The following is a 72,089-nucleotide window of genomic DNA, read 5'->3' as shown; positions in this document are numbered from 1 at the left end:
TCTAGATAGATTGATAGTAGAAGAGTTGTTTTTATAGTTGCAAAGAATTGTGAAACAGTAGGCAGCGGTGCAGAAAACTAAAATGGAAATAGCACCACTACAGCTCGGGGCCCTGTGAACGCTACGGCACATATTCACTTAGTATAGTGAATCCCCTGAGGACTTTAATAGCTGCACATAAATTTCAGTTTGTGACTTAGTGGCGTACATAAATTGATCTAACCATGAACATGGATGTATGTCATTCTTAGAATTGCGGAAGATCTTAAATTTCCGAACAGTCAAAAAGTGTTTATAGTCAAAGTTTTCGCCTCGTGGCGACAAAGACCTACTGCGTCTGTCCCAGTCCCAATGTCGATTATTGTCAAGTTCGCGCGCCTGGCGCTCTCTTGTTGCATCCCGTAAATGAAACAAATTACTTTCTTCAAACACCTCTGCTATCTGTGATTCTAAATTTCTTCTGCTGTCTTTTCCTACAATTTCGCCTTCGATTTGTTTGACTTGCTTTCGTAATGCCTCAACTTCCCTTTTGACGCGTTCATTAAATTTTCCCTGACTTCAACATGCTTATCCATGTTCTGGTACTCTTCAGTTTCTGCAAATGGCAATGGAGCTGTATCATCCGAATCTCTGTCCCCATTTAAACTAAGATTTGTCAATTTGTGTGAAATCTCCTCAACTCTTTCCGATAAGTTTACGTCTTCCGTCAGTGTCGCAACTCGGGTTTCGGTATTGTCACATTTAGTAGTTGACTGTTCACACTGTTGCGTTAAGTCATTTGTTACGGATTCCTCGATTCTTTCAAATACTTCTTCATTATCGTGTGCACGTTGTAAATTTAACTCTGAAAATTTTTGAACTATCACGCGATCTCTTTCCTCCTGTTCTCTATCCTGTTCCCTTTGTCTAATCTCTACTGCAATTAATCTATTATTGTGAGCATTCAAAATCGGTTGTACTTCTTCTCTGATTTCTTTGTTTGATTCATCATTCGTATTTTTGAAACATGTCCCTATTCGTGAGCATAACCGTGTTGTCATTGCTTTCATCTCAGTTCTAAGTGTTCCTATCTCAGTTTTAATTGTTCCTATCTCTGTTTTAAATTCAGATCGAAACTGCTCCATTGTTCCCCTATCTGTTTTAATTCAGATATTAACTGCTCCATTGTTCCCATCTGTGTTTTAAATTCAGATGCCAAATTTAATATTACACCCATCAACTGCTCCGTATTAACTTGTTCGAAATTCCTTTCGCCCCTAACATTTCCCGCAAAACCAGTTTCATTCGTCATAGCTGTAAAGCCATCTGTGTTCGATACTATTCCAGAATCTTCTGTCGTTAATCTCGAATTCTGAAAATTTTCTGATTGAGAAAAATTTTGAAATGGTTCCGGACTACTTTCCCGACTTATTAAATTATTTTCAACTTCATTATTCATCATCCTGTTCTCCTGTGTTGGCGAGTTCGCCATGTCAACAATTTCGTCATTCTGACTATCCATTATTTTTGCCTTTTTCATTGATCGCGTAATCATTTACAAAATATACAAAACTCGTCACTATATGAAAATTACCCACAATGACACTTTATCTCCAACAATACCATTCACACGAAATGTTTCCCTCAAACACGATTAACGAACAATTGAAATAATTGCACTAAATCGTCAAACGCGTATACAAGGCAATAAAAATTAAATTTTGAAAAATACCATTAGAAGAATGCTAATTACCAAATCTACACATGCAATATAGACTACAATTACTAAACTACAAATTACTACAACAATACTACTGTCTACTATTTTTACAATCAGAAAAATTCCAAGGGACGATCCGAAGCAGTGGTCGCCACGTGCATGGGGGCTTAATTAAATGAAATGAAAATAATTTTAATTTTTTTGATTTGGTAGCTGTCTGTCCGATTACGAAGTCTCGTAAACGGATGGCCCTGACTAGTATTATTACGCAATCTGACTGCATAGAACAACAACAAAGAATGAAAGAAAATTTTCGTTAACACTATTAATTAATTAATTAAGTCTCCAGCAACTATAAAACCTACAAAACCAAGGCACAAGTATAACTGTTCTGTGTGTGGAAGTATGACTCAACGTACACATCTGGCACGGTTCTTCTTCACTAAGACAAGAAATTTTAAATATCATTTATACTGAAGTAATTAAGAGAAATAGAAATCCTATAATTGCGCAAGAAAACCAGGATTACACTCTAATACAAGAACACGAGCCAGATGCTTTGTTGACTGAACCTGTAATGAAGCATTATTTACGACATTAAATAATGAAAAATAAATCAAGTTTTGTTACCTTCATATATTGATGAAAAGCACTCAAATCATTACAATATCTCCATTGGAACAACATCTGCTATCTATCCCATCAAACAACTGCATAAAACATAGAACAAACACTTTTCATTACGACATCTCAGCGAGCACTCTCCTCCGCTACCTCTCAATAACCACCGACTACTGCCACATTTCGACAAGCACTGCTCTCCGCTACATCTCAATAATCACTGCCTGCTACGAGATCTCGACACGCACTGCCCAATCCCGTGCAACGGAGGAGCATATCTCTTCGTACGCACCTTTAAACACTGGATGGCAAAGTTACGCGCCACCCACACATGAAAACAGGCGCTGCAACTCTTTCCCGCCGCATATCGTTCCCACCCACGAGACAGACTGTCACTGGTGGAACTTCCGCACAGCCATCGCCATCGGACACTGCTACACTTGCTGCATCCATCTCAACATATGGCGCCGCCAATGGTCCGCAAGTATCGCTCTGCACCGCGTGATTTAGTTCTTTATAAGGTTTTTCGCCGACATCAGCGCTGGGAGCGAGGTGAGATCCAAAAACGCATTGGCTCTTTTATGCACTTCATTGCAGGTTCCGATTGCTTGCAGCGCCACCAGCAGATCCAGATTCGTGCGGGGCATTTACCCCGTAATTCTGCTGCCCTTCTTCAACCAGATTCACAGCCTCACGGGATCACGCGGTCTTCGCAACCACCCTCTGGTGCCACCAGAGCACCCCTGGAGGAGTGGATGGACGAAGCGCCACTCCCGGCGTTCCCCCTCGCTGACTCGATGGACGTGGGACGTGGACCCGTCGTCGAGCTCACAGTCATCGCCCTAGCAGATGCCCTCAGGTGTCAATGTGTGCTCTGGCAACAGTTTCCTGGAGTTTGTTTCTGTTGCATCGCAAGACAGAAGGCGGGGTATGCACGTGAATGCACTGTCCTCCTCAGCCACAGCATTTGGGGGGGGGGGGGGGTCAAGTACTGCCGTAAGCCATCGCCAGCATACCGGTCGGCAAAGATGAAGGGCGAAGATGGTTATTATACACTTGATCAAGTGCGCCTGTCACGAGAGAGGACAAAGACACACTGAGAAGCAACATGCAGCCAACACCCCTCTCCACAGCACGTATTTAAGCCGCTGCCACTGACCGGAGGGCCTCAGTGATTCACTCTCCCAGTCTGGTGTCTCAGTTCAATCACAGAGAACACCTAGTTCATGTCACAGGCTACAACAGTAGGAAGCGACCAGATTTGTGACTATAGCAAGACTACTGATATTGTTTGTAAGAGGACTACTACTGCCGGCCAGTGTAGCCGAGCGGTTCTAGGCGCGTCAGTTTGGAACCGCGTGACCGCAACGGTCGCAGGTTCGAATCCTGCCTCGGGCATGGATGTGTGTGATGTCCTTAGGTTAGTTAGGTTTAAGTAGTTCTAAGTTCTACGGGACTGATGACCTCAGATGTTAAGTCCCATAGTGCTCAGAGCCATTTGAACCATTTTTTTTGATACTACTGATGTGCTTATACTAAAACATGTGGACTTTACTCCAGTTAAGGAAAAACTTACAGTTCCTGTAAATAAAGAACTGCATTAATCCAAGTATGCATTTGTATACCTACCACCTATAGCAACAGCCTCTACCTGGCTTCCCTGTTTAACAAGACTGTAAATAACGTGGTGGTAATTTACAATAGCGTTAACGAATTGAGGAACCTCCTCTGACGTAGCATAGAGCAGCCATTTCATAAGTTTTCTATTGAGGGGAGGTTTATAAGATTAAGTTGGGAGCTTGCAACAAGTTTTACGTCGTACACACTGGTAGGGAGTTCAGAACGCTATGTTGGGAAAATGGTTATCGTAGCTAAGGTAGTGCACTAGGAGCTCATTTACGTCAGTGCAGTTACCAGCTTCCTAACACTTTTAACAATTTACACCTCTTCATTACGAGACAGAAGGTGTTTATTTGGGTATCTAGGAAGAGCTAGTAATTTTCGTACACAGACGGCGTTTCCATGACCGATTACTTAATGAGCAGACAGGGGAACAAGAGGTTGGTCTTTTCATATTTTTGATAATGTCTTCAGTTGCCACTGCAAATATATTCGTGCGCCCTTTGCAGGCAATGTTTATTATACGAAACATATGGTTAGATTTGCGGCAATTTTGAGATTACTTTTATAAGCTGTCATTTTCATATATGTAGTATTTACTGTCATGTCTTACACGTTTTTATGCCTTTGAGCATTGTCATTGTTAATGATCTGGATGTATAACCTACATTAAATTTCCGTGTGATACTGACGGCTCTGCAGTGTGGCATTTTCTTAGTCCAAGGTGCCATCCATCAGCCACAGTGCACGCTAGCTGCAACTCCGGGTCTGGTACACTTGGTTTCTGTCTCTGCAAACTGGAAGTTATTGCACCTGATATGCCACCAGCACTTCTTGATGTACAGCATTTACAACTGGCCCTTGAGTTTATATAATTGTATGTGGTAGATACATTTTGCCTGTTTTGACATCTTTGTACGCTTGTGAAACTTGCAGTTGTGTATAGTTGCATTTGTATAATGGGAAGCGTTTGTAATCCCAAATTTAAATTGCTGACAGGTCACCATAAGATGAGCTGGGTCCTAACGTGTTGTAAATTTAGAAATTAAAAATCTCCAAAAACAGCTATGAGATTGTTTTTCAGCAAACTACATGCATTTTTAGAGTAAATTTTATTACATTGGTCATGGCTGGCTACCTTTACTAGGACTTTCATTCTGAAACAAATTAATATTCGAGAAGTAAGCAAGACACTATTAGGGAGACTGAAAGATGAATGTAATGGGAAAATAGTAGAAAAATTTGGGATTTTAAAGGAAAAATAAATGCTTATAAAGTTGGTGAAAAAATAGTCAAGAAGTCTAAAGGGGTCAAGAAATGTGTTGTTGAAAACGAAATATATTCAGTGGATTATAAAGATTGGTTGTTTAATAATACTGTAGAATACACAACTACCAGTTCGATACGAAGCATTAAGCATGAAATTTATTTAGCTGAGGTACGTAAAAAGGAACACTTGTTTATCTTTTGTCTTACGCCCGGTTAGTTTCGTTGAGCAGTGAAATCTTCGTTTTTCACAGCATCCTTAGCGAAGATTAGTAAATCCTATTCGTAATTCCGTTGCTATGCCGTTGCTACGTCAAATTAATAATAACGGTCCAACGTGACTCCAGAGATCACTTTGGTTGAAGTAACGTCCTTGTAACACGCCATAATGCAGATTTTTTATGTTATTCACTTTCACTGTCTGTTATTTCTGTCTTCACACAGTCACTTAAAATGTTTAAGAGACTCAATCACTAGCATGAACATACGTAATATTATGCCTTGAATCATGTAGGCAATACATCCGATTTATCTCTTGACTAATTGTTCATTGTTTATTAATCCTTTTGTAATTAATTGTTTGTCCCTATCACGCACACACACCGATATGTCATTCAAGATTAACTTCTCATCAGTCCAGTAATCGGGACGTAGACAATAACTTTTGATTGAAAGACGTATTGGTTTTTCTTCATGACTTTGTATTATTGTGTCCTACTCAAGACTACGAATAGTTTTCTTGACAGTGATCCATTACTATCACGTTCTCAACTGTTCTTCAGTCCGAAGTTAGTCCAGTAAATCAGTATCACTCAATTAAAATCACCGTCGCGTTGATACCGGTAAAGATTACTTTATTCAGTCGAATGACTGAGTATGGCCTTAGTCTCTCTCTCACGAACTATCGAACTTTCACAACTGATACAATCTAATAGCGTTTGTTTCCAGAAGACTGTCGCAATAGTACTCCAGAGCGACTCAGGAGCAACCAATTAAACATTTCCATATCCGAGTTGCATTGTAGGCGCATTGAATTTCCTTTTCGACGCGGCTACAACTCTCTTCCACGGTAAATGTTATCATTGACCGAATTACCTCCTTGGATTTAACCTCCGTTCACATGAATTTAAATTTATTCTATTGATGTTTAAAAGATAATGCATGACAACCCTTTCTTTTTATCTCCTCTTTTGTATGTTACTCCCAGTATTTAAGTGTTATAGTTGTTAATCAAAACAATATCAGTATAATTAATTTCTTTTATCACCAATAGTTGTTGTCACCGTCAAGATGACTCACTTCCCTACTTTAAGTTTTCACAAAGTTTGTTAATTGGGTTTTCTGTCCTTGGGGCGTTACAGATGGCAGCTGCTATGTCACGGTGGGCCATCGACCTGTTGACTCCAGTAGCCTCCAGCTCTACGAACAAATCCCCAGTGATCTCATCGACGTCGAAAATTTGCGCTCAACAGTCTGTTCCAAGATCCACATGAAGCAGACCTGCAGGGTGATGGTGGTCTCTAAGACCTATCAGTGTGGCCTCAGAAGTTAGCAGTGCACCTGGTAGCAGCAGCGTCGGTCCAGGCGGTCTTGTGGTTCCATAAACGATAGAACACAGCTAGCGATGCCGAGCGTCGACCTCCATAGCCTTACATCTGATTGGATAGCTGCAACTAATAGAAGGGCTGAAATTACCCACTGCTCAGTCGGCAGTAATCACTTACTAATCAGTAATGAAGAATTTGTAAAAGGGATGGGGTGCTTATGTTGGCACTTCCAGTGCGCTCCACTGTGGTGGGGACGTCTATGACATAATGTGTCCTGGTTTCTCCTTTCTGTCAGTTCTCGTAGTAACTTCACGATTTCGCAGATTCATCTTTCAGAGGCTCGTTTCCGCTGCCTTCATGCTTGAATACTTAAAGTTGAGTTGTACCTAGCCTCTGCTTGTCACTCATATGACAACATCTCTTGGCTTCCATGACGTCATTGTGCTTCTCTTGCCGACGTGTGAGCTCGGTCTTCCGGCCGTGCTTCGATAGATTCCGCGTTTGCCGCAACTCGCTTAGCATATTCCCCTAGCTAGCAGTCGAATGGACATTGACAAAGATAGATCGGCCTCTGGGGATACTGTCCTGGAGTGTAACAAACTGAAAGAATAAGTTTTATGAATTAAAAACATAATTACTATCAATTTAAAAAAGTAAGAAAAAACGGTAATATAATCAGGAGCCTACACTGATGAAATCAAAATCAGATTCTGGGTTTTTATTTTAAACCTAGGCGATGGAAGAAACATCCTCTTGGTCATACTGTCCACAAGGTGAACTAGTCTGACCCACAGATCGAAGGCGAGTCTTCTGAGGTAATGTGCTGCATGTGGATGGTTCCTGTGACCCCACTCTACAAATTTCAATTACTCTCCAATATGTTCAAACCTGTTATCGTAAGTATATCGTACGATTCAGTTGATTTCTGTTTGCAGAGGGAGGAAAATTGTGACGAGGTGGATATACACTACTGTCCATTAAAATTGCTACACCAAGAAGAAATGCAGATGATAAACGGTTATTCATTGGACAAATATATTATACTAGAACTGACATGTGATTACATTTTCACGCAATTTTTGTGCATAGATCCTGCGCAGTGCCGATGGTACTGTTACCGACGACTGTACCGCCAAAGCGGGGTTATTGAACGAAATTTCCGAAATTCCTTCACCAGGGAAGACTAATGGAATATTTCAGAATGTGAAACACGAACAGCTGATAGCATGAGTTCCTTAGAAGTAGATACCGTAGAGGTTGCGAAGCAACTCAAATCGCTTGATACGGGCAAGTCTTCAGGTCCAGATTGTATACCGATTAGGTTCCTTTCAGATTACGCTGATACAATAGCTCCCTACTTAGCAATCATATACAACCGCTCGCTCACCGATAGATCTGTACCTACAGATTGGAAAATTGCGCAGGTCGCACCAGTGTTTAAGAAGGGTAGTAGGAGTAATCCATCGAACTACAGAGCTATATCATTGACGTCGGTTTGCAGTAGGGTTTTGGAGCATATATGGTATTCAAAGATTATGAATCACCTCGAAGGGGACGATCTATTGATACGTAATCAACATGGTTTCAGAAAACATCGTTCTTGTGCAACGCAGCTAGCTCTTTATTCACACGAAGTAATGGCCGCTATCGACAGGCGATCTAAAGTTGATTCCGTATTTCTAGATTTCCGGAAAGCTTTTGACACCGTTCCTCACAAGCGACTTCTAATCAAGCTGCGGGCCTATGGGGTATCGTCTCAGTTGTGCGACTGGATTCGTGATTTCCTGTCAGGAAGGTCGCAGTTCGTAGTAATAGACGGCTAATCATCGAGTAAAATTGAAATGATATCAGGTGTTCCCCAGGGAAGCGTCCTGAAACCTCTGCTGTTCCTGATCTATATAAATGACCTGGGTGACAATCTGAGCAGTTCTCTTAGATTTTTCGCAGATTATGCTGTAATTTACCGTCTAGTAAGGTCATCCGACGACCAATATCACTTGCAAAGCCATTTAGAAAAGATTGCTGTATGGTGTGGCAGGTGGCAGTTGACGCTAAATAACGAAAAGAGTGAGGTGATCCACATGAGTTCCAAAAGAAATCCGTTACAATTCGATTACTCGATAAAGAGTACAATTCTCAAGGCTGTCAGTTCAACTAAGTACCTGGGTGTTAAAATTACGAACAACTTCAGTTGGAAATATCACATACATAATATTGTGGGGAAGGCGAGCCAAAGGTTGCGTTTCATTGGCAGGACACTTAGAAGATGCAACAAGTCCACTAAAGAGACAGCTTGCACTACACTCGTTCGTCCTCTCTTAGAATATTGCTGCGCGGTGTGGGATCCTTACAAGGTGGGATTGACGGAGGACATCGAAAGGGTGTAAAAAAGGGCAGCTCGTTTTGTATTATCAGGTAATAGGGGAGAGAGTGTGGCAGATATGATACGCGAGTTGGGATGGAAGTCATTAAAGCAAAAATTTTTTCGTCGCGGCGAGATCTATTTACTAAATTTCAGTCACCAACTCTCTCTCTTCTGAATGCGAAAATATTTTGTTGAGCCCAAACTACATAGGTAGGAATGATCATCAAAATAAAATAAGAGAAATCAGAGCTCGAACAGAAAGGTTTACGTGTTCGTTTTTCCCGCGTGGTGTTCGGGAGTGGAATGGTAGAGAGAGAGTATGATTGTGGTTCGATGAACCCTCTGCCAAGCACTTAAATGTGAATTGCAGAGTAATCATGCAGATGTAGATGTAGATGTAGAAATCAGTTCCCAGAACAACCACCTCTGGCCGTAATTACGGCCTTGATACGCCTGGGCATTGAGTCAAACAGAGCTTGGATGGCGTGTACAGGTAGAACTGCCCATGCAGCTTCAACACGATACCACAGTTCATCAAGAGTAGTGACTGGCGTATTGCGACGAGCCAGTTGCTCGGCCACCATTGACCAGACGTTTTCAATTGGTGAGAGATCTGGAGAATGTGCTGGCCAGGACATCAGTCGAACATTTTCTGTATCCAGAAAGGCCCGTACAGGACCTGCAACATGCGGTCGTGCATTATCCTGCTGAAAAGTAGGGTTTCGCAGGGATCGAATGAAGGGTAGAGCCACGGGTCGTAACACATCTGAAATGTAACGTCCACTGTTCAAAGTGCCGCCAATGCGAACAAGAGGTGACCGAGACGTGTAACCAATGATTCCCCATACCATCCCGCCGGGTGATTCGCCAGTATGGCGATGACGAATACACGCTTCCAATGTGCGTTCACCACGATGTCGCTAAACACGGATGCGACTATCATGATGCCGTAAACAGAACCTGGATTCATCCGAAAAAATGACGTTTTGCCATTCGTCCACCCAGGTTCGTCGTTGAGTACACCATCGCAGGCGCTCCTGTCTGTGATGCACCGCCAAGGGTAACAGCAGTCCTGGTCTCCGAGCTGATAGTCCATGCTGCTGCAAACGTCGTAGAACTGTTCCTGCAGATGGTTGTTGTCTTGTAAACGTCCCCATCTGCTGACTCAGGGATCGAGACGTGGCTGCACGATCCTTTACAGCCATGCGGATAAGATGCCTGTCATCTCGACTGCTAATCAGACGAGGCCGTTTGGATCCAGCACGGCGTTCCGTATAACCCTCCTGAACCCACCGATTCCATATTCTGCTAACAGTCATTGGATGTCGACCAACGCGAACAGCAATGTCGCGAAACGATAAACCGAAATCGCGATATGCTACAATGCGACCTTTTTCAAAGTCGGAAACGTGATGGTTAGCATTTCTCCTCCTTACACGAGGCATCACAAGAACGTTTCACGAGGCAACGCCGGTCAAATGGTGTTTGTGTATGAGAAATCGGTTGGAAACTTTCCTCATGTCAGCACGTTGTAGGTGTCGTCATCGGCGCCAACATTATGTGAATGCTCTGAAAAGCTAATCATTTGCATATCACAGCATCTTCTTCCTGTCGGTTAAATTTCACGTCTGTAGCACGTCATCTTCATGGTGTAGCAATATTAATGGCCAGTAGTGTATTATGCTCGTGAATTACCGTCTCGAAAGACGAAACTATGGTGGTAATGTTGACTTTCAGTCTCAAGAATAGGTTGTAGAATCCTCTGCGGTTACTAAACCGCCCTCAAATTATCTTCAACAACGACGACAGGCGTCTGACACCTGTACATGGTAGCGTTCCTGATAAAACATGACTGACCTACCACATGGCAATCCTGTAGTATTATTTGGTACCTGTCCACCCTCACACTTGTACGACGTCAGTCAAATCCTGCACTCACTAGTGAAGGCTAGCTGTTGCCATTGACCCAAGATCCATTTGAGGTATGCTACTCGGGGTACCTCTGAGCCTTTGATAGCGCTTATAAGCTAGTGTTATTCGTGGCAGACGATGAGTACAATGCAGTTCTTCACAGTTAATCAACTCACGACACCGGCTGTCGCAGTGATGTATGCCTAACATCTGAGCTGCTTTCTGTGCAGACCAACATTCTTGTCATATAAGCACAATGAGCTTGAAATAACCCTCCGATGGATATTGACAGACTGAATTTCGCAGTTACACCACGTTGCCGGTCCACAATTGATACACACTGTGTGATCTACAAGCCGGTACAGATAATGACAGTGTAAGTTGAAATGCACTTGGAATGGAAGACATATACGATCCAGTGTTAAAGTCAAATAAAGGGAAGTTATCGTGTAACATTTGTTCAGGATATATACACTCATTGGAGTAGATAGCAACTAAACGATTATTGAAGAATCAACGAAGAATCTCGAAGATATGAAAGGCAGATAAGTGCGAGAACTGTCACTGAATCAGTTGAGCATCTCATGCAGCCAAGATGCTGGCTGGAGTAATATGCAACATAACTGAAAAGCTAACTGAGCATCTTTTAGATGACGATCCAGCAAAGGTAAAGGCAATGATTTCTGGTCATACGAGTACAGGTTAATGCCAACAGAAGCAGAAAATGGTGTAAAGGAGTAGGACTTGTTATGAAGAGGAAGGTAAGTCAGAGAGTGAATTAGTATGTACCGGTCAGTGATATGTTTGTGCTCATTAGAATGGACAGAAAGCCAGCACCGCCAACAATAGTTCATGTATACTTGCCGACGTCGCAAGCAGAAGATGAAGCGATACAGAGAATATATGAGGCTACTGAATGGATAATTCAGTACGTAAAGGGAGATGAAAATCTAATAGTTATGGGCGGGGGGGGGGGGGGGGGGGGGGCTGAAATGTTGTTATAGGGAGAAAGTAGAAGAAAGGGTTGCGGGAAAATATTGGCTTGGCGGTAGGAATGACAAACGAAGAAGACTAATTGAGTTCTGCAGTGAATATCAGTAACAGCGAATGTTCTGGTCAGGGACCACAGGAAGAGGAGGATAAGAGAAGACTCCAGTTAGATTACAGCATGGTCAGGCAGAGATTCCGAAATCAGATATTGGATTTTAAGGCGAACACAGGAACAGATATAGACTCAGACCACAATTTCGTAATGATGAACAGTAGATTGAATATAAGAGACTAGTGAGGAAGAATCAGTGCGCATTGAAGTGGTATACGGAAGTACCAAGGAATGAGGAGCCACGCTTGAAGTTCTCTGAGGTTGTAGATGCTGTGACAATTAACAGATCAAGAGGCAGTTCACTTAAAGAGCAATGCACACACATATTAAAAGGGATGTTACAAGAGATGGGCAGAAAACCATAGGAACAAGGTAGGTAATTGTGAATAAACCTTGGGTATAAGGCGAAATATTTCAGTTGTTCGGCAAGAGCAGGACATACAAAAATGTTTAGGGAAATACAGAAATACTAGTCACTTAAGAATAAAATAAGTAGGATGTGCGGGAAGCTAAGATGAATCGACTATATGAAAAATGTGAAGAAATTGAAAAAGAATGATACTTGGAAGGACTGAGCACCATTCAGTGAGATAAAAACAGGGCATTAACATTAAGACTGCAATGGGGATCCACTGTTAGATGCATTTGAGGGAGCGAATAGGTCGAAATAGTACAATGAAGACCTCTGTGAAGGGAAGAACTGGTATGATAAGATGATAGAAAAAGAAACAGGAGTCGACAGGAAAGAGATAGCAGAGCCAATATTACAATCACAATACAAAAGAGCTTTGGTTACCGTAAGACCAACTAAGGTAGAACAGACAGATAACATTCTATCGGAATTAATAAAGTCATTTGGAGAAACGGGAAAGAACTACTATTCACGTTGGTGTGCAGAATGTGTGAGACTAGTGGTAAACCATCAGACTTTCGTAAAGACATCATTAACACAATTCCGAAGACAGCAAGACCCGACAAGTGCAAGAAATAACGCACAGTCAGCTTAACAGATCTTGCCTCCAAGTTGCTAGCAAGAGTAATATACAGATGACCCGAAAAGAAAATTTAGGAAAAATCAAGAGACTGTCATAGGATTTGTCTGCCTGGAAAAGGCGTCCAACTATGAAAATGGTCCAAGTGTTTGGAAATTCTATAAAAAAATGAAGATAAGCTATAGGGAAAGAAGGGCAATATACAATATGTACAAGAAACATGTGGGATCAATGAGACTGGAAGACTAAGAACGAAATGCTCGCATTAAAAAGATTCTCCTCCTTCGCCACTACTGTTGAGTTTACACATGGAAGAAGCAATGACGGAAATAAAAGAAGGGTCCAAGAAGTCGATTAAAATCCTTAGTGAAGCACATCAATAATAAGATTCGATTATGGCGCTGCTATCCTCAATGAAAGCAAAGAAGAATTACAGGAGCTGTTGAATGGAATGAACAGTCTACTGAGTACAGAGTACAGATTGACAGGAAATCTAAGAAGGTAATGAGAAGTAGTAAAAATGAGAAGAGCAAGAAACTCAACATTGGAATTGGGGATCATGTAGGAGACGAAGTTCAGGATTTCTACAAACTGGGCAGCAACATAACCTGTGATGGACAGAGCAAGCAGGATATACAAAGCAGACTAATGCTAGTAGAAAGGACATTCATGGCGAAGAGTCTCAAACATAGGCATAATATAATGTAGATATATTTCCCAATGTACATTTGGAGCACAGCATTCTATGGTAGTGAAACATGGCCTGCCGGAAGACCAGAGCAGCAGAGAATCGAAGAGTTGCGTTGCTACAGAAGAATGTTGAAATTTAGTTTGACTAATATGGCTCTCCGAGGAATTGGTGAGGATAGAATTATTTGGGAAAGAGTAACAAGAAGGAGAAACTGGATGATAGGATACTTGTTGAGACGTCTGGGGACATTTTCCATATGTTGCAGCCACGTGTAGTAAGCATTGCTTCACGCAGTGGAGATATTGTAAAGAAAGTTCAATAAATAATTGTAGAACTCCACGCTGTCTCAGTCTTTGGCGCAGCCACTGTGTCTGCTGCTAACAAGTACTGCAGAAGTTGTAACAAGTGGCCATCTGTCATAACAGGTGGTGCAAAGACCGTAACACATAGTACTAGATGGAGTGGTAGAAGATAAAAACCGTAGAGGAAGACAGGTATTGAAATATATCTAGCAAATAATTAGGATGCAGGTTGCAATTCCCACTCAGAGATAAAAAGGTTGGCACAGGAAAGAAATTCGTGGCGGGGCACATCAAACGACTCAGAAAACTGATGTCTCAAAAACAAGAGTACTAGAGGAGCAGTGTTAACGTAGCACTTATTAATGAAAGCATGACTTAAAAATAACATCAACACACGTTCATATGATTTATCGGCATGAAAGCAGAGTTTGACAATGTAAAATGGCGCCAGCCGGTGTGGCCGTGCGGTCTAGGCGCTTCAGTCTGGAACCGCATGACCTCTCCGGTCGCAGGTTCGAATCCTGCCTCGGGCATGGATGTGTGTGATGTCCTTAGCTTAGTTAGGTTTAAGTAGTTCGAAGTTCTAGGGGACTGATGACCTCAGATGTTAAGTCCCATAGTGTTCAGAGCCATTTGAACCATTTTGTAAAATGGCGCAAGACGTTCGAATTCTCAGGAAAATAGGCGTAAGGAACAGGTAAAGGCAGCCAATACGAAGTATGCACAAGTACCAAGTGGCAAGAATGAGGATGAAGGACGATAAGGGAAGTGTTTGGATTAGAAAGGGTATAAGGAATGGTTGTAGGCTTACGTTTCTACTGCTCAGTCGATACCTCGAAGAAGCGATGATGAATATTAACAATATGATTAACTTTCAGGGTGAAATGATAGTAAATATAACGTTTGCGGAAGACGCAATTTATCTGAGAGGACTGCAGAAAAATGACGGGACCTATTGTGTGGAATGAACAGTCTTAACAGTATATCTGTTGAGAGTAAACTGAAAAAAGACGAACGTAATAAGAAGCAGCTGAAAGGAGAGTGACGATAAACTTAACATCAAAATTGATGACCGAGAAGTGGACGAGGTTGACAACAAACCGCCACCTTGGATGCAAAATAACTAACGGTTATCGAAGAAAGAGGAACTTCAAACTAAATTAGCATGGGCAAAGACCGCTATTTGGGCCAAAATAAATCAACTAATATCAAATATAGGGCCTACTTTTGGCAAGATTTGACATGTGGAGCACAGCAAAGTATGGCCGTGAATAATGAACTTCGGAAAACGGCAAAGAGAGAATGGAAGCGTTTATGATGTGTTGATATGAAATGATATTTATTATGGGGTTGACTGATGAGATAATGAATGGAGAGGTTCTCCATAGGACCGGCGAGATAAGGTATGTGTGGTAAACACTGACAACAAAAAGGTACAGGGTGGTAAGACATGTGTTAAGACATCAGGGAATCTGTTCCATGGTGCTTGATGCAGTTCTAAAGGACAGAATCTGTAGAGGAGGGTAGAGAGTGGCATCATAAAACAAATAACTGACGATGTTGGTTGCAAGTGTTACTGTGAGATGGAATGATAATGAAGCTGGCACATGAGAGCTATTTGTGGGCGAGCGCCTGAAATGTACCTGAAGAATAACCTTTACCTCCTTCACCCCCAATCCCCAAAAATCATACTTTTACAGTCCAAAGAGTACTACATTTTCATTAAAAACATAAATATTAAAAAAAAAACAAGAACTGTGCTTGCCATAGAGATGGTGTAACATTTTATTTTCTGCTGTTTATAACGCTAAATGTACAAAGCTTCTTGAGATGCATAGCGAAGCAAACTTTAATTTGTGTTCCACTAATAATTTTTTTAAATTTTGGGTATTACCACCATCAACTGTGAATAGAAAATCTCTTTCTAGTGTCTAAAACATAATAAAATCAGATTGCTTCGCATACTTACTTTCATCAGTATTTTCTTTTTTTCTATGGGCCTTGGTCCCGGTTCAATGCGGGGTCGGAATTGTTATTATGGATTTGGCAGTGTTATTTGCAGAGGGTGACCGGATGCCCTTGCTGCTGCCACCCCAAAACATCCCAGGACATAAGTAGTGCACCCCAGCTGTCTGTGTCTAGTGTAAGCCATGAAACAGTGCGAACTTGACTAGCCCAGTATTCATCTATCAGGATGTGGAAAACCACCTAAAAACAACATCCAGGCTAGCGGGCATGCCAGCCCTCGTCGATAATTCGCTTGGCGGATTGCATCCAGGGTCAGTGCGCCCACCCAAGTCCAGGAAGCAGCACATTAGCGCTCTCTGCTACCGTGGCAGGTTACATTCATCAGTATTGTATAGAATAATATTACGAACCATACGAAGTTACGTGCAAGGAATTATTTTCAAGGAAAAATGATATAAAGATAAATTTCAGAGTGCATCCTTGAACCTCGTTTTATTAGTTATTTAACATATTGGGCATACTAAAATAAGTCTTACAAACTTATACTGCTTTCTTATTCTGATTGTTTATGAGTTTCGGAATTAGTTCATGCTGTCGTTTTACAATTAGTGAAATTACTTTTTGACTTTAAAAATAGTGTTGGAAATTCATATACAAGCTTTGTTACGATTATTAAATTATATATTTTTGTGGGCAATGTCTAGTACTTTGTTAAAATTGTAAAATTATAAATTTTTGTGGACAATGTTTAGTGTAAAGGGAAAACTACATTAATGGAATGAAACAGAATAAACATATTAGCCTGGCTAACTGTGAAGCATAAATCCTAAAATCCTCTTTTTATATTCTATGGGATATGTCTGAATGATTCTACTTTCGATGTAAAGCGTAAACCTACTTACTATTGCAAGCATGTGTATTTTTGTACGTTCTTGTAAAGATGTTGCACTGCAGAATGAGCACCAAGATTTCTTTCCAACTTGATACATTCTATAGAAATTTATTACAAACTCGTACCTTAGTCTCCATGTTGTTTCATTGTTGGTAGCCAACAATGATGGGACACTGACTGGAAACTGAGAGCCAAGTTCTCTAAGATTCCTTTCACATATTTGTATATGCACCAAGTTCGTAGCACATTGAAAGAAATATGATTTCGTTTATCTTTCTCACCGTAAACACACAGGATCCAACGTTGATCCTACTGATGTGTTTCGAAGATTCAATTCTTACACTTTGGCCCTTGTAGAATTTTTAGATTTTTTTGTACACTTTTGGCTAGTTAAACTATGGTACTGCAGTTAGCGGATGATGTAACACATAACAGCTACAGTTAATTTTAGTTCTTTAATATGTATCTCATCAGGTCGCAGTCGACTCCTTTGTGATTATGGGTGTACCCACTACTGGATTTTAAAATAGATGTCCCACATAGAGATGCTAGTAATGGAAGCCGTAGTAGTATTTTGTCCGCACCATTACGATTTGGCGATATTTTCTCTTCATCTGCAATGTGCTGTTAATGTGTGTGTTAGCTGCTGTACGTACAGAAATGTTGTGGTGCCTTGTAATTAATTGATGAGTTAAGTGTCACTCATCTGGCTAAAGTACTCACTTACGTCTACATCTACATTGTACTTCGCAAGCCACTTATATGTGTGTGGAGGAGGGTACTTATGTTGTAACTAAGTGATACCACCCTCCCTGTTCCACTTGTGACTGGCGCTTGCGAAGATTGGTTGGCGGTAAGCCTCTGTATTAGCCATAATTTGTAGAATTTTGTCGCCGTGGTCATTTCATGGGTTGTGCCTGGGAAGAAGTGGTATCTTGAAAGGTTCTTCCCGGAAAGTGCTCACTCGAAATTTCAGCCGTAAACTTCTCGGTGAAGTACATCTCTTGATACAGGAGTTCGTTGAGCATATCTTCAGAGCTCATGTGTAGACTGAATGAACCTGATACGAAACATGCCGCTCTTCGTTGGATCTTCTGTATCTCTTGCATGAGTCCGACCTGGTAACGTCCCACACTGACGAATAATACTCAAGAATCGGTCGAAAAAAGCGCTCTGCAAGACACTTCCTTCGCAGATGAGGTACATTAACTTAAGATTCTTATTACGGACTTCAGTCTGCCATCTACCACCACGCGTTTTATGTGATCTGTCTTCTTAAGATGTTTTGAATAGGTACTCCTAGATATTTGACGGTACATACTGTTTCCAGACATTTCTCATCAATAGTGTAGTTGTAGAGTAGTCGATTTATTTTCCAATGTATGCACAGTAGGCCTCATTTATTAACGTTCAGGATCAACAGCCAGAGTCTGCATCGTTCGTCAGTCCTCTTCAGGTTATTCTGTTAATCTATATTGTCTTCTGTCGTTGCTACTTTCTTATAGATAAACCATATCATCTGAAAACAGTCTTAAAGACCTTCCGGCCCTTTCTTTCATATCATTTATATGTGATGTAAACAGTAACTGACCTGTCGCAGTTCTTTGCAATACTCCGGAGGTTACTTTTACGTCTGTAGGTTTTGTTTCGTTAACGCATTGAGTTCTACCTGCAAAGGTGTCTTGAATCCAGTCACAAATCTGGTCCAACACTTAGTAAGCTCGAATTTTTACCAATATACGACAACGATGTCAAATGCCTTCCTCAAGCCAAGGAACAAGGCATCAACCTGAGGGCCGTTGTCTTCAACGATAAGCTTCTCACGGAGGAACAGAGTAAACAGAAATTCGCCAGAAATCTATTCGCGGTATTTAAGTTCATTTTTATAGAATAAATATCTTTCTGCAAAAACGTCAGAACACTGTAAAATGAAACATGTCCCGTAATTTTGACTGCTATTTCCCTGAGGAGCTCCAATACCCGCTTAACGTTGGATATCGCAATGACAGAATACACGTCCTCTTCAGCTGTCCGGACTTGGTAGGCAAATCAGCCGCTCGTCCTGCAGGAGAGGTACCGCGTGTTGTCTCGGAAGTATTATCAACAACGGGTAGTACCTCATCTTTGCTGATAAGGAATAAGGAGCCAGTTTTGCACCCCGTTCCCTCTTTCGCTTAATGCCGAGTGGTCGCGGTTTCACCTCTGTCTGCCTTTCACCCTCTAATGAGAGCGGACCGATCAGATGTCGTGTATTGGAAGACGCAGCGACAGCCGGGTTACCAGGTAATTCCAACGCCGCCATTGATGTCACAGGTCTTGTCTCGTCAGTAGTGCGATATAGCAGCAGCTTTGAGCAGTACCCAGAAGCTTGTTGACCATATTCAACACAGCTTCCAATTGTTTAAAGACAGCACCCAATTCTCCTTGTGTCCACTAACAAAAAGCACAGTCTTTATCGACGTTCTGCTGTCTAAAATAACTGAATAATATCTCAAAAAATACAAGGAAAGCATTCAGGAGTAACTTAGAAAGTACTAACAGACTCCAGCAAAAGAGATAATTACCTATGGTGCTATTGATGTTATAATGTACGCAAATTACAGCGAGGAGAAAAAATACTAAGATCTACTGTGCAGAGTTCGCTACGGCATGACAGCGTAAGATCCACATGCTCTTAAAAAGAGAAATATAATTCTCTACTGAAAACGGATGTATCAACAGCTACATTTTACTAGAAACTCTGCTTACACAAAAGCTGCTGCAGGAAATAAATGTACAATTTCTAAAGCACTGATCTAAATAATACTGTGTGTGCTAACACGAGATTTAAGCGTTGCCACGTTAAGGACTCTTCTGGCGGTGGAAAAATTACACGATGAAGTCGACTCACACAGGAATATGCACTAAGATCGACGTAAAAGCAAAAACCTTAAGAAGTTGCTAAACACAAGTCTACGCTGTAAAATACATAGCTACAGATCCATTCCTGGCATAAGTACGAAAAAAGGGGAAAAAAACCATGAAATTACTCTATCATCCAACGGTTATAGCTGCTACCGTTACAGGGGCTTGCGTCTGTCTCTTTTCGACGTCTGTTGTTGCACTCAAGTGTTACGACCCCCATACATAGCATAGTGTACTTACGCATCGTAATAATTTGGCATTTCACTCTCCAAAAGAAATTCCTAATTCCTTTAGGATTAGTATTACAGTCTGCACCGAAGAATGTTGTTGTAGGTTCGTCTAAAGTTTTAGAAAGAGCAGAGGGATAGTCAATTTTATCTCTGTTACGTAAGAATATCAATTAAAGTTTTGCGTAGTACTCGTGCTCTTGTATGATCTGTAGCTAGGACAACCAACGATAATGTTTATTATTTTTCTCACCTCGGTGACACCTTAGCTCAGATTTTTTATGTGAGTAAAATTATGATAAAAAGTTCCACCTTTGAAGTATTTCCAATTCAGTGCCATCAGATGGTTATTATTCGTTTTAATATGCGTATCATACAACTTATTCAAACTCTTATTGCCGAATGAAACTCATAGATTGTCGACAGATTTCAAGAATGAAAGATATAAGCGTTTCTCACTTTCCACAAGATTCATTGTACTAATCAAACTTCTTTTTAATTTCAACAGTCTTCACAAATAATAATCAAAAAGATACTAAGGAAAATAAAAGCTACGATACCTAAAAGTTTCATAAAAGATCCACAACACCGGCAATATCTTATCTCTACAAAAATATCGTTTTCGTTTATTAACCCTACAGAGTACAAAAAACGTTAGGTGTTAAAAAATTGAAGTCGATTTCAAATATATAAGTTGATTGGATAGTGGCAAGAATTCAGTTTGCTACACCATTAACATTAGCATCCAGGTCTTAAGAATTTAATTTTTTCATCATTAATAGTCGTCGAAAAACTGTTGCGTAACATCAGTATTCCTGATGTGGTACACATCCATCGATGTAATATGACTTTAATAGATCCTGTGATGCTTGAAGAGCAGCCATTAGCTCTCTCATGATCTAGGTGTCACTGCTGCTCTACATAAAACACAAATCAAACACTTTGAAGTGTTTTATCTTAAATTGTAAATATTTTAATAATCATTATCATCCATACAAAAGTCCGTGAACACGTATTAATAGACATTAATTTTGGGATGTGCCCATCCTTCCCCTTTTTAACGAACTGAATTTGGCCGAGGGCACTTTTAGTGAGCTGCCTGAATGTCTGCGAAAAAATTACAGCTTCTTCCTTTTCAGGATCCAGACCCAGAGAAGGGTCTGGAAGGTTATCGACTTTCTAACTTACCCCAAGTGTATTCCATTTCGTGCAGGTCGGAGGTCTGGACAATCTAGTCTGTTTCTGGAATAGTGTGGTATAATATATATACAAACACACCGGAGCATAGTTCAAGTTTTCGCCGTTACGTGGCGCCATAGTCGTGGTGCAGCAGCCACTAGTGGTGGTCATAAATCAAAAATTGAAGACGGCACATGGTAAGAATATGGCGAGCAACTAAAAATAATGAAAGATGGAAGTAAATTATAAAATTCTAGATTGTGTAACAAGCCCAGTTATGCTTTGTATCTCATCACGTCTTCCCCTGCCCTTTGCCCCTTGTCCACCTCTGAAGGCAATCACAGCATAGCATTAAAATGAGGCAGCCAATACGAATGTAGGTGCTAAATTCTGACACACTGTTCAAAGATACTAATTTTTTCCAATATGATCACATGAAAATCAAAGGAATCTGAACTAAATAGAGTAATATATTTCTTCTGAATTGTGTACACACATATGTACCCTGCATTTAATCAGCTTAATATTAAAACTCCTATTTGCATAAAATGGCATAAGATATTTGCTTCTGAAATACACACACACACTCACTCACTCACTCGCTCACACACACACACGCAATACACAGTGTCCCATTCTGTAAATATTGTTCTGTTTCATCATTAAATTGTAGCTCATACGTGTATGTGTGCATTTACTACCTCTTTCTCAACATCTAATCATCGAATTTCATCGCAGATAACGTGTGTGCATAAAATTATTTCCACATCTGGCCCATCAATATCTTTCAGAGCGACTGAAAGACAAAGCCTAGGAAATAACACACAAATAAACTTAGAAAAAAAAAACTGTGGACTTCGAAAGTTTGTTTCACATTTTATTTTGTCACACACATGATGAAAACATACGAACTTCACACATATTCTACTTCGTTGTCAATACTTTTAAGAATATCGTCTGTTTTAGCTCTAGCAATCCCAACACATTATCCAAGCAGGCTTCAAGGGGCAGGGGTTTGGGATGGAATAGTAGGTTATACCCACCCTAAAAGAAATTGAAAAAAAAAAAATAGATTTCGTTAATTGTTTTGGAATTATATCAACAGCAAATATTCTAAGGAGATACTGATGTGTAAGTAGCGTCCATAATCTGAAAATATCTGTTAGCACAGTCTCAGAAATATTAACAAACTTTCAACGACGTGTACTACCCACATTTGAGTTCTTTATGACCACAACAAGAAAGCAAAAAATGCAAATTTCATTTACATTTGTCTAATTTAACTTACAACACACATTTTAAAGACATACTGATATATAAGTAATGTCCTGACCCTCAAAGTAATGAATATGACACTCATTGTGGAAAGTGGTATGTGCTACTAAGACTTAGGTTTTTAAGTAAGTTCAGCTAAAAAATTTAATGCATTTATGGAATTCGTTGAAGAATTCATTAAAAACAGTAATAATTTTTTTCTAAAACTTTTGCAAAATAAAATAAATGACTAGAAACCCATCCCCCTGATATTGTGAGGGTTAATGATATCAAAATGGCAGTGAATTGCATTTTGCGTGTAAATTGCATGCAGTGTGAATAGTATACCCTTAATGTAAGATTCAACCAGTTTTTTTGTGCACGAAAAGAACCATTTGAGCTAATTAATAAATTCACACAAAATTATAAAGTTCTTGGATACGGTAATTCACTCAATCATATAACGTGTATTATCTTTGCATTCAATTCCGAAAAATCATTTAGATCATCAGTTACTTTATAAATGAGATCTAAACTTCTTCTTTGACTTGTGGCTTTTTCCTGCATCGGTGCAGGGTCGGCACGTTTATTAAATGATTTGAGTTGGTCAATTTATGGGCTAGGCAGAGATCCTACCTACCGCCACCTTGCTACCTCAGGAAGGAAAATGTGTACTCCAGCTATCTATACATAGTGTTATGTATGTGAAGGTCACCGAAAGTTTTGTAAGTGTTTGAAAATCTTCTGAGACAGGACCTCCGTACCATCCAGTGCCACATAGTGGTATGTGAGAAACCACCTAGAAACCTTATCCTGGCTGCCGTTAATCCACCCAGCTCATTCGAAAAGGGGCCTGTCCAACTTTGTATCCGCGAAGTAGCGTTTTAGCTCACACGGCTGTCATAATAGGTAAATATTAGAACTAAATTATACAAGAAGTCACAACAAACATCGTTGAGAGGCCAATATTAATATCTCGTGTGGATCCTCTACATGATACTTTCTGAATAGAAATTGACAATTTTTTCTAATAGGCACCAAAAATTATGTATCTGTAATTTAGAAATCGAGTATGTCAATGTTATTCACTATACATTTCGCCATTGTTGAGATTGTGAAGTTCACCAGCACTGACGGTGAAAATTTTGACGTCTGACCTACCTTCAAGGCTTTTATACAAACTAGCACTGTGACTCCGAATTTGGCGTTGACAAGTGTAGCACTCAATATGTGATTACCCGGCCCTTCGTCAATGCCGATAGCCTTTCGGTGTGTATCGTGCTTACCAGACGATTCAAAGTATGTAACGTGCTAGCAGAGGAATCCCGACTTCTTGTATTGTACGTAATAGATATGCAGTGCATCGTGTATTTACATTTCAGAAAGAGAGTGACGACGCATCTGATAGATTCAGCACTAGCGTCAAAGCCACTGCAGTTCATGTTCCGGTTTACGGACATTCTGCCACGCTCCGTCAGCAATCACAAATGTGGATATTGAGCGTTAGTCACCAAGTTCTCTATCTTGTTGTTTGTGTAAGCATTGTATTTTGTTGTTTCCCTCATTTGCAACAGACGTGATATTTGAGTAGTACAAGCTTTGAGATACATAGGTAATTAAGAAAACTCAATCCTTACACCAGGGAAATGATAAGCGTACTCAAAGGACCAGGTGGCAGAATTTCGTTATTATTTTTTTACGTATTTTGATGAACGTGTTATAATCCGGACGCATCTCACAAGACTCAACACAGCACCCAAATAATCGTTGTCTCAATAAGCAATCTGTTAAGCATTCAAGCTCTGCAGCTACGTGAACTTTTTGCACACATTATACATGTTTCTATTTTACTTCATGGATTATACTTAAACACAACTGCAGTTGAGTCACTGTATACTTCAAGCAATAATCGATGTTTCAGGCAGCCACTTCCTCCAATCGTTGAGCCTCCTTAAGCCCGGTCTACACCACAGTGAACGAGCTTTCACTAGTGATCACTAACATCACTACAATCCGCTACCACTACCATTTATACCAGAAGTAATCGAAAGGAACTCGGGCCTAGCTTATCATCACTGTTATTGTTTGCCGACATAAATTATTGGCACACGGGATGCAACACGGTATAGTTAAAATACCGATGCGAAACTTTGACAGATATTTGGCCTAGCATTCTTTTTGATGAAGTAAGCCAAATGGAGTGACAGAGAAAAATTCAATTTCTCAATTTGTATGTTAGCGTAAAATGTACAAATAACCTGAATTTAAAACTGGCTGGAGCTCTAGCTTTCCTTGCATTATTCCAAACTTTGAAAATATGTCTGTCGTCGCTTCTCATTGAAATTGAGAAGGAGATATAAAATCAGACCACTAGCATTTACACTCCGGATGTTAGCAGCTGGGTTCTTTAATTTTTGTGATCGTACCACATTTCTATAACTGCTATCTCTCAGATACTTTCTGATTTAGCGCTTCAAGGATTTTATGTGTAGGGAAGATATATCAACAACACTTGATTAATAGATATACGTACGACCTGTCACATAGGCACCGCGATAAATTCTGTTATGCACTTCATTAGACGACAAATAGTGTGATCCCAGCTCAAATTATCTCTGACGTAACTGTGACGCAGCAGCCATGTAATTACAGCTGCCGTGACTATAAATAAGGAGAATGATCTGGTCCTTCCCGTAATTTTGATGAGCAAAAAACATGTATATTCATATATATCTGCTTTTAAGGAAAGTTAATGTACTTTTTGTTTTTAATAAAAGAAGTACATAGCTCGTGTCCACTTACCACGTTCCCCGTGGTGCAAGCGTCTAATGAATATACTGTCATTCTCACACCTCCGGTCGAACCTTTGAGTATTTCGACAATCCTCAATTTATTTCTCCATTGGTTTCTGCTCTGTGATCTCTTGGATTACAGAGGCACCTGCGATATATATAAATTCTTTTAATATTTTCTTCACGCAACTGTGAACGCCATCAATATATTTGTTGGAATCCATCATGAACGCAGTGTTGTATTTTAACTGAACTTGTTCATGACGGGTTTCAGCGATAAGGCCACTTTCATAGAGGAAAATATGACTTTGTCATTGTAAGAGATATGTTTCTAATGTGAAAATGGTCTTATGAATGAAATCCGCCGTGAATAAATTGAGCTACAAGACAACACTGTGTTCATCAAGCGCTTGAACAACAGTATTCTTCCGTAAGCAACTCAGGAAATAAAAGAAGTAGAAAAAGCAGCAAAAAAATGTTTTGTGTATTGTTACAGATGCGAAGATCCTTTAATACTTCATTAATGACAGACAGTCAGCGGAACACAAGCGAAAGTGATCCTAACACGACCCAATGTAGTGTCCCTGTACTCACATGCTGAAGAATTATCGTCAATGGAGGAGGCACATTAACTTGTGCAAACCAGGTATTATAATTTAAGTAAGCCTCTCCATCAGGAATCCTTTGCATTTCTAGGTGCCTCACTCATATGGTTTTTGTGTGATTGACATATAATAAGTTTTCGGTAGCAAATAATTATCGATATTTTGATATCGTTCACCCTGGTAATTTTTCCATAACATAAAAGTTGACACCCGACAGCTCCTCTGCTCCAGGTGGGAGGCTGCAGTTGGCTTGCTAGCAGCAGGTGAATGCAGAATGACCGCAGAACTTAAAATCTAGAAAAGAATTAGAAATTTTGGAAATTTGTAGTAAGTTCCTATGGGACCAAACTGCTGACGTCATCGGTCCCTAGGCTTGCACACTACTTAATCTAACTTAAACTAACTTACGCTAAGGACAACACACTCGCCCATGGCCGATGGAGCACTCGAACTTCCGACTGGGCGAGCCGCGCGAAAAAGAATTAGAAGATAGAAAATTCCATGTCTGTGCATTCGCAGACTCTGATTCAGCAGGAATTAACACATGAGATAGAAAAGCCCGACCGACTCAGCCGGAAGGTTAGGTAATAAGAGGAAAGCTTCAGCTTGAGGTCGGTCTTTACTCCATGTAATACTAGCCATGCACTTCGTTTTTCCTTCAAGAGCTCTTATGCAAAATGTAAGTGTGGCAAACATATGTTTTTCTGTGAAAACTCTTACATTTTTAACTGATAGGCAAGTAATGCGTGTTTTCCATTTAATTTATTTATTCGGGTAACAGTTCTAGACGGTAGGATAAACCAACGTAGGTTTTGCTTCTATCTGTTTAATTTTCGTTTCTCTCAGACTTCACTCGCCCTTCGAGACTGTCGTTCCTTTTCTTCCTGGGTCCACTTTTTTTTCGCAGACCTCTTTGTGTCTTGAAATGTTGCTTTTTGTTTTGTTTCTCTAAAAAGTATTCTGTTGCCTATTATGTTCATTCTGATTTCAGTCTTTTTCGTATCTTCGTCAATTTCGGTGAATTATGCGGGTTTGGATATGTAGATTCTCAGTAAGTTGATCTTCATGGTTAGTCCGCTACTATCCATTTGGTATATGCACCCATAAAACTGTACTCTTCTTTTCCTCATTGTATGAAACATGTTTTCCATTTTCCTATGGGGCTCTTTGTATGATCCTAATTTGTATTCGAAAATACTATTACTACTAGATTTAAATATTTTCCTTAAAATTATTTTCTCAACTTTTTCCAGTATTTACGATCCCCAAATCTTGTTAATTTAAGTTTTTCCGCTGCAGACAGTGTTTCAGTTCTTACCACTGTTTCATAATGCCTTCGTTTTGTGTTCCAGGGCACAGTTATTTGTTATAGTATATTTTATTTGTCATTTGTAATGCCCTTTCCATTATATGTAGTGTGTTTGCTACGGCCAACATTTTCATTGTTTTATTTTTATTAATGTGATATATATTGTAATGTTGCTTTCTTACTTTTTAAACTACTGATAATTCGTTTATTATCTTTTTCGGTGTTGTAGAATCTGTAAGCAGCTGAAGAGAGTACATTTGTCTTCCACAAATATACACTGAAATACGACACATGTGGCAACTCCTCACAAAAAGTCTGAGATCTTTGACCTACTAATTTCTCTTCTTATCTTATATACCATTTATTCCTGTTCATACCTAAGAATGCTGTCAATCTATGTATTTCGTACGATATTACAGAACCTGCAAGCAGGAGCAGGGAATAAGTAATCTAGTACCCTCACTCTTACTGAGCAATAGGGAATCAGCAAGCAGCAGCAGAGAATCCGCAGTAGCAGAAGAAGAAGAATAAGAAAAAGACCTCATTAGGCCGAAGTTCTTTGCTCAGCATAGCAATATTACCGTAATGGTGAACTAGCAGCAAAATGCATTAAATTAGACAATTTTCAATAGCTTGCTTTCAAGTCTACTCTTACAAGTCGAAGATGTACTGATGTGACAGCTGATGGGCTTGGATTTTAAAGAACTTAGACTTTTTTTCGATGCCCGGTTGGAGCTAATTGCATAACTTCTGCGAATTCAGTTTTCGCTACTCTGCAAGGTTTTCTTCCCCATGTCAGGTTGGGGAAAAACAAACATATCCCAATACAATTAACGTTCGTTTAATGTCATTCGAAATGCTTAATGAATGGTACTTACTTAATTGATAAAAGTGCTGAGGGAACTTAATAAGGTGTGTGTTGAAGGTAACAATTCAACTGTGTGTTAATGTAGGAAAAATTTTCTGGTTGCAGTTGTATTAGTGACTGGCTCATATTCGGATCAAGTATATTTGTATAAAGCATTGAACATTGCCTAATACATATATTGCCGATATAATGGGGGATACTCTGGTTGTAATTGTACACGACCAGTCTTTGGTGTGACGTCATAAGCGCGTGACTGCGTGTGAGATCGCTCTCTAAGTTTTCATCTATTTTTAGGTTTCAGATATATATTTTAACTGTTTTTGTGATAATATTTACTATATAAGTGACTTATTAGTGGTTTCTTCATTCACCTCTGCATTTCTTATGTTGTGGCCTGATATTTGTGAGTGTTTCGTATCGAGCAACTTAACCTCTTACCCGTGTTTACATTACGCACTGACCAGTTGCAGCTGTAGCGGCGCATCGAAAGCTAAGTACTAATTAATTGTTTGTGTATAGTAGTTTATTTAGGAACTTTAGTAGTCTTCAACCGGTGTTCTTGGTGTTTTCCGGTGAAATAACTTCAGAAGAAATTTTTGCGAACTGCTTTCAGTTTCGTTACTGTCATTAGACGTTTGATTTTCTTTCTGTGTTAGTATTTTGTTATATTCTCATTTGTTGTTGATTAATATTGTCAATAATAGTAGTTACTTCCCTTGTAGAGCAAGTTTGTGATTATTGTAGTCAGTTTTTAACATCTTCTTATTGTAGTAGCGGAACTAAGATAAAGTTGTTTTCTTGTTTCAATAATTGTAAAATTTTACCATGAGTGAGAAGTGTGGGCTTTGCCGTAGGTTCGTGAGTAGTGGATTGCGGTGTGAGACTTGTTCGAAGTATTTTCACTGGGGGGAATGCAGTGGGGAAGCCAGTGGGCATTCTGGTGAGATCCTCTCCTGGAACTGCAGGTTATGTAGCAAGAGTAAGTTGATAGAGGAGCAGGAGCGTAAGATCTGTGCCCTTCAGGTGCAGTTGAAAAACGCACAGGAGGAGCTAGATAGGATGAGGAGGGAGAAGGGGGCTGGGGAATGGGAGCTGGCTGTTGGCAAGAGATCTGCTAGGAGAAGGAGATTTTCAGATAGTTTTACTATTGGTGTTTGTAATAGATATGACCAACTGTCAGAGTCTAGTGGAGAGGAATCTCTAGTAGCTGTAGATGTAGGAAGTATGCAGCAGACCTCAGCAGTTACGGTGGCTAGGACAGTTGCAAAGTCTAAGAGAAAGAAGAAGGTTCTGCTGTTAGGTAGTTCTCATGGTAGAGGTGTAGGCCAGCAGTTGCAGGAAGTTTTGGGGAGTGAGTACCAGGTCACCAGCATTGTGAAGCCTAATGCAGGATTGGCTCAGGTGACTTTTAACATAGGGGGGTTATGTAGGGATTTTACTAAAGAGGATCAGGTAGTGATTGTGGGTGGGGCTGGTAATAGTATTGATAGGGATGGGGAGTATGACATAGATGGTGACCTGGAAAAGATAGCCACTCAGACTGGCAACACGAATGTGCATTTCGTGGAACTGTTTCAGCGTCACGATCGGCCTCATCTTAATACAGCCGTCAGGCGTAATAACATGAGACTTGGGGGTGCGCTGATGACAGAAGGTATGAGTCACATTTCAATGGTGTCAGTGGAGTCTATCAGCAGGACGGGTTTCACTAGACATGGCCTGCACCTCAACAGGTATGGGAAGGGGAGATTGGCAAAACTTATAGGTGACAGCATAGGTGGGGGTGGTGGGATCACTCATGGGAAAATTATGGTAGTTGTGGGTGTTAGAGCTGTACCTTTTTTAGACTGAAGTCAGCTGATAGGTATTCCTGCTTAAGGGAAGTCTCTCTAACAAAGAAACCACTTTCTACAAAGCTTGGGTATCCCATTAATGAGGGAATCAGTATATTTCATCAAAATATACAAGGTATTAGAGATAAAGTTAGTGAACTGCTTATAGATGTTGACTCTGAAATTATTGGTACATCTGAACACTTCTTAAATAAGGAGATAATTCAGAGGCTTCCTTTACCAGGATACAGGTTGGCTGGCAGCTTTTCTAGGAGCTCTTTGCGGTGTGGGGGAGTAGCCATGTATGTGAAAAACGGTATCCCATTTCAGTCAATTGATGTTTCAAAGTACTGCACTGAAAAGGTGTTAGAATGTTGTGCAGGTGTGGTTAAATTTAGTGGAGCTAAACTTCATACTGTTGCTATTTATAGATCCCCAGACTCCGGTTTCACAAAATTTTTGCTAAAGCTAGAGGAGGTTCTTGGTTCACTTTATAGGAAATACAAAAAGTTAGTTACATGTGGTGACTTCAATATTAATTGTATAAGTGATTGTGCAAGGAAAAGGATGCTGGTAGACCTCCTTAATTCATATAATCTTATGCAAACCGTATTCTTTCCAACGAGAGTGCAAGGGAACAGTAGAACAACCATAGACAATATTTTTGTTCATTCGTCATTATTAGAAGGGCATTCTGTTAGCGAAAAGGTGAATGGCCTTTCAGATCATGATGCACAAATTTTAAGTCTAAAAGATTTTTGTGCTGCAACACATGTTAAATATAGTTACCAACTTTTTAGGAAAGCTGATCCAGTTGCTGTACAGACTTTTGTAAACCTTATCAAGGAACAAGAGTGGCAAGATGTTTATAGTGCTGATACAGTAGACGATAAATATAATGCTTTCCTCAACACTTTTCTCGTGCTCTTTGAAAGTTGCTTTCCGTTAGAACGTTCAAAACAGGGTACTAGCACAAACAGGCAGCCTGGGTGGCTGACTAAAGGGATAAGAATATCTTGTAGAAAAAAGTGGCAATTATATCAAAACGTTAGAAACAGTCAGAATCTAAATGCAGCAGCCCATTACAAACAGTATTGTAAGGTGCTTAAAAAAGTTATTAGGAAGGCAAAAAGTATGTGGTATGCAGATAGAATAGCTAAGTCTCAGGATAAAATTAAAACCATATGGTCAGTCGTAAAGGAAGTGGCTGGTCTGCAGAGACAGGTCGAGAATATAGAATTAGTGCGTAGTGGGGATGTCCGTGTTACTGATAAGTCGCATATATGCACAGTGCTTAATAATCACTTTCTGAATATAGCAGGTGAACTAAATAGAAACCTAGTCCCAACAGGGAATCATATAGCGCTCTTAGAAAAAAAGTGTTCCGAGACTGTTACCTGAAATGCTCCTCCATGATACTGACAAGAGGGAGATTGAGTTAATAATTAAATCACTAAAGACCAAGAACTCTCATGGATATGACGGGGTATCTAGCAGAATACTGAAGTATTGTTCCACGTATGTTAGCTCAGTACTTAGCCATATCTGTAACTTTTCAACTTTTCCTTTAGGAGTGGTGGGTTTCCTGAACGATTAAAGTACTCGGTAGTGAAGCCACTTTATAAAAATGGAGACAGGGATAATGTTGACAATTATAGACCTATTTCTATGCCATCGGTGTGTGCTAAAGTTATCGAGAGGGTTGTATATACAAGGTTACTGCAGCATTTAAATTCACATAATTTGCTATCAAATGTACAGTTTGGTTTTAGAAATGGCTTAACAACTGAAAATGCTATATTCTCTTTTCTCTGTGAGGTTTTGGACGGATTAAATAAAAGGTTGCGAACGTTAGGTGTTTTCTTTGATTTAACGAAGGCTTTTGACTGTGTTGACCACAAAATATTACTGCAAAAGTTGGAACATTATGTAGTAAGGGGAGTAGCTTACAATTGGTTCGCCTCCTACTTTAAGAACAGAAAGCAGAAGGTAATCCTCCGCAATATTGAGAGTGGTAATGATGTTCAGTCCCAATGGGGCACTGTCAAATTGGGCGTTCACCAAGGGTCGGTGTTGGGGCCACTGCTGTTTCTTATTTATATAAATGATATGCCTTCTAGTATTACAGGTGATTCAAAAATATTTCTGTTTGCTGATGACACCACCTTGGTAGTGAAGGATCTTGTGTGTAATATTGAAACATTATCAAATAATGTAGTTCATGATATAAGTTCGTGGCTTGTGGAAAATAATTTGATGCTAAATCACAGTAAGACTCAGTTTTTACAGTTTCTAACTCACAATTCAACAAGAACTGACATTTTAATCAGACAGAATGGGCATGTTATAAGCGAGACGGAACAGTTCAAGTTCCTAGGCGTATGGATAGATAGTAAGCTGTTGTGGAAAGCCCATGTTCAGGATCTTGTTCAGAAACTAAATGCCGCTTTATTTACCATTAGAACAGTATCTGAAATAAGTGACATTTCAACACGAAAAGTAGTATACTTCGCATATTTTCATACGCTTATATCATATGGTATTATTTTTTGGGGTAATTCTTCTGATTCAAAAAGGGTATTTTTGGCTCAAAAACGGGCTGTTCGAGCTATGTATGGTGTAAGTTCGAAAACCTCTTGTCGACCCCTATTCAATAGTCTGGGAATTTTGACATTGCCCTCACAGTATGTATTTTCTTTAATGTCGTTTGTTGTTAGCAATATTAGCTTATTCCCAAGAGTTGGCAGCTTTCACTCAGTTAATACTAGGCAGAAATCAAATATGCATGTGGAATGCACTTCCTTGACTCTTGTGCAGAAAGGAGTGCAGTATTCTGCTGCATCCATTTTCAATAAGCTACCACAAGAACTCAAAAATCTTAGCAGTAGCCCAAACACTTTTAAGTCTAAACTGAAGAGTTTCCTCATGGCTCACTCCTTCTATTCTGTCGAGGAGCTCCTGGAAGAGCTAAAAAATTAAGCAAATTCCAGTGTTACATTCTTGATTTTCTTTATTTAAACTAACGACTTGTCGCCTGAATATGTTTCTTATATTTCTTTTCATTCTGTTTCTACAATCGTGTTATAATTTCATGTATTGACTCGTTCCATGACCATGGAGACTTCTCCTAAATGTGGTCCCACGGAACAATAAATAAATAAATAAATAAATAACTGCATAGAATGAATGGTACACTCAACAGCTGAAGGCGATTGATATTGACGTGGCTGGGCAGTTTAATAAGCAGCAATTGATTGGAGGTCCAAATGTTTTTCGTGGACTCCATCTGAACTTCACCTGTGATGTACAAGCAGTGTATGGAGGTAGTACCTGGTTGACACTTGCTGTTGTATGGGGCAATGAAGCTGATTATGGTGGCCTAGAAGCATTTCCTGATGCTAACATTTTGGCTTGGAAGACATGGAGTAAATTTTCTCCAACGACACCATCGTTTATTACTTTGAAGATGTTCTTCTGGAACTCATTTCTTTGCATCAAGCATTTTTGTGTGTCAGTTTCAACGTATGGCTTCATCCAAGGAACTTCCCTAAATGACAAAGTTCGATGAATTTTTTTGAAACCAGTTTACATTATAAACGTTATTTCAAATTCCTGTAAAGCATAACGTAGGTTCTATTATCATATAAGGTCGCAAATAATTTCTTCGGTTTATTGCAATTTGTGGCGAAGATTTTTCTAGACTTCAGGGCACATCCGATAGAAAATCACGAATACTCGAGACCTATGTCTAAGGTTTACCATATATCAGAATCATTAGTACCTTGTCCACAGCCCGTGGTCTTGCGGTAGCGTTCTCGCTTCCTACGCACGGGGTCCCGGGTTCGATTCCCGGTGGGGTCAGGGATTTTCTCTGCCTCGTGATGACTGGGTGTTGTGTGTCCTTCATCATCATTGACTCGGAAGTCGCCGAAGTGACGTCAGCTAAAAAAAAAAAAAGGACTTGCAATACGGCGGCCGAACTTCCCCGCATTGGGGCCTCGCGGCCAACAATGCCATACGATCATTTCATTTCATTAGTACCTTTCCCGCCACTGAAGTTTTGACAGTGTGTACAGGAAGCTATTCATTATTGGACACCAGAAGATACTGCAACATTATCCAGCTGTATATACTGTTCCCATGAACATAAATGTTAAGATTTGCCAATTTTATGAACGTGGTTTCCGACGACTCTGTTAATGGGAGCTGTAAGGCTTCAAATAAAATGGACAGTGCCATCTGTAATAACTCTTTCAACAAACTGAATTTATTTGGTATCGCTAATAAGCGGCCACTCCTCTGTACCATTTTTGAGCAGAGCACCCCATGACAATCCAGGCAAAGTATTGTAATGTGCTTATTCGAATTCATATGTCGTAAAGCAAAGACAGCGAATTTTTTCGAACACAAGCTGACTGTAAGTTTTCGAAATAAACTGGAACAGTATACAAGTGTTTTACGTGTGAACACGTGTCATACATTACAAGCTCTTAGGTATTCGGTTTCTGCTGTTGTTTCAGCTTTCAACAAAATCTTACCGTTCTCAGTTGAGGGCGGAGCGCCTTCCAGTGAAATTGATTCGTTGCTGAAGTATTCGTACTTCAATTCCAATCTCATTAACTACACCAAACTCTTTATAACCTTAAAAATATTACCTAATGCACTTGAGTTCATCAGATGTCAGGTATGATTCAGACTTTGTGAGTGAAAACGTCAAGATACTCTGGAAATCGATAAATCCGAAATCACATTTCATACCATTCTTGGTGCAACAGGACAATACTTTTTGTACAAGAACTGTATTTTTCCATATTTGATGATAGAAGAGGATCATGACGTTTATCCTCTTTGGTGCTGTCTGTTGTGTTTTGTTTTTCCCAATGTTCATTTGCAAGAAATTCCTGTCAAAGCTGCTTATATTGTAGAATACGGAGGGTAGGATGTGCTGTGCTGCATCTTGGTATACAGTGATGAAATGGCAGTTCATCTTGTGTTTAGTATCTGCTTTCTCAAATGATTCCCTGCCAATATGGCCGACCTCTACTAAGTAAAATGTTAATTCTTTTTCAACTTGATTCCAACTTTTTATTTTGCAATGAAACGTCATTCACACTTCCATCAGTGATACAGGTGTGGGATGCAAGACTCCGAACATCTTGTAAAGGCGTATACGGGGAAACTGTGTAAATTGCATAACGTAGTTTTTAAGGAAACGTCATTCTGAATGAAATCTTAGTCACCACTGAAATGGGCAAGCTAAATGTAGTCTCTGACAAACCCACTGCAGTAGAAACTGACATGTGGATTTACAGTTGACATTTTCTTAAGGATATTAACAGTATAATGACAAAGTGTCTTACTTTTTCTCTTGATTTAGACTGCGCATTTCGATATCCTACTTATGACTCCTAACAGATTTTCCGTTATTATTATTGTTAATGCTGTTGTATTTCCGAAACATTTCTGACTTGAACTTGTAACTTTCTTATAACAGTTTCCAGATGTGAAGAGGACCAGTCAAGAGGCTGAAACTTGTAACGACTGTTCTCTACTTTGTGACAATGGCCAAATAAAGATTTTAATAAAATCTACCTCATTCGGGATTCATTTTAACACTTCCCTAAATACCAAGCTATCATATGCTGGAGAGAGGTTGGGTGTGGAGTTCTAGAAGAAGGGGTAGAGTGACAGGGGTGCAAAGCACAACTGGAATAGTTTTACCTTCTTGAATATATACATTTCCCACCACCAACCTCCTGCACGTTTAAATTTTCCGCCATCTTGGATTTTAAAATTTACCGCCATCGGCCATACCGTATTTGAATTTCCAGGCCCCACCAACGACTGCAGTTCCACGACTGAGGTGACAAATAGTGGCAGAAACTAGAACTATGTGCCAGAATCAATACGCCATTACCTCGTAGGTGCTGCTTTGTGACAGGATGAAATGCTATGCTGATACGAACAGTAGCCGTCCCTGAACTGTTTCTTTACAGTACACAGTACGCAGTGCTGTAAAATGTGTTCGTATACTTTCGCATTAATCTAGAGTCACGTGACTACTTTTTTATCCACAGTTATGTGCCTAGCAGAGCGTTCATCGAATCACTTTGCACTACCACTCTTCCATTCCATTCTTGAACAAAGCCCTTGAAGAATGATTGCTCTTATTCTATTACAACGATCGTATCTCCCTATGTTGATGTGTCGCAACAACGTATTTCCGCACTCAAGGGCAAAGCTGGAGTTTTCGCCGCAAAGCAGAACGGCGGTGTTTCGGTGATCGTGAATCGTGGATCATTTGGCGATACACTCTCTCCTGTTTCGCTATAATAGGAAACGAGGTATCTTCTGACGTTTCTGATGTCATTCACCAATTCTACATGGTAAGGTTCGCATGTAACACAGATATACTCCATGAGACAACGGACAAGCGTAGTGTAGGCTACTATTTAGTAGACCTGTTGCATCTTCAAAGTGTTTTGCCGATAAAATGCAGTCTTAACTTCGACTTACTTACAATATTATTCATGTGATCGTTCCAGTTTAGGATGGGAATATCGAAATTTGTGGTAAGGTCTAATGGGACCAAACTGCAGAGGTCATCGGTCCCGAAGCTTACACACTATTTAATCTAACTTATACTAACTTACGGTAAGGACGCACGCACACACACACACACACACACACACACACACACACACATACCAGAGGGAGGACTCGAACCTCCAACTGGGGCGAGCCGTGCAGACCGTGACAAGACGCTTCAGACCGTGCGGCTAACCCGCGGGGCAATTTAAGATGTTTCAAGTTTTTATCAACCTCTATTTTGTTGAACTGGCAGCTTTTATATTTGTGTGATCTAACGTGTAACTGAAATGTAACGAATTTCTTTTAGTACTCATTTAGATGATATTACACTTGTGTACTGTCAACAACTGCCCCTTCCGCACCATACAGATATTTCATCTAAGTTTTACAATCTGTGTTGATGTTCTTATGACTTTACGAAAAAGTAAATGACATCATCAGCTGCAAACAATCTAAGATGGCTCCTCAGATTGCCTCCTAAATCTTTTAATATAGACTAGGAAGAGCAGACGGCCTGTAAGACTTCCTTGGGGAATGCGAGATATCAGTTCTGTTACTCACGATTGACTCACCCTCCGTTGCTAATAGCTGTGACCATTGTAACAGGAAATCACATATCCAGCCGCACGATTCTTCATAGGCACGCAAATAGGCAAGAAGTCTTTTGTGAGAAATAGTGGGCATCTGGGAACAGGGAAGAAATCTGAGATTCCCTGACGGTAGCACTCATTAATTCAAGCTAATAAAGAGCTAGATGTGTTTCACAATAACGATATTTTATGAGTCAGTGCTAATTATGTGTGAAAGGATCTTTTCTCTGAAATAATTCATAGTGGCGCAACACACTACTTGTTCCAAAATTCTTCTGCCAGTTGACGTCAGTGATATGTGTCTGTAATTCATCGATTACTCACATTTTCCTTCTTGAGTATTGGGGTGACCTGCGGAACTTTACAGTCATTATAGACTGAACTTTCATCGAACAGGTGGTTGTGGGTCTTCTGTGGTTTCCCTAAATTATTTCAGATAATAGCTGGGATGGTTCCTACTTCGGCTAGCTATCCCGTCCTTGTAAAAGATATCTATGGATAAATGAAACTACTACTAGTACTAGTACTACATATGACTGTTAAGTAAGGGACTGTAGCATTAGCACCGGCCGGTGTGGCCGAGTGGTTCTAGGCGCTTCAGTCTGGAAGCGCGCGACTGCTATGGTCGCGTTTTCGAATCCTGCCCCGGGCGTGGATGTTTAGTTAGGTTTTGTTAGGTTTAACTAGTTCTAAGTTCTAGCGGACTGATGACCTCAGATGTTAAGACCCATAGTGCTCAGAGCCATTTGAACCATTTTATCGCATTAGCACATTCCCAAAAGAACATAATTGGTGTTCAGTCTGCACCGAAAACTTGCCTTTATTAAGTGATTTAAGGTGCTGCGCTTCACCGAGGATATGTACGAGGCTTGCCCAGAAAGTAACGCACCGCATTTTTATCTCAGCCGAAAACAATGCTACGAATGCGAAACGTTACGTATGTATTATTTGAAGTCTCCTTAGTGAGCGCGACAAGTTTTCGTCACTTCCAGTAGACATCATAACTGCAGGACAGTTGCAAAATGGCGTCTGTAGGTGACGTACGTTACAAGCAACGTGCCGTCATTGAGAGAAACAAACTGTTGGAAATATTCAGATATGGTTGTGCAAAGTCTGTGGAGCATCTGCTGTCGATAGAAGTACAATTAGTCATTGGGCATGGAGGGTGAGGTTATCACAAGGCGCTTCGTCGGAGCTCCACAATATGCAGAGGTCGGGGAGTCCATCCACTGCTGTCACACCTGAACGTTGCAGTGAGCTGATGTTGTCATTCCCGAGGAGTGGCGCATTATGACTCGAGAAGACATTTTGAGGAAAATGATGAGGTGATTCACACAGTGAAGCACTGGATCGGCCACCAGGATAAGGACTGGTACCGACAGGGAGTGCAAGCCCTTGTTTCGCACTGGAGGAAGGCCATAGAAGGATACAGATTAAATGGAAAAATAGGGTGTGAGAAAAGGAAACATTCATTCGTGTGTGTAATTCTCATTAAGTTCAATAGAGAATTGAAGAAAAATATGTTTTCATGTCGCTACTTGTTCGTCTCCACTTTGCTTAAGGAATCTCGGAAAACGGTGTTTAATAACTCGTCTTTAGTGGCTCTATCATCTGTAATACTACCGTTAGTGCGGCGCAGAGTACGTACTGATTGTGTCTTCCATTGCATTACTGGAATTTTAGGTTTCCTGCCAGATTTCGACATCGGTTTCGTTCCCCATACAAGGGCCCCCACAGTGTTGCCAATTGGCCACGGCCTCAAGCTGAGTAACCAAACTCAGCACTGCCTGAAGATGAGTGTGACGTGTTACAAACTCAGCTCGCATCTGAACCTGCTAAATGTGATGCTGCAGAGATGCAGGCTACTGCCTGACTAACTTTAGCGTTTTCTTAACAACAAAAGACTCTCACTTCCTCTGTACTTCGCTGTTTCCACTATAAATGATGACAGGTACCGGTCTCGAGGTTTCCGCTCAACCCCATCACTTCTGTTTGATTGCCGGAGGTTACAGCATGATTGAGCACTCCATATCGCTCGTCTTCATTCATCTACTGTTCAGTGGCAATCCTGTTTACAGTACCTAAAATATCAGCCAGCATTGAATTTAGAACTGGGTGGCTTATGACGAGCCGCCTGACCGTTTTACCCATTCTTTTTAACTCCCTATGCACTGTCATTGTGTTTGCTGGAATAAAGGTAGCACTTTGAAACTCACAAGCGATTCTTTTCGGTGGTTTCATGCGATTTTTACAACTACAGCCCTCAATGCTCGCCGATCACTGTCCATCAACACATGAAGTCTGCCTGGTCTTGTTCTAGCTGAGGTTGTTCCTCGTGTTTCCATTTCACATTCACATTATGAAATAGGGTAGTTCTGGAAGGGTTGAAAGTTTCCCGACTGTGTTACTAAAGTAACATCCAGCGACTAGTAAACGTTATAAGTCAATACGTTCTTTTAGCCGAACCATTCAGCTGTCACACCGTCTCTACTGACAATAATGTCCACCTTTTATATTGGCGGGTCTGCCTCTCGTGATATCTAGTGGTCAACTGCTCATTACCTAAGGACGTCCAGATATTTTTGATAAGATAGCACAACTTGCTATAAGTAAAATATGGCGTTTCAGCGGACCTCCCAGTGAGACAACCATGTCTTGTTTTGATAAACAACTTTCTATGCCATATATCGTGGATTTGGCGTAATCCACGGTAATACAGTCCAAATTCTGTATCACTACATATGTTGACACGCTATCGTGTGTTATGCTTATTGTTTCTTCAGTAGTTGTCTGTGAAACGTCAAGGCTTCCACTACAGCAGTCACATCATGTGCCATCACGACAGAGAAAGAGTCTACCCAGCGAAAAAATCTTTACTAGCTTATTGAAGCACCACTTGGTTTGAAACAGTTTGTGTATATTATGCGTGTATCACTATTGGTGTTGTACTCTGTGTTAATAAACATTTTCATTGGCGCTATTGAAAAACAATAATCGTGTTCATAACTAAGCAACTGATACCTGCAGTTCACTGTTTGTCGTTTTCCATCCGCAAAGGAGGCAATTTACGCTCGTTTGAAGCAATGGACCACGTCAATTTTGATTTATACACATGAGTGGACATTGAAAGCAGTAAATAAAGATTTAAGCTTCTTGTTTGTGACAAATCCTACACAATAGATGAAATTTTGTATCAGTCTAACTACTAAATTTCGCTGGTGTCTAATAGTTAAATGAAATTCAGTCATGTTTACTGTATCATCACAATATATTTTCATCTAACAACAGAAACATTATTATGTTTGAGAACAAACTGCATGATTATAAATAACAGTGCGGTATTGTGATCAAGATGAATGGCTGTGTCAGTAACCAAACTTCTACACAATAAACGTAGATCCTAGAGTACTCTCTGTTATTCTGCTTGTATTGTCTAGCTAGTAAGTAGTGAAATATCACAGCAGTAGCAGAGCCAAAAAGTTCTATTGGAGAACAATGACTATATTATGTAAGACCAAATACATGGTGTGTCTAACGTACATAACTAACTGAAAAAATTAACACGAGACATATCATATCAGTAGCAAATATTATGAGTGAATTAAGCAGAATGTAGTGCCCTATGGAAAAGGACTGTAAAAGATGTTATTTTTCTGTATGAAACCTGATATTTGCTGCGACTAGATGCATGGTAACAGAAAAGTGGACCATGAGGATGACGAACAATTTTTTTTCTTTCTGTGAAGATCCACAGTCTCTAAATACTTTATAAAGAAAAATATGGTCTTCAGTAGGTCGAATCGTAAAATGTTCACGCTTTAAATTGTGCAGCTAACTAATTTCGAAATTAAATCATTTTCAGGCAGCCAAGAAACCAAAGTGGAAGAGCATCACATTGTCTACATACATCTCCATGTATAAATAACACATTACACTACTAACATTAATATACTATACTACCGTGCAATATTGCTATTCATATGTTTGATATTACATATTATTTGTTGCAGTTATCAAATTTATTATTTACACTTTAGTCATGTAAAAGCCGAGATCACATCCGATAGTGACATTAGGAATGAAAGGAGATCACAAACAGTTAACTACAACGCTTCTAATGTTGTCAAAGATACGCACACACAACCAAACATTGCAGAACTAATGATAGCAATTGTAAAAGAAACATTACATGTATGTTGTTGGTGCGCAATACTTAGCTGATGTATATCAGATAATCAGCAACCAAACTCCACTAACGACATACAAACAAGCGTCATAAAATATTATATACAATACATTAAATGTAATATGTGAAATAAGTACAAAATTGTTTGAAATAATGAAAGATGGGCAATCCATTAATGTATGGCGCATCTAACTTAACGAATGCGGCAGTCCCTCAAGGCTACTACAGACTCAGAGAAACCAATCTACTGAGGCTTTATACAGATGAATAATGCCTGAAAGTATAAATTTAATAATTGTTTAAAATAATATAGTCACTGATGAACCACGTTGGTTAGTTGGTTCGTTGGTTGCTTGAGTGGAGGAGACCAAACAGCGAGATAATCGGTCCCATCGGACTAGGGAAGAATGGGGAAGGAAGTTGGCCGTGCCATTTCAAGGGAACCATCCCGGCATTCGCCCGAAGTGATTTACGGAAATCATGGAAAACCTAAATCAGGACAGCTGGAATAGAGTTTGAACCGTCGGTCGCCCGAATGCGAGTCCAGCAAGCGAAACACTGCGCCACCTCGCTCGGTCTGACGAGCCAGCAAAATGCTCTGACAGAGGACTAATTATAAACATAAGCATATGTCTATATTTCCACCTTGCATTTCGCCAAAATGAGTAAGTAGTTGTAGCAAGTGTCAAAAAGAGAAAGACTTCGAATGTTGTCAACACTCACTGCTGGGCACAAATTATTATACACATAAGGATCCCAAAAAGATCCTCCGAAAAACGAAACGTGTGTTTTCTTCTTACATTAAGGAACTGTGTAGTAGCAAATCACACTGTTTCAAAGACTGTATAGGAGCAAGTGCTAAAGTTAGAGATACCTTTTAAAATTAATCCATCACGTAGATCGAGTAAAAATATGAGCCAAGACATACTACTTAATGAAAAACCAAGTTATCAAAGTAGCATTCAATAATTTTTTAAAAACTACATAGATATTTTGAAAAGAAGAAAAGTAGAGCATTACCCACCAACCGATTTACACCCAAGTCAAGGCAGCAAACAAATGATACCTGCAATAATGAATGAGAGAGTCAGTACTGGTTACATTATGCAAGTCATGACTTACAGTATTTTATGTTACAATAATATGAAATAAACTAAAATACTTCAAAAAGAAGTTTACAGTAAAGGTTGCATGACACTGAAAAATGAAAATGAATATTTATGAACTGGAGAAGTCTGAATAAAGAATATGAGGCCACAAACAAGTTAAAAAAATTGAAATATAAGCTGTACTAAAATTATGACCACAATTTTAGAAAAGAAAAGTCGGTGAAAATACATACCCAACATACACAGTAGCCTACTTTAATTTCGTACATGGATGCCAAATTTTGCTTCTCAACATTATGTATATGCATCTAATACTAAGCAAAATACGTAGTAACACATGACATTACTTGAAGTAGAACTTATGGTAACCATAAAGAAAAATACAGAAGAGCACAATTAAAATAATTACATCGTGTAAATCGAGTTATAAGTAGATACCACCTACTACTTATTAATATTAAACAAGGCATTCAATGAAATGAAATTCAGTAAGTTTATTTTTCAATTAATTGCTAGCCCACCAACCAGCAAGTAATGGATAGTCATTCTTTCAACATTTTATGAAATTTAGTACTTATTGCATATATTACCTTTAACGTACATATAAAATATTTCATTGCATCTTTCTGTACGCCCTTAAGTGGTCTATGGTCCCTGATTATCTGATATAGAATACATCTGTTAAGCATGTATTACCAGCAATATATATGAGCCTTTCACTTATGCTATCGATAGTTTTGCAAAGTTTTGATGTATGAGTGTCTCTGACAACACCATAACAGTTTCTGTTAGTTTTGGGAATGTAGTTGCTAAAGTATAGGATACCAATATGTGACGTGAAAGTTGTAACGTTTCTGATGTAGATCTTTATTAGTGCAACCATGGAATACAGTGCTTGTTTGAAATGTGTAAAGTTAAAGAATCAGGTAATTGCAGAACATAATATGCAGTATCACACATATAAGTAAAAGTACTGCTTGCCAATATAGTATGTTAATGTGAGTTGTGTAATTGTATTCTTTCTACATGGCGATGTATGGAAATACATGCAGACAGTGTAATGCTCTTGAAAATGGTTTTTCAGGATGCCTGAAAATTTTCTGTTACAGCTTACTACAGATCATGTTTCCTGTCACAACTATAAAGAGTAGTTACAGGTCTTATTTGTTGACGTCAGTCAGCTGAATAGTTTGATACAGCCCACCATAACCTCCTCTCATGTGCCGCCATCCCCATCTGAAAGAGGCACGTGTATGCAGCATCCTCAACCATTTGTTTGATGTATCTATTGTCTGTTTTTTCCTACAGTTCTTGCCCTCCACGGCTCTCTCCAGTACTGTGTAAGCTATTCCCTGGCGCCTTAATATATATCCTTCTCGTCAGTTTGCCACATAATCTTTTCCCCGCCAACGTCATGCAAAAATTTCTGATTTCCTATCCTGTCAGTGCACCAGATTTTCAGTACACCCAGTCTCATGTACATAGATTCTTCTCTTTTGCTGTGCCCTACAGTCCAGAACCGTTAGAATGCAGTGATGTGCACTTACTATAGCGAAAATTTGTAAGTGTGTTACTTGTAGACCTCCTTTAGCGATTATTACCCACTTTACCTGCTCTGGTCTGCTTCTTATATCCCCCTTACGTCATGAAGCATGCCTTATGATGACGAACGTTTCTGACGAGTTAAAGCTCACATGCTGAAACCGTACATTGCTCCAGAGATGCGATTCCGAGACTGTGCTTTACGAGAAATGTAAAGTAGAAATCTTATTATCCGAGCACGCATCACTCTTCAAACGATGCAGAGTCAATGGTGATGGAGTGTTACCCACAGATTCGACGCCAGCGTCTGCTAAACCAGTATTCCGGCAACATGGAGATACAACCAGACCTTACTACACGTTGACAATGCATATGCAAGAGATTACCATCCGTCATTAGGGTAGACTGATATCAAGTCCAGACTGTGACATTCAACCAATTGAACAAAATGGAATTTAAAAAAATTAATATATAGTGACATATTAGCTACGTGTTATGTTCGAGTCGTTCATACTCCTTGGAGCCGCGTGCGGCGCAGTCGTTTTGCTGCACTTGCGATGACGTGAAGCTCAGATCTATAGTTCTCGTCGTCGAACGTAATCCATTAGAAATACGTCAAGCAAATAAAGAGAACAGCCAAGACAGTGTGTGCTCCGTAACAAAGATTCATACGTAATAAAAATCATACTGTCTCTCGAAGTGACTTTTGTACTTTACTTTACCTAAACGTTCCTTTTTTTCATTTATTTATCATGCTAGGATGTATTTTCCTATTAATCATATGGTTCACCTTTCGAAATTCTTATGAAAAAAGTAGCGGAAAATCTCTTACCCTCTCACCTGCCACCCCAAATAAATGAACAAGCTTCGAACAATTTAACCTCATTTAATAAATATTTAAGTAAAGTGAAAACAGCTTCAGTTACTAATATTGCAACTATACTACTAAGTACAATAGTTTATAATAATTTTCTCCTCTCGAATCTACTTTAGTTTGTATGTTATAAATAGGTCATCTTTCTATCATTATGTCGCTGAAGAGACTAGACAGGTAATTAAGAAAACAAAGAAAACAGATATCTCGTTTGGAAATACAGCATTGTTATTTAATATTTGACAAAACGCCGGTGTAACTCAGAGATTTATAACGGTTTTTATAGTGTGTCGTGCGAATTTTTTATGTCTTGCAAAATATTTCTGTTTAATTTGGTTACAGTACTGATCCATCCCCATTGTAGCTACCAATTAAAAGTTACACTATTACAGTCAGAAACCTTCTAGGACTGCACTACCTTGGGCTAGTCTTGTTAATTCAAGCTGCATATCACGGATATAAGGAAGGATCTGCATGGTGAAACTATTGCATATAGACGGAGGGACGATAGAACTGGCACAATGAAAGGGTAATAAAGAAAGGAGAAGGAAGAACTTAGAGCGTACGTACCTAAGAAAGCAGTGAATGTCCCAAATTCTAGTACGCTTCGCACTGCCACTCCGGACTATCCTCTTGGGTGAGTTTGTTCACTTGTGGCGTGGAGAATAGTGGTGTTCGTCGATTCTGCAGAACGGCTACCTTCACCATTCCAGACCCCGAAAAGTAGGACGTACGCTATAGTAAGGAATGCCGACGGAAGTGGACTTATCTTTGTGTAGAGTAAGTTCAGACAACAGAGCTAGGTTCGTACACCTTATTACTCGAAGGGTTCAGAGATAACTGCTCTTTTCTGTAGAATAGGAATTGTTTCTACTTAACGATGAACTACAATAAACTTCCCCAAAAATATTCATACAACCTTGTAATTCCAGTTCAACTCGTCAAAAAAAAAAAAAAAAAAAGCAAAAGCACAATGCCTTTCCCTTCAAAACGTATCCAAACTGCAGCTACCTTCCCACAGAAAAGATAGAATTCCTCCTCAGGCGAGGTCAGGAAACGAAAGAAACGTAAAATATTCCTTAAAAACTTAACATCTTGGTGTGCAAACTCAAAATTTATATAAATTTACTTTCTCATCCTATAATCTAAAGAAAAATTTACACTTTTCAGATCGTTAACAGATAAGTTCAACATTTATTATTGCAGTACCAGCATCAGCATCAAACAGGGCATGAGACCGATGAACTAAAAAAGTCGCTGGAGCTGATACTGTGGTTTCCGCATAAGGAATATATCGAAGGGAGACCAAGGTTAGGTTTAGGCTTCATCCAGTCTTATTACTAACTAGATAATAACAACTCTGATCATTCCTGTTGCCAGGGCGTATATTACTAAAACAGTCGTTTCACATAGTATGTTGTATCTACCTTACAAATTCCTTGTTCGAGGGTAACAGGTACCAAACGTTAAACGTTAGCCCTGGTCTTGCGGCACCGAATGTGAAGTACCACTCCAACATTCTGTGTGGTGTCTGTTGTTCTATGTCGTGTCTCCCTACCACTTTCGCGCAACGACGCTCTGAGCGTGTTTTTTAGGGAATTGACTAGTTTGAACCTGGGACCAGCTGCTGGTAAAGAGACGCTAGACCACACATGACATGTAGAGTTCAGAAGGGTTCAGTGAGACTAGCGATGATATAACCAAATACTTAAGGATTTCAGCGTCAGCTCCACTGCACTCCCTGTAAAAGAATCTTAATACTAACTAAATTCAGTGGAAGGGGTTCAAGGCTTTCCTACTTTTAGTTTGCTGGTAAAATAACGTCGAAAACGCAGTTAAGTTTACCATTGGATATTTTATTCTACTCACAAAACATTGTTTATAAACTGCACTATTGATAAAAGGAAATGTTTTAATACAGGATGATAAAAACCAACTGCGTTCAACAAAAATGTGAACGAATATTCCCTGAATGGGTTTCCTAGTTCTACAAGGGATCGAAGGATGACCTATGCCATATCACATCTATAATCTAGATTTAAATTAAGTTTCACAAAAGAGAAAACTACCAAAATGGTCTACAGTGACCCTCAATTATCTTTGATTACTTATCTAACTTGTCGTAAATTACATTGGCTGATGTGGCTTCTCAATAATTATATAACAGAAAAATCATCGTGTTTCAGATTTTAACTTACGCAGCACATGTGAATACCATGAGCTTTAATTGACGATCGACACTAGTATTACGCAAAACGGGGGTGTAACAGATGAGACTTGCAGTTCTGAGTGAAGCTTTATGCGCTGTTATGCGGCATCGCGTGCGTTCATTACCTTGTCGTTGGTTAGGCAGTGTCAGTTGGCGTCGGTCGGCACAGCTCCACGCACCTCGCCGACTCGGAAGCAACTCTCTCCTAACTTCTCCTTACTACAATTTACCGAACTTGGTTTAAAAAAACTATCTGGCTGTGTATTCATCTGACCAATCCCGGTCTCAATGTTAACCTTAAGCTCCGCCTACTAAAATTCTGTCTATCCAATGAGAAACGTTATACTTTTCATGGTGGGGCAATGTTTTTAAAGTCTGCAACGTAACAGAGACGCGAAAAAGTCTCACGCTAAAACTTGCAGCTGGTGTGGCCCTTTTAGTGTTATCGTAAGATCTGTACTGTTCTTCTGGAGGGCTCTAGCTTTTAACATGGGCTGGGGGAGTGGTCCTGGCGGTTACTTTTCGTGGTGGGGCAATGTTTTTAACGTTTGCAACGTAACAGGGACGCGAAAAAGTCTCACGCTAAAACTTGCGGCTGGTGTGGCCCTTTTAGTGTTATTGTAAGATCTGTACTGTTCTTCTGGAGGGCTCTAGCTTTTACCATGGGCTGGGGGGTGGTCCTGGTGGTTAGCTGGAAACGTGGGTGTCCGTGCCTTATCGTAGGGCCTTCTAGCTTAACACGGTTCTGCTCTCGGCTTCTGTTCTCGTTTCTCCCCTCGGAACTGCGTCTGTCTCACGGTGGGAAGGTATGACATGCATTTAGGCATTCTTGTGTTAGTCTGTGGTATTCCATTTGCTCACTCGTTACTCGTATTCCTTTGGTTAATTTTATGTCACGATTTATTCGGAGCTATGTGACATACTACTGGATTTGCTTATCATGTCTGGGTTTTCATGGAAGGTGTTGGATTTGCCTGACACCTTACAGTCACATGACTCTTCTGAGACATTGCTTTGCGTATCGTATGTCCAAATTAAAACATGACTGACATTTTCCCATGCTAGGAATCCTTTTAACCATTTGATCATGAATTGTGTGTCATTGTAGGACGATAGGATCTTAGGTTACCAACATTTTCAAAATAATCTTTTCTTAATTTATCACACTACTGGTTGTTGCTCTTTTAAGTGACTATCTTCATCCAACTTGGACTAGCATTCTGACACAGTGAAGATATATGCCATTCCCCCACAAGATCAAGACAGCATGCCACAGGTGTCCACTCCTCTCATCACCCATTGCTTGCTAATAGTAATTCGATGTAACATTTTGTGTACTCCAGTTGTTCGTCCTTTAGCTTTTTGACCAGTTTAACTAGATTTTAATATTTTCTTTACTTGGAGACTGTGACGTTCGCTGTGTTATTCAGTGGTTTGGTATTTAACTAATTTGTAAATGAAAATGATAATCTTATTTTATTACATTGAGTAATTACTAAATAATTTTTCTCCTGGCTAAAGATTTGGTTAAGTTGCTAAAGAACTCCAAGTTAACGTCATGTTAAAATGTTATCTGTAAGTTGTGTAAGTGTCACTAATCACAGCTCATGCAACATATTCTATACAAATATTGATTATGATGGAAATAGTTATCTTCAGCAAAATGATCATTAAAACCACCGAATATCAGCCGCGCACAACACTGACGTATGTTAGCTGAAACAATATTCTTCGCAACTCGTGCGTAATTAATTTCGGCTCCATACATCAGCTAGAAAAGTTTCTTATAAGAATCGTGCTATGAGCACTGTTTTTAAAGAACCAATATGATTCGAATCATTTTCATTAAAATGAGTTCGGGACCACCGGTGCACATTTATTATTACACATTTGTATTACGTTCGGCATTTATGTCTTCAGAGTTGCGTAATTAGAATTTGCCGCTGAGATAATTGTTAAGATGGCGGCAGACAATTGATAGAGAATTTCTATTGTTAGACCAAATAAGTAAGTATTGGAAGTGCTTATTAAACTCTACAAACTCTACTTTCGTATTGCGCACTATTTAGACTTCATCAAGCAAACATTTGATTTGTTTCTAAGGAAAACAGAGACAAAAACCCGATACAAATCGCTATCATCAATGGCTGCGCTCGATGCAGCGGAAAGAAATAATTAACACAGATAATGCCTACTGAGAGAGGAATTAAAGTTACAAATAATTATTCACTCATATTTATAATAATAATGAACTCTATTCTCAAGTAATAACTAACAAATAATTACAATTTCTAAAGAGACCTCAGTTTGATATGCGTCCGCAACCTACAAAAGCCAACCAACAAAAGGTAAAAACAAAGGAAGACAAACGCAGATCATAAAAGGAATTTACAATTATCATTGTCTTTGTATGATACACATCGATATGTCCAATTACATCATAGAATATTATATAAATAATTAACATTTATCATCGTTTTCACTGTTTTTTCATATGTCAAATAGATAATGTTTATAACTGTTACAGGCATAATTTCCTCTCGACGCACTGTAGCTAAATTTATCTCGTGGATGTTACAATGCCCCTTGGGCTGCGAAACAAAATTAGTTTATGTATTGTATTTTTTTTTTATCAGTCCACGTAATCCACGTAGATTTGCTGCCCTCCAGATGCAAATGTTTAGTTTCAATGTTGTTTTAGACATGATAAAATTATAGTTGAATCGACTACTTTAAATGACTTCCGTGACTGTATTATCTCGGATATTGCTGCGGATACTTCCCGGATTAACTTATCCCCCCCATTTGAGTTCACTGGACTCGGAAAACCGGGAATAAAACCGTCCAAGGGGCTTCAAGAAAATACAGACACCTACTTTTAACAGTCAGGTTTGACATCAATGTAATAAAATTTGCTGGAAAATACAAATTTATGACTCTGTTGTAAGCATCTGAGATAATGAATATTTTTTTTCATGGTGGTATATCATAACAATTTCCAGAGTCACTCATTTATCGAATGTCATAAGAATTTGCCGCTCCCGTCGTAAGACCGCCCCCGTGTCGAACCGTTGGAATGCAGACAGGTAGTGGCTGCTGCTGGACCGCCGCCGGCCGAGTCGGTGGGGCGTCGGCTGCCGTCGGCTGCATCGTGGTTTGGATCTGCTGCTGGCTACTAGTCGCGCCGCAGCAGGTCTAGCTTCTCCTTTCCCACGTCCCTCAGTTTAAAATGGGTACGTGAAATGTCAGAATATAAGCATCAGTGACAAGATAATTGCTATTCTCATCCTGTGGAAAAGTTTATTAGTGTCCATTTCACTCGCATACACACGGATGGAATGAGACTGTTTTTGGAGTATGTTCTGTATTTTGACACTGTTCAACACAAGGTAGTGATTCACATGTACGTTTATCACAATATGCACATTTTGAACACTGCACCGTTAATCATACAAGTGTCCGTAGTGTGCTTCGTTTACTTTAGCGGAATGTAAATATTTTCGCGACGCGCTGCGTAGCCAACGTTGCATTATTGTTTTGCCGCGCGGCTGGCTGTACTGTCTGTCACATTAAATTTGGCACGCGGAGACGGTTCATATCAAACAACTAAAGGTCACCAGTTCAAGTTAATTATTAATACAGTCAACAGTACTCAACGTTCATAGCGTTGCTGCTAACTTTGACACTCCAAGAGCGTTCATAAGGTCACGTGATCACAGTTTTTATCACTGTTCATCATTATTCACAATGTAAATCACAGTTCTTCACGCATCCACTAGTTTCTGCGAAATACGTTTCACTGTTCTGATTGCTGTCAGTAGTTTTCCACAGTACTTAAGAGACAATCTATATGCAAATGACACTTTTCAAGTAATGAGGTCTGGTACACTTAATCATAAGTTCATATCACCATGACTGATTAACAAAATTTAAAATTTTACACTGTCACATAAACATGAGACAATATAAAACTTTCAGAATCTGCTACATTATCTTGACAATGAGATCATTACTCAACTGTCCAGATAACAGTACATTTCAATTTTTATTACAGATACATAAATTAATATATTTATATTTTCTATTTTTTGGGATTGTTATTTACCATGTATTTAGGACAGATGTCCATGTTCGGATTATCTAGCCGGGATGTTGCACATAAGAGTATTTTAAATGACTTCGTAATGAAACCGTGTACGTAAATCAGTACACATTCAGATTTCGCTTCACTAGTGGTGAAAGAGGTTTATTTTATTTTTTATTTATTTTTTTTTCTTGTCAGTCACACAGCTCACACACCACTAACACTCGCTACGTGTGTGGGACTACATGACTCAATCTTATGAAAATATTTTTGTTATATCCATTCTTACACACGAACAAATATATTATTTAACCATTCTAATCATTTCTATCCTACGTATAGAAAGGTAAAATTCCTCACATTTAAAGCAATAACACTCAAGTATTTATCAAGTTATTTATCCCTTTTAGAGTAAAAATACATTTATTATGGGGATTCTCTACTCCTTGTTCAAATAATTCAAGAACATTACAGTGTAATACTTTACATAAAAGCTTATCAACTAATACATACATAACATTATCAAATTATTACTGCTAATTATTGTACCATAAACATTATATTTGCAGTTGTGGTGTAGTGCACTTGCACTTCTGATTGGTCCTTTGTATATTCCAACATTAAATTGGTTTTCCTATTGCAAATATTTTTTTATGTCTTAATGACAATACAGTCCTTTCCTCTTTCCTGTATTGACATCCTCTAGTATATAGCACCCTTCACGTGGGTTATTAGGTATTTTATATGGCCCTTGAGACAGTAATTTCCATTTTCTATTTTTCTCTTGATTATCGATGCCTTGTGATGCATCCTCAACAATACTAACTCATCGATACAATACTATTGTGTCTTAGTAAGTTTTTTGTCAAACTTCGCCTTGCGGAGCTCTGCTTGGCGATTTATATTCTGTAGAGCTGTATGTAGTTTCTTCTGATAAGTTAATTGTTCCTCTTCGATCTTCGATATTGGATTAACCCATTCGTCCACTTCGTTTTCTCTTCATTCATTAGTTCACTATGAGTGAAACCAGTTGTGATATGTGGTACATTATTATACGTTTCCATGAAATTATTTAGGTATTCCACCCACTTAGTGTGCTGTTGTGGGCGCAAGTTCGGATGAACCGGTTAAGTTCCCTGAAAGTCCTTTCAACAGGGTTACTGTTCGGTGAAAACCTTGAAATTAGAACATGTCTGATGTTATATTCATCCATAAGGTTCTTCCGACTCTCTCCAGTAAAATACGTGGCATTACCTGTTATGGCAATCGATGGGCACCCGACAGATTTGAGGTAATCGTTTGTCAATCTTTTTGCAATACTATTGGCAGTCGATGCCATATGTGGGTACATTTTCACGTATTTTGAAAATAAATCATACACTGCAAGCACGTATTTCACTCCTCCTCTGGCAGTTGGTAGGGGTCCTGCAATGTCGATGGCGGCAATCTGCCGCGGACATTTTGCAGTAATATGGTGTAGTTCAATATCTCTGCAAATATTGCTCGGTTTGACCTTTTGGCATATTTAACAGGTACTGATAAGTTCTTCAACTCTTCTTTTTAAATTTGGGTAATAACATTACTGACGTATCTTCATAGTACACTTAATAATGACGATGTGCACCCATGCCCGATGCGTTAACCAAATTAAATCGTCAAGCAGGTCTGATGGAATGCACACTCACCATATACTATTAAGATTGTCAGATTTGTAAAATAAAATGTCATTGTTCAACTGGTAATATTGGTGGAAAGGACTATCATCTTGCTGACACAATGCGTCCATGATGTTCTTCCATATCGGATCCTTTTCTTGACATTGTTTCACCCTTTTCCACAACGCAAAATATTTTTGTCTATTAGCTTTGTCCTTTATAAGAAGAAATTTTTATTCTGTAGAACTTTCTACTAGAGCTGCAAACGCTGGTAATCCTCGTGTTAGCCTAGATAATGCGTCGGTAATTACATTATCTGATCCATGGACATGTCTAATTTCGAAGTCATTCTCTTGCAAGGCGAGAGTCCATCGAGCTAAGCGCCCGTGCAGTAATTTGCATGTTAACATGAAACTCAGAGCTTGACGGTCACATAAAACATTGACATGTTTCCCATAAATATAGTATCAAAATTTTTTAAAGGCAAATACTACGCAAGTGCCTCAAGTTCGGTCACAGTGTAGGATCGTTCACATTTGGTTAGGATCCTACTTGAAAATCCAGTCATCTTGACTTCTAGCTTGTGGTTGATGTTTTCTATTTGAAACAGGCATGCTCCGATCCAATAACTTGATGCATCTGTTGCAATAAAGAAATCCTTTGACATATCCGGCTGAAGTAAAATTGGTGCATTGATAAGTGCCTCTTTGATACTGTCAAAGTCTTCTTTGCATTTCGATGTCCAGCACCATTGTGCATTTTTATTTAGCAAACTCAATAACGCTTCACTGTTAAGCTGTTGAGCAGTTAAAAATCTTCTGAAGAAAGATGCAAGGCCAATGAAACTTTTAAGTTGTTTCTTCGTGCGTGGGTACGGAAAATTTGCAATTGCCTCCATTTTGCTAGGGTCTGGTTTTATACCTTGTGGCAATATTAAATGACCAAGGAATTTTATTTCCTCCCTAGCAAACTTGGATTTTTCAAATTTACTGTTACTCCACTTGCTAGAAACTTGTCTAGCACATTTTGTATTAAATCAAGGTGCTCTTCCAAGGTATCTGTTCCTAGCAATAGGTCATCAACATATTCTGTGACTCGATCTAATAACTGGGGCCCTAGTACGTCATCCAACGCTGCTATGAACACACCGGCACTAATATTTAATGCTAAGGGAAGCTTCGGCCTCCAAGCACAAAGACGGTATATTGCCTGGATTCTTCTGATTAGAGAATTTGTCAAAATGAAGAACGTAAATCGAGTAAGGTTAGATATTTCTTGCCAAAAAACTTCTGGATTTGTTCGTCTAAATTTTCAGGTCTCATTCGCACTGGCACTATAATTTTATTGATGGTCGTGCGTCGAGAACTAAGCGTATACTTTTATCTGCTTTGGTTATTGCTAATAGGGGACTGCTATATGGCGAATTAGATGTTTCAATAATGCACCAATCCACCATTCTTCGGATTTCTTTCATCACTTCGTTTTTCTTAGGCCAGGGGACCGAGTAACATGCTCTGCAATAGGTCTTGTGCGGATATACTTTCATGTTATACTGGTAATCTTTTACGATTCAAGGGCGTTCAATGAATACTTCGAGGTGTCCGGATAATAATTCTGTTAATTGTCTAGCCTCTGAAGCATTAATGCAAGTTGCCTCCTGTACTTTCTCTTCTATTGTTGTGACGATGTCACTCACGTTGCTGGGTGCATCGTAATTCGATTTTTATGACACATCTGTGGGTGCTTATGATCCAACACTAACAACTTCTGTTTGCTGACAGAAAGATTCGTGTTTCTCATCAGCGGAAGGTTCGCACCGAACTCCCGATTCAGCATTAATGTTATGGGTCGCTGTTGGTACTTAAGTGCACATGTCCCACGGGCGAGATCAATTACAGCTTCCCTTTCCCGAAGGAACTCAAGAACCAGTAGCACCGGTACTGACAAGTTATCCATTAGTAGGAACGTGCATAATAAGCCATGATTTCCCAAGGAAACTTCCACCTGTGTCTGGTATTTTATACTCTGTGCCTTTTTTCCCGATGCCCCTATAACCTTACAATTATCAACCGGCAAAATCGGCAATCTTCTTATCTCCGATACCTTCTTGAGAAACTGCGTGTTCATAACTGATACATTCGCACCTGTGTCAAGCAGAATAGTAGTTGTTACACCATTTACAGCTCCGGTGACACTTGCTTGGATATTTTCCCTTTGTGGCTTATCAGAGACAGCAGGTTCCTGATATAGCTCATCTTCGATCCTGTTGCCATCCTGATACCCTTTCATGTTTATTTTTTGTTCCGTCGACCTATTCCCTTCATTGTTGGCCTCTGTCACCTGGCGAAGGCCTACAGGGACCGAAATTAGTTTGTTGGCTTCTGAGTGTTTTATTTTGCTTCTGAAGGTACCTCCACTATTCTAACATTTTGTGAGTTTTCAGTCGGAGGAGGCCTGCTTGGAACCCACCACGGTGGATATTGATTGCTTGGTATAGATATAGCCTGTACATACTTTATTGGCTGACCTGAATTCATATAATTATGCTGCGGCTGCCAATGACTTGGCCTTGGCTGTCGCCAGTATTCACTGTCACCCCGCATGTTTTTAGGCTTGTCTTTATATGGACTGTCTGACCTGTTGTCATTTCGTCTCTTTCGGTTGCTATTGTTATTGTTTGGGTTTTCATTGGGGTACGGCCTCTGATTACCATTCGGTTGTTGGTGTTAAAATGGTTCAAATGGCTCTGAGCACTATGGGACTTAACATCTATGGTCATCAGTCCCCTAGAACTTAGAACTAGTTAAACCTAACTAACTTCAGGACATCACACAACACCCAGTCATCACGAGGCACAGGGTGGTTGGTGTTCTTCGGCCTTTTGATAATTATGTTACTATTATTATTATTATTGTTATTAGGATAACCAGAATTTTGGTTGAAACTTCCTGTCAGATTAAAACTGTGTGCCCGACCGAGACTCGAACTCGGGACCTTTGCCTTTCGCGGGCAAGTGCTCTACCAACTGAGCTACCGAAGCACCACTCACGCCCGGTACTCACAGCTTCACTTCTGCCAGTACCTCGTCTCCTACCTTCCAAACTTTACAGAAGCTCTCCTGCGAACCGTGCAGAACTAGCACTCCTGAAAGAAAGGATATTGCGGAGACATGGCTTAGCCACAGCCTGGGGGATGTTTCCAGAATGAGATTTTCACTCTGCAGCGGAGTGTGCGCTGATATGAAACTTCCTGGCAGATTAAAACTGTGTGCCCGACCGAGACTCGAACTCGGGACCTTTGCCTTTCGCGGGGCAAGTGCTCTCTAATCTGCCAGGAAGTTTCATATCAGCGCACACTCCGCTGCAGAGTGAAAATCTCATTCTGGAAACATCCCCCAGGCTGTGGCTAAGCCATGTCTCCGCAATATCCTTTCTTTCAGGAGTGCTAGTTCTGCATGGTTCGCAGGAGAGCTTCTGTAAAGTTTGGAAGGTAGGAGACGAGGTACTGGCAGAAGTGAAGCTGTGAGTCCCGGGCGTGAGTCGTGCTTCGGTAGCTCAGTTGGTAGAGCACTTGCCCGCGAAAGGCAAAGGTCCCGAGTTCGAGTCTCGGTCGGGCACACAGTTTTAATCTGCCAGGAAGTTTCACATCAGCGCACACTCCGCTGCAGAGTGAAAATCTCATTCTGGAAACATCCCCCAGGCTGTGGCTAAGCCATGTCTCCGCAATATCCTTTCTTTCAGGAGTGCTAGTTCTGCATGGTTCGCAGGAGAGCTTCTGTAAAGTTTGGAAGTTAGGAGACGAGGTACTGGCAGAAGTGAAGCTGTGAGTACCGGGCGTGAGTCGTGCTTCGGTAGCTCAGTTGGTAGAGCACTTGCCCGCGAAAGGCAAAGGTCCCGAGTTCGAGTCTCGGTCGGGCACACAGTTTTAATCTGCCAGGAAGTTTCACATCAGCGCACACTCCGCTGCAGAGTGAAAATCTCATTCTGGAAACATCCCCCAGGCTGTGGCTAAGCCATGTCTCCGCAATATCCTTTCTTTCAGGAGTGCTAGTTCTGCATGGTTCGCAGGAGAGCTTCTGTAAAGTTTGGAAGGTAGGAGACGAGGTACTGGCAGAAGTGAAGCTGTGAGTACGGGGCGTGAGTCGTGCTTCGGTAGCTCAGTTGGTAGAGCACTTGCCCGCGAAAGGCAAAGGTCCCGAGTTCGAGTCTCGGTCGGGCATACAGTTTTAATCTGCCAGGAAGTTTCATATCAGCGCACACTCCGCTGCAGAGTGAAAATCTCATTCTGGAAACATCCCCCAGGCTGTGGCTAAGCCATGTCTCCGCAATATCCTTTTTTTCAGGATTGCTAGTTCTGCATGGTTCGCAGGAGAGCTTCTGTAAAGTTTGGAAGGTAGGAGACGAGGTACTGGCAGAAGTGAAGCTGTGAGTACCGGGCGTGAGTCGTGCTTCGGTAGCTCAGTTGGTAGAGCACTTGCCCGCGAAAGGCAAAGGTCCCGAGTTCGAGTCTCGGTCGGGCACACAGTTTTAATCTGCCAGGAAGTTTCACATCAGCGCACACTCCGCTGCAGAGTGAAAATCTCATTCTGGAAACATCCCCCAGGCTGTGGCTAAGCCATGTCTCCGCAATATCCTTTCTTTCAGGAGTGCTAGTTCTGCATGGTTCGCAGGAGAGCTTCTGTAAAGTTTGGAAGGTAGGAGACGAGGTACTGGCAGAAGTGAAGCTGTGAGTACCGGGCGTGAGTCGTGCTTCGGTAGCTCAGTTGGTAGAGCACTTGGCCGCGAAAGGCAAAGGTCCCGAGTTCGAGTCTCGGTCGGGCACACAGTTTTAATCTGCCAGGAAGTTTCATATCAGCGCACACTCCGCTGCAGAGTGAAAATATCATTCTGGAAACATCCCCCAGGCTGTGGCTAAGCCATGTCTCCGCAGTATCCTTTCTTTCAGGAGTGCTAGTTCAGCATGGTTCGCAGGAGAGCTTCTGTAAAGTTTGGAAGGTAGGAGACGAGGTACTGGCAGAAGTGAAGCTGTGAGTACCGGGCGTGAGTCGTGCCTCGGAAGCTCAGTTGGTAGAGCACTTGCCCGCGAAAGGCAAAGGTCCCGAGTTCGAGTCTCGGTCGGGCACACAGTTTTAATCTGCCAGGAAGTTTCATATCAGCGCACACTCCGCTGCAGAGTGAAAATCTCATTCTGGAAACATCCCCCAGGCTGTGGCTAAGCCATGTCTCCGCAATATCCGTTCTTTCAGGAGTGCTAGTTCTGCATGGTTCGCAGGAGAGCTTCTGTAAAGTGTGGAAGGTAGGAGACGAGGTACTGGCAGAAGTGAAGCTGTGAGTACCGGGCGTGAGTGGTGCTTCGGTAGCTCAGTTGGTAGAGCACTTGCCCGCGAAAGGCAAAGGTCCCGAGTTCGAGTGTCGGTCGGGCACAGTTTTAATCTGCCAGGAAGTTTCATATCAGCGCACACTCCGCTGCAGAGTGAAAATCTCATTCTGGAAACATCCCCCAGGCTGTGGCTAAGCAATGTCTCCGCAATATCCGTTCTTTCAGGAGTGCTAGTTCTGCATGGTTCGCAGGAGAGCTTCTGTAAAGTTTGGAAGGTAGGAGACGAGGTACTGGCAGAAGTGAAGCTGTGAGTACGGGGCGTGAGTCGTGCTTCGGTAGCTCAGTTGGTAGAGCACTTGCCCGCGAAAGGCAAAGGTCCCGAGTTCGAGTCTCGGTCGGGCATACAGTTTTAATCTGCCAGGAAGTTTCATATCAGCGCACACTCCGCTGCAGAGTGAAAATCTCATTCTGGAAACATCCCCCAGGCAGTGGCTAAGCCATGTCTCCGCAATATCCTTTTTTTCAGGATTGCTAGTTCTGCATGGTTCGCAGGAGAGCTTCTGTAAAGTTTGGAAGGTAGGAGACGAGGTACTGGCAGAAGTGAAGCTGTGAGTACCGGGCGTGAGTCGTGCTTCGGTAGCTCAGTTGGTAGTGCACTTGCCCGCGAAAGGCAAAGGTCCCGAGTTCGAGTCTCGGTCGGGCACACAGTTTTAATCTGCCAGGAAGTTTCACATCAGCGCACACTCCGCTGCAGAGTGAAAATCTCATTCTGGAAACATCCCCCAGGCTGTGGCTAAGCCATGTCTCCGCAATATCCTTTCTTTCAGGAGTGCTAGTTCTGCATGGTTCGCAGGAGAGCTTCTGTAAAGTTTGGAAGGTAGGAGACGAGGTACTGGCAGAAGTGAAGCTGTGAGTACGGGGCGTGGGTCGTGCTTCGGTAGCTCAGTTGGTAGAGCACTTGCCCGCGAAAGGCAAAGGTCCCGAGTTCGAGTCTCGGTCGGGCACACAGTTTTAATCTGCCAGGAAGTTTCACATCAGCGCACACTCCGCTGCAGAGTGAAAATCTCATTCTGGAAACATCCCCCAGGCTGTGGCTAAGCCATGTCTCCGCAATATCCTTTCTTTCAGGAGTGCTAGTTCTGCATGGTTCGCAGGAGAGCTTCTGTAAAGTTTGGAAGGTAGGAGACGAGGTACTGGCAGAAGTGAAGCTGTGAGTACCGGGCGTGAGTGGTGCTTCGGTAGCTCAGTTGGTAGAGCACTTGACCGCGAAAAGCAAAGGTCCCGAGTTCGAGTCTCGGTCGGGCACACAGTTTTAATCTGCCAGGAAGTTTCATATCAGCGCACACTCCGCTGCAGAGTGAAAATCTCATTCTAGAATTTTGGTTGTATGGATTCCTACTACTATTATTATTATTATTATTGTATTTTCCGTTACTATAAGCTTTACTTTTATTTTCCTTTGGACTACCTTCGCCCCTATTTCCATTATTTTTATTCCATGAAATTTTTTTTAGGACTATTGTTATTGCTGATCACGTCAGAATTTTTTCTGGCGTCTTCTTGCACTAGACCCAGGGAATCAATTACAAACAGAAATTCTTTCAGATCGGTGTCTGTAACATTAAATAATTTTTCTCTAATATGTATGGGTAATCTTGCTTTTAACACTCGCAATAAGTCTCTGGTGGTTACTGGCTCATCCCAATACCGGGTCATGTTAATATATTTTTCAAAGTACATTCATAAGGAACCTGACTTCGGATTGTACATTTCTGCATTGTAAAAAACTTTACGGAGTCGCTCTTGAGTAGACGCTGACCAGAATTGGTCAAGGAACGCCTTCTCATAGTCGTGGAAATTCTTGCAAGTTTCTGCTGCATTTAATGCCCAGAGCGCCGCATCACCAGAAATATGTGAAACCACAAACTGTATTTTCTGTTCTTCCGACCATGATTTTGGAAGAACACTTTTGAAGTTTCGAATGAAAACTACTGAATGTATGTTTTTCTTGCTTTCTTCGTTAAATATTTGAAACTGTCTATGCTTAATTAGGCTTTCTTCATGCTTCAAAGTAGTTAAGTGCATGGAATTACTATCATTCGCAGGTTGTGTGGTTACTTTATTACAAGTACATTCTATTCCACTATTATTGTTCCTTGGTGTCACATATTGCTCTGGTAATATCGGTTGATTACCAAAATTTGGTCTTCCTTGTGGTGCATTAAAATTCGCCGTTTGATTATCTGCGATCTTTTACCTGTCAGTACCAGTGTTGTCATTACTGCATACTGTCATATTTTCAAAGTTTTAATTTTCAGAGCTCAGCAACCTGGCTATTTCTGTTCGGAATTGCTTTCGGATATCAGAGGGAATGTCCTCCTGCATTGTTTCCACAGCGGTAGCCAAGGCTTTGAATTGGTTCTCTAGTCTATCTACTTCAGTTTGAAGACTATTGACCTGAACTGGAATGTTTGTTAACGGTTCAATAGTAGTTTTTACTGCATCGATCTCCTGCTTAAAATGGGTACTAATAGCATTATCACGATCGACCAACACTTGATTTATCCCGCGGACAATTTCTTTATCTCTTTCCAGAATGATATTGTTTATATTTTCCATAAATTTCTTTTCCTTTTCTTGTAGCCAGCGGTTTTCACCACTTCTGCCATCCACCTGTAGCAGTTGAGGATGTCCTCAGAAACCAAGTGATGGGCATCATTGGTGGCATGAGCAACAAGAACGTAGATACAGAAACCATTGGTATAACAGTTGTAAATTGTCGTAGTTGTGTTCGGAAAGTACCAGAGCTCCAAGTGCTAATAGAAAGCACTGATGCTCAAATCGTTATAGGCACTGAAAGGTGGCTAAAGCCGGAGATAAGCTCAGCCTTAATTTTTGCGAAGAATCTAACGGTGGATAGGCTAAACACATTTGGCAGTGGTGTGTTTGTTGCAGTTAGAAGTAGTTTAACTTGTCCCGAAATTGAAGTAGATAGAAGTAGTTTAACTTGTCGCGAAATTGAAGTAGATACTTCCTGTGAGTTAGTATGGGCAGAGGTCATTGTTCGCAACCGGAATAAAATAATAAATGGATCCTTTTACCGACCTCCCAGTTCAGATGATACAGTTTTCTGAAAGGTTCAGAGAAAACTTGAGTTTAATTTCAAACATTTACCTGACTCATACGATAATAGTTGGTGGTGACTTAAATTTACCCTCAATATGTTGGCAAAAATACATGATTAATTCCGGAGGTATGCATAAAATATCATCCGAAATTGTGCTAAACGCATTCTCTGAAAATTATTTCGAGCAGTTAGTTCACGAGCCCGCGCGAATAGTAAACGGTTGTGAAAACACACTTGACCTCACAGAAACAAATAATCCTGAGTTAATAACGAGCATCAAAACCGATTGAGGGATTAGTGAACACAGGGTTGCCAAAGCGAGATCGAATATTGTAAACTCCAAATCCTCGAAAAATAAGCAAGAAATATACCTATTCAAAAAAGCAGATAATAATTCACTTGATGCCTTCCTGAGAGAGAATCTTCACTCATTCCAAATTAATAATGTAAGTGTAGACCAGATGTGGCTTGAATTCAAAGAAATAGTATCAGCAGCAGTTGAGAGATTTATACCAAATAAACTAACAAACGACGGAGCTGATCCACCTTGGAACACAAAACGGGTTAGAACAGTGTTGCAGAAACAACGAAACAAACATGCCAAATTTAAACAGACGCAAAAGCCCCAAGATTGACGATCCTTTACAGAAGCTCGAAATTTACAACGGAGTTCAATGCGAAACGCCTATAACAGTTTCCACAACGAAACTTTGTCTCGAAACCTGGCAGAAAATCGAAAGAGATTCTGGTCGTATGTGAAGTATGTTAGCGGCAAGAAACAATCAATGCCTTCTCTGCACGATAACAATGGAGATACTATCGAAGACAGTGCTGCCAAAGCAGAGTTACTAAACACAGCCTTCTGAAATGCCTTCACAAAACAACTCAAATTACATATTCCAGACTTCGAATCGAGATCAACTGCCAACATGAGTAACGTAGAAGTAAATATCCTCGGAGTAGTGAAGCAACTAAAATTACTTAATAAAAGCAAGTCTTCTGGTCCAGACTGTATACCAATTAGGTTCCTGTCCGAGTATGCTGATGCATTAGCTCCATACTTAACAATCATATACAACCGTTCGCTCGATGAAAGATCCGCACCCGAAGACTGCAAAGTTGCACAGGTCACACCAATATTCAAGAAAGGTAGTAGGAATAATCCACTAAAATACAGGCCCATATCGTTAACGTCAATATGAAGCAGGATTTTAGAACATATATTGTGTTCGAACTTTATTAATTACTTCGAATGAAACGGTCTATTGACACACAGTCAATATGAGTTTAGAAAACATCATTCCTGTGAAACACAACCATCTCTTTATTCACATGAAGTGCTGAGTGCTATTGACAAGGGATTTCAGATCGATTCCGTATTCCTGGATTTCCGGAAGGCTTGTGACACTGTACCACACAAGCGGCTCGTAGTGAAATGGCGTGCTTATGGAATATTGTCTCAGTTACGTGACTGTATATGCGATTTCCTGTCAGAGAGGTCTCAGTTCATAGTATTTGATGGAAAGTCGTCGAGTAAAACAGAAGTTATTTCAGGTGTTCCCCAAGGTAGTGTTATAGGCCCTTTGCTGTTCCTTTTCTATATAAACGTTTTGGGAGACTATCTGAGCAACCGTCTTTGGTTGTTTGCAGATGACACTGTCGTTTATCGACAAATAACGTCACCAGAAGATCAAAACAAACTGCAAAACGATTTAGAAAAAATTTCTGAATGGTGCAAAAAGTGGCAGTTGACCCTAAATAATGATAATTGTGAGGTCATCCACATGAGTGCTAAAAAGAACTCGTTGAACTTCGGTTACACGATAAATCAGTCTAATCTAAAAGCCGTAAATTCAACTGAATACCTAGGTATTACAATTACGAACAACTTAAATAGGAAAAAAGAACACACAGAAAATGTTGTGGGGAAGTCTAAGCAAAGGCTGTGTTTTATTGGCAGGACACTTAGAAAATGAAACAGATCTACTAAGGAGACTGCCTACACTACGCTTGTCCGTCCTGTTTTAGAGTACTGCTGCGCGGTTAGGGATCCTTACCAGATAGGACTGACGGAGTACATCGAAAAAGTTCAAAGAAAGGCAGCACGTTTTGTATTATCACGAAATATGGAAGAGAGTGTCACAGAAAAGATACACAATTTGGGCTGGAAATCATATAAGAAAGTCATTTTTCGTTGCGACAGAGTCTTCTCACGAAACTCCAATCACCAACTTCCTCCTCCGAATGCTAAAATATTTTGTTGACACCGACCTATATAGGGAGGAACGATCACCATGATAAAATAAGGGAAATCAGAGCTCGTACAGAAAGATATAAGTATTCGTTCTTTCCGCGCGCTATACGAGATTGGAATAATAGAGAATTTTGAAGGTGGTTCGATGAACCCTCTGCCAGGCACTTAAATGTGATTTGCAGAGTATCCATGTAGATATAGATGTAGATGGTCCCTGAGCTCCTGTTGCTGTTTTTCTATAAGCTTTTCCCGTCTACGTTATTCCTTCTCCTGCTGACCTTGTCTTTCACGCTCCTGCTCTTTAATAGCAAACTTTTCAAAAAATGCTGTTAGCATATCCTGTATGGACATAGCTTGAGCATTGCTAAATTCTGCCCCTTGCCCAGAACAAATATTGTCGTTAATTCCTAACTGGTTGAATGCAGGAGTGTCAATTTGTTTTGGCAACTCCTCAGTTTTACTATCACTCGGGACATCCGTTACTAAATTATCATTCATAATTAAATTTTCTAATAATTCGACAGAAATATGGGTAGATTGTTCTACCTGAGACTCTGATGTCATCTCGGCATTAGTATGCTCATTCGGTTTATTTTTATTTAACCATTCTATCACCAATATAAAACAACAAATTTATAAATCACTGACAAGCACCAATTGACACAAAATAATCTTATAACTAACACATATACACAAATAACACTTAAAAATATTATTCTCGTAACCACAATATTCAATTATTACTACTTATGGCAGGAGGTACTGATTTTAATTTTAAATTGTACACGCAGCGAATGTTGTTTGTGTGCTGCTTTGTAATTACTGAACATGAACATCTGTTCCTGCCTATATTAATTGAGAGTGGTGGACTGCACTGCTTATATGAAGTTGCTGTCCCACCGGCGCAGATACAGATTCGTACAGCAGTTCGGTAGGAAGATGCCAGTGCTCATGAAACAAGTAAATGAACAATGATTAATAGTTTGATTTGGTACTCCGTACCTGTAATAGATCACAATTTCAATTATTAAAATGAATGAATGTGCATTGGTGGCCCCACGTTGGGCGCCAGTGTGGCGTTCGCTGTGTTACTCAGTGGTGTGGTATTTAACTAATTGCTAAATGAAAATGATAATCTTATTTTATTTCATTCAGTAATTACTAGATAAATTTTTTTCCCGGCTAAAGATTTGGTCAAGTTGCTAAAGAACTCCAAGTTAACGTCATGTTAAAATGTTGTTTGTAAGTAGCGTAAGTGTCACTAAATCACAGTTCATGCAGCAGATTCTATACAACTATTGATTATGATGGAAATAGTTATCTTCAGCAAAATGATCATTAAAACCACCGAATATCAGCCGCGCACAACACTGACGTATGTTAGCTGAAACAATATTCTTCGCAACTCGTGCGTAATTAATTTCAGCTCCATACAAAGTTTCTTATAAGGATCGTGCTATGAGCACTGTTTTTAAAGTACAAATATGATTCGAATCATTGCACATTTATTATTACACATTTGTATTACGTTCGGCATTTATGTCTTCAGAGTTGCGTAATTTGAATTTGCCGCTGAGATTATTGTTAATATGGCGGCAGACAATTGATAGAGACTTTCTATTGTTAGGCCAAATAAGTAAGTATTTGAAGTGCTTATTAAACTCTATAAACTCTACTTTCGTATTGTGCACTATGTAGACTTCATCAAGCAAACATTTGATTTGTTTCTAAGGAAAACACAGACAAAAACGCGATACAAATCGCTATCATCAATGGCTGCGCTCGTTGCAGCGGAAAGAAATAATTAACACAGATAATGCCTACTGAGAGAGGAATTAAAGTTACAAATAATTATTCACTCATATTTATAATAATAATGAACTCTATTCTCAAGTAATAATTAACAAATAATTACAATTTCTAAAGAGACCTCAGTTTGATATGCGTCCGCAACCTACAAAAGCCAACCAACAAAAGGTAAAAACAAAGGAAGACAAACGCAGATCATAAAAGAAATTTACAATTATCATTGTCTTTGTATGATACACATCGATATGTCCAATTGCATCATAGAATATTATATAAATAATTAATATTTATCATCGTTTTCACTGTTTTTTCATATGTCGAATATATAATGTTTATAACTGTTATAGACATAATTTCCTCTCGTCACATTGTAGCTAAAATTTATGGCGTTGATGTTACACGACCCACATTTATGAAGTAATATTACTTATTTGTACGTCGATACGTTTCCTAAGAATGCGCGTAGCGGATTACGTGTGGAGTGCACATGTGGGTTTTTTAGGTTAGAGAATTCCCTCCCTAGGCCCGACAAGACGCCTCCTGAGACGCGGCAAGGTACGAGTAGACAAAATGCAACAGGGAATAACAATATTAATGTGCTAATAGTAAACTGCAGGAGCGTCTATAGAAACGTCACAATGCCCATATAGTACTAGGGACAATAAGTTGGCTGAAACCAGACGCAAACAGTAATGAAATCCTAAACTCAGATTGGAATGTATACCGCAGAGACAGGCTGGACAGTGAATGTGGAAGCGTGTTTATAGCGATAAGAAGTGCAATAGTATCGAAGGAAATTGACGGAGATCTGAAATGTGAAATAATTGGGGTGAAGCAGGCTCAGATATGGTAAATGTATGTCTCTATAGGCCCCCTGGCTCAGCAGCTGTTGTGGCTGAGCACCTGAAGGATGATTTGGAAAATATTTCGAGTAGATTTCCCCATCATGTTCTGGGTGGAGATTTTAATTTGCCGGATATAGACTGGGAGACTCAAACGTTCATAAGGGGTGGCAGGGACAAAGAATCCAGTGAAATTTTTTTAAGTGCTTTATCTGAAAACTACCTTGAGCAGTTAAACAGAGAACCGACTCGTGGCGATAACATATTAGACCCTCTGGTGACAAACAGACGCGAACTACACTCCTGGAAATGGAAAAAAGAACACATTGACACCGATGTGTCAGACCCACCATACTTGCTCCGGACACTGCGAGAGGGCTGTACAAGCAATGATCACACGCACGGCACAGCGGACACACCAGGAACCGCGGTGTTGGCCGTCGAATGGCGCTAGCTGCGCAGCATTTGTGCACCGCCGCCGTCAGTGTCAGCCAGTTTGCCGTGGCATACGGAGCTCCATCGCAGTCTTTAACACTGGTAGCATGCCGCGACAGCGTGGACGTGAACCGTATGTGCAGTTGACGGACTTTGAGCGAGGGCGTATAGTGGGCATGCGGGAGGCCGGGTGGACGTACCGCCGAATTGCTCAACACGTGGGGCGTGAGGTCTCCACAGTACATCGATGTTGTCGCCAGTGGTCGGCGGAAGGTGCACGTGCCCGTCGACCTGGGACCGGACCGCAGCGACGCACGGATGCACGCCAAGACCGTAGGATCCTACGCAGTGCCGTAGGGGACCGCACCGCCACTTCCCAGCAAATTAGGGACACTGTTGCTCCTGGGGTATCGGCGAGGACCATTCGCAACCGTCTCCATGAAGCTGGGCTACGGTCCCGCACACCGTTAGGCCGTCTTCCGCTCACGCCCCAACATCGTGCAGCCCGCCTCCAGTGGTGTCGCGGCAGGCGTGAATGGAGGGACGAATGGAGACGTGTCGTCTTCAGCGATGAGAGTCGCTTCTGCCTTGGTGCCAATGATGGTCGTATGCGTGTTTGGCGCCGTGCAGGTGAGCGCCACAATCAGGACTGCATACGACCGAGGCACACAGGGCCAACACCCGGCATCATGGTGTGGGGAGCGATCTCCTACACTGGCCGTACACCACTGGTGATCGTCGAGGGGACACTGAATAGTGCACGGTACATCCAAACCGTCATCGAACCCATCGTTCTACCATTCCTAGACTGGCAAGGGAACTTGCTGTTCATACAGGACAATGCACGTCCGCATGTATCCCGTGCCACCCAACGTGCTCTAGAAGGTGTAAGTCAACTACCCTGGCCAGCAAGATCTCCGGATCTGTCCCCCATTGAGCATGTTTGGGACTGGATGAAGCGTCGTCTCACGCGGTCTGCACGTCCAGCACGAACGCTGGTCCAACTGAGGCGCCAGGTGGAAATGGCATGGCAAGCCGTTCCACAGGACTACATCCAGCATCTCTACGATCGTCTCCATGGGAGAATAGCAGCCTGCATTGCTGCGAAAGGTGGATATGCACTGTACTAGAGCCGACATTGTGCATGCTCTGTTGCCTGTGTCTATGTGCCTGTGGTTCTGTCAGTGTGATCATGTGATGTATCTGACCCCAGGAATGTGTCAATAAAGTTTCCCCTTCCTGGGACAATGAATTCACGGTGTTCTTATTTCAATTTCCAGGAGTGTATTTGAGACAGTTAACGCAGAACAGGGAATCAGCGATCATAAAGCGGTTACTGCATCGATGATTTCAGCCGTAAATAGAAATATTAAAAAAGGTAGGAAGATTTTTCTGTTTAGAAAAAGTGACAAAAAGCAGATTATAGAGTACCTGACGGCTCAACAGAAAAGTTATGTCTCAAGTACAGATAGTGTTGAGGATCAGGACAAAGTTCAGAACCATTGTACAATATGCGTTAGATGAGTATGAGCCAAGCAAGATCGTAAGAGATGGAAAGAGCCACCGTGGTACAACAACCGAGTTAGAAAACTGCTGCGGAAGCAAAGGGAACTTCACAGCAAACATAAACATAGCCAAAACCTTGCAGACAAACAAAAATTACGCGAAGCGAAATGTAGTGTGCGGAGGGCTATGCAAGAGGCGTTCAATGAATTCGAAAGTAAAGTTCTATGTACTAACTAGGCAGAAAATCCTAAGAAATTTTGGTCTTATGTCAAAGCGGTAAGTGGATCAAAGCAAAATGTCGAGACACTCTGTGACCAAAATGGTACTGAAACAGAGGATGACAGGCTAAAGGCCGAAATACTAAATGAGTTTTTCCAAAGCTGTTTCACAGAGAGAGACTGCACTGTAGTTCCTTCTCTAGATTGTCGCACAGATGACAAAATGGTAGATATCTAAATAGACGACAGAGGGATAGAGGAACAATTAAAATCGCTCAAAAGAGGAAAGGACGCTGGACCTGATGGGATACCAGTTCGATTTTACACAGAGTACGCGAAGGAACCTGGCCCCCTTCTTGCAGCGGTGCACCGTAGAGCTCTAGAAGAGCGTAGCGTTCCAAAGGATTGGAAAAGGGGACGTCGAACAGATGTGCAGAACTATAGACCTATATCTCTAACGTCGATCAGTTGTAGAATTTTGGAACACGTATTATGTTCCAGTATAATGACTTTCCCGGAGGCTAGAAATCTACTCTGTAGGAATCAGCATGGGTTTCGAAAAAGACGGCCGTGTGAAACCCAGCTCGCGCTATTCATCCATGAGACTCTGAGCTATTCATCCACGAGACTCTGAGGGCTATAGACACGGGTTCACAGGTAGATGCCGTGTTTCTTGACTTCCGCAAGGCGTTCGATACAGTTCCCCACAGTCGTTTAATGAACAAAGTAAGAGCATATGGACTATCAGACCAATTGTGTGATTGGATTGAAGAGTTCCTAGATAACAGAACGCAGCATTTCATTCTCAATGGAGAGAAGTCTCCCTAATCAACAGTGATTTCAGGTGGGCCGCAGGGGAGTGTCATAGGACCGTTGCTATTCACAATATACATAAATGACCTTGTGGATGACATCGGAAGTTCACAGAGGCTTTTTGCAGATGATGCTGTGGTGTATCGAGAGGTTGTAACAATGGAAAATTGTACTGAAATGCAGGAGGATGTGCAGCGAATTGACGCATGGTGCAGGGAATGGCAATTGAATCTCAATGCAGACAAGTGTAATGTGCTGCGAATACATAGAAAGATTGATACCTTATCATTTAGCTACAATATGGCAGGTCAGCAACTGGAAGCAGTTAATTCCATAAATTATGTGGGAGTACACATTAGGAGAGATTTAAAATGGAATGATCATATCAAGTTGATCGTTGGTAAAGCAGATGCCAGACTGAGATTCGTTTGAAGAATCCTAAGGAAGTGCAATCCGAGAACAAAGGAAGTAGGTTACAGTACGCTTGTTCGCCCACTGCTTGAATACTGCTCAACAGTGTGGGATCCGTACCAGATAGGGTTGGTAGAAGAGATAGAGAAGATCCAACGGAGAGCAGCGCGCTTCGTTGCAGGATCGTTTGGTAATCGCGAGAGCGTTACGGAGATGATAGATAAACTCTAGTGGAAGACTCTGCAGGAGAGACGCTCAGTAGCTCGGCACGGTTTTTGGTTAAAGTTTCGAGAACATACAATCACCGAAGAGTCAAGCAGTATATTGCTCCCTCCTACGTATATCTCGCGAAGAGACCATGTGGATAAAATCAGAGAGATTAGAGTCTACACAGAAGCATACCGACAATCCTTCTTTCCAAGAACAATACGGGCCTGGAATAGAAGGGAGAACCGATAGAGGTACTCAAGGTACCCTCCGCCACACACGGTGAGGTGGCTTGCGGAGTATGGATGTAGATGTAGATAGAAACGTGCATAACTTATATCTATGTAATAAGTTCGTAATTTTATGCTACCTTGTGGAGTACATAGTAACCATTTTGTTGCAATTTTTTCCTGGTGAATAAGATTCCCTTGCACAGCCACTGTCCACTGGTGTTGGCACTGCTTCATTGAAGTTATCACTTCCAATTTTTAAATGTACATTTGCCATTGTTCTTTTCCTAAGTTGTACAGAAATACCATATGCCTTTTTCATATGCATTAACCTTTACAGTTAATTTCAGAAATACGGAATCAACCTGAGATCCCCTGTCAATAGCGGCCATTACTTCGTGTGGATAAAGAGCTAGCTGCGTTGCACAAGAACGATGTTTTCTGAAACCGTGCTGATTATGTATCAATAGATCGTTCCCTTCGAGGTGATTCATAATCTTTGAATACCATATATGCTTCAAAACCCTACTGCAAACCGACGTCAATGATATAGGTCTGTAGTTCGATAAATTACTCCTACTACCCTTCCTAAACACTGGTGCGACCTGCGAAATTTTCCAATCTGTAGGTACAGATCTATCGGTGAGCGAGCGGTTGTATGTGATTGATAAGTAGGGAGCTATTGTATCATTGTAATCTGAAAGGAACCTAATCGGTATACAATCTGGACCTGAAGACTTGCCCGTATCAAGCGATTTGAGTTGCTTCGCAACCCCTAAGGTATCTACTTCTAAGAAACTCATGCTAGCAACTGTTCGTGTTTCAAATTCTGAAATATTCCATTCGTCTTCCCTGGTGGAGGAATTTCGGAAAACTGCGTTCAATAACTCCGCATTAGCGGCACAGTCGTCGGTAACAGTACCATCGGCAGTGCGCAAAGAAGGTATTGAATGCGTCTTGCCGCTTGTGTACTTTACCTACGACCAGAAGTTCTTCGGATTTTCTACCAGATTTCGAGACAATGTTTCGTTTTGGAACCTATTAAAGGCATCTCGCATTGAAGTCCGTGCCAAATTTCGCGCGTCTGTAAATTTTAGCCAATCTTCGGGATTTCGCGTTCTTCTGAACTTCGCATGCTTTTTCCATTGCCTCTGCAACAGCGTTAGGACCTGTTTTGTGTACCATGGGGGATCAGTTCCATCTCTTACCAATTTATGAGGTCTGAATCTCTCAATTGCTGTTGCTACTTTATCTTTGAATTTGAGCCACATCTCGTCTACATTAGCATAGTCAGTTCAGAAGGAAAGGACATTGTCTCTTCTAGTGACACTTTATCCGCTTTTTTAAATAAAATTATTTGGCCTTTGTTTCTGGTGGATTTGGAAGAAACGGTATTGAGCCTAGCTACAACAACCTTGTGATCACTAATCCCTGTCTCAGTCATGATACTCGCTATTAGCTCTGGATTGTTTGTGGCTATGAGGTCAAGTGTGTTTTCGCAACCATTTAAAATTCGCGTGGGTTCGTGGACTAACTGCTCGAAATAATTTTCGGAGAAAGCATTTAGGGCAATCTCGGAAGATGTTTTCTGCGTACTACCGGTTTTGAACAAGTATTTTTGCCAACATATCGAGGGAAGGCTGAAGTCCCTACCAACTATAACCATATGAGTGGGATATTTATTTGTTTCGAGACTCAAATGTTCTCTGAACTGCTCAGCAACTATATCATCGGAGGCTGGGGGTCGGTAGAAGGAGCCAATTATTAACTTAGTTCGGCTGTTATGTATGACCTCCACCCATACCAATTCGCACGGAGTATCTACTTCGACTTCACTACAAGATGAACCACAACTGACAGAGACAAACACTACACCACCAATTCTGCGTAATCTATCTTTCCTGAACACCGTCTGAGACTTCGTAAAATTTTCTGCAGAACTCATTTCAGGCTTTAGCCAGCTTTCTGTACCTATAACGATTTCAGCTTTGTGCTTTCTATTAGCGCTTGTAGCTCAGGGACCTTCCCAGCACAACTACAACAATTTACAACTACAATTCCGACTGTTCCTTGATGCAAGCACGTCCTGTATTTGCCATGCACCCTTTGAGATTGCAGTCTACCCCGTACTT

General features: G+C 40.6%; 2 non-coding genes across 2 annotated transcripts; both read left to right on the top strand.

Moving 5' to 3' along the window:
• Positions 1-56,930: 56,930 nt before the first annotated feature.
• On the top strand, positions 56,931-57,005 carry Trnas-cga (transfer RNA serine (anticodon CGA)). The gene has a single exon. It is a non-coding gene; the product is annotated as a tRNA-Ser (tRNA).
• A 1,428-nt stretch (positions 57,006-58,433) lies between these two features.
• Positions 58,434-58,508, top strand: Trnas-cga (transfer RNA serine (anticodon CGA)). The gene has a single exon. It is a non-coding gene; the product is annotated as a tRNA-Ser (tRNA).
• The last annotated feature ends 13,581 nt before the right edge of the window (positions 58,509-72,089 follow it).

The sequence above is a fragment of the Schistocerca nitens genome, chromosome 4 (assembly GCF_023898315.1).
Source record: "Schistocerca nitens isolate TAMUIC-IGC-003100 chromosome 4, iqSchNite1.1, whole genome shotgun sequence".
Lineage (NCBI taxonomy): Eukaryota > Metazoa > Arthropoda > Insecta > Orthoptera > Acrididae > Schistocerca > Schistocerca nitens.
The sequence above is the reverse complement of the archived record's forward strand: the minus strand, read 5'-3'. Positions and strand labels throughout refer to the sequence as shown.